General features: G+C 41.0%; 2 protein-coding genes and 1 long non-coding RNA gene across 3 annotated transcripts; 1 reads left to right on the forward strand and 2 right to left on the reverse strand.

Moving 5' to 3' along the window:
- Positions 1-12,542: 12,542 nt before the first annotated feature.
- On the reverse strand, positions 12,543-16,661 carry LOC123615346 (uncharacterized). The gene is made up of 3 exons (XR_012504661.1): positions 15,739-16,661; positions 15,269-15,636; positions 12,543-14,866 (listed from the first exon to the last, which is right to left on the reverse strand). It is a non-coding gene; the product is annotated as an uncharacterized LOC123615346 (long non-coding RNA).
- Positions 16,662-16,726: 65 nt separating this feature from the next.
- LOC141576313 (small integral membrane protein 10-like protein 2A) lies at positions 16,727-20,536 on the reverse strand. Its single transcript, XM_074359215.1, has 2 exons — positions 19,745-20,536; positions 16,727-18,145 (listed from the first exon to the last, which is right to left on the reverse strand). The coding sequence occupies exon 1, from the start codon at positions 20,325-20,327 to the stop codon at positions 20,091-20,093; it is 237 nt and encodes a 78-aa protein (XP_074215316.1). The 5' UTR covers positions 20,328-20,536; the 3' UTR covers positions 16,727-18,145; positions 19,745-20,090.
- A 12,996-nt stretch (positions 20,537-33,532) lies between these two features.
- Positions 33,533-48,587, forward strand: CT55 (cancer/testis antigen 55). Its single transcript, XM_010950002.3, has 5 exons — positions 33,533-33,833; positions 36,213-36,397; positions 40,957-41,101; positions 47,297-47,409; positions 48,173-48,587. Exons 1-5 carry the CDS (start codon positions 33,743-33,745, stop codon positions 48,362-48,364), a joined length of 726 nt encoding a protein of 241 aa, XP_010948304.1. The 5' UTR covers positions 33,533-33,742; the 3' UTR covers positions 48,365-48,587.
- Positions 48,588-72,089: the final 23,502 nt, after the last annotated feature.

The raw sequence follows: 72,089 nt of genomic DNA on the forward strand, positions 1-72,089 counted from the left end.
GAAGACTGGGCAATGCTAACTGCTGTTTTAGTGCTCAAGTAGTCATGGTGAAGAGGTGACACCACTCTGGAACAGGATGTCTTCTTCTGTCAGTGTGGTCCCTCTCTCAACCAAAATTCTGATCCCAAACAAGTCAAACCTTCCTAAGATGTGGGTAGAGACCTATTTTCCCTCTTTGGGTGGTTGGGAGGAGCTAGCCATTCACGGTGCAATACTGGGAAAGCTGTCAGATAGTTAGGATTTGTCCCTGTGGCAGGAAACAGAAAAAACATGGGAAGTAGAAGGGCAAATACAAATGAAAAAGAAAAGGCTTAATTCATGTGTATTGGCTGATAGGACTTTAAACCCACCCATTCTGATCTAAGAGTGAAGTTGTTTTCATTGAGGAACTATGTCATCAAGTACTCAGTGGTTCAGATATTGACAAGCACTGCTGGGGGCTTATCCATAAGAACAGGTGGAGGAGCCACTATGGTGGAGGGGGCCGAACGTTTAAGCTTTAAATACCAAGAGGTGAAAACAGCACCTCCAGAATATTCCAGAGTGTTCTGGCAAGGCTACTCTTCGCTGACCTAATAGCTCTCTGAAGACCCTGGGTTTGGGGTGGGGGGTGGTATTAGCAAAGCGCCTCTGCCTGCAGTGCTGAAAACAGGGCAGCGGCCCCTTGAAGGAGCTCTCTTGGCCGCCAGCATGGCGTCTTCCTTCCCTAGCAACGTGCCCTGCCTGTCAGCGGGGCTCTTCCCTCCCTAGCAACGTGCCCTAGCAATGGGGGACTTTTGCTTAGTACATCAGCTCGTGGTTGGCTAAGTCCACTCTTTCTAGAACCCACTGTAGAAAGGTGCAGCTCAACTAAATTTGGACTGTATTCCTTTTATCTCTCCCTTGCCAGGAACCATAGTGTGATTAATCTAGTATTGGTTTGGAGTATGTTATTTCTTTATTGGTTTATTAAGAGACATTATCCTGTATGCTATTGGCTTGTGAAATTACTATAATTCCCACAGTGAATCTGTGTTAAATAAATTATTGGCAAAGACAGTCTCAGTCTTTGAGCATAATTTGCCAGAAACCAAACAAAACAATTCTCCTTGTTAAAAATAAGGGAAGCGACTTCTCCCCGCTTCTTGTTTTTCCTTCAAATTTCTTTCTCTGTCCTTTCAAATGTATGTAAGTTTTTGTAATGGCCAAAGAAACCTCTTGCCAGGCTCACAACTCAGGAATGTCCTCGGAAAGACCTGGCAGCCATCTCTTGAAATGTCATCATCCTGAAGGATAAAGCTCTATCTCCCACTTTCCTAGGAGAATGTGGACCTAACACCACACCACTCCAAACTGCAAGACCTATGTAATGGAATGAGTTGTAAACTCCATTTAGCTTCATAAAAAGTAGCTCTGTTTCTGTCTCTGCAATCCCAGCAGTGGGTTGCCTCTGATGCTCATCACATTCTGTTTTAATGTTTATTCAATACAAAAATTATTGTTTTTCTTTACTACTTTTGAGGACAGGTTTTCTGGGTTGAGAGGAGATTGTTATATTTAATCACACAGGCTTACCTCAGAGATATCGTGGGTTCAGTTCTAGACCACCACAATAAAGTGAATATCGCAATAAAGCAAGTCACATGAAACTTTTGGGTTCCCAGTGCATGTAGAAGGTATGTTTACCAGCACAGACTAGAGCTTTTATTGAACCATTGGAACTCTCAAGGAATAATAACAGTTGGTATCAGTTTTATAGTTATTTTCATGTCTACATAGGTATTTTGATTCAAATGTGAAGAAGATAGGCATACCCTGCAACAGTCTCAAATAAGATCACATATATTTATATTAGGATTTATTTACTGAAGACCCACAAGTTGCTTTATAGTCACTGGGATTGAGTAACATCTTAAAGACATGCAGTGAAAGTGAACGCCATCGTACCACGGTGCCTAGCTATTTCAGAGTGTCTCTGTCAGTTCCTCATCTTACAGATTTATTCCAATACCAAGGTATGGCTGAACCAGCTGCCCAGCTTAACTCCTTTTAGTGCCCCTCTGCTAACATTCTTTTATTCTTTACATTTTTATTTATTTTTTTAAGCATGCACACTACCACTGAGCTATACCCACTGTCTGCCTTGCCCCTGCTAACATTCTTTTAACTGAGTGATTTGTATGTGTTTTAACTGTTCGATGTTTGCATTTTACCTCTTGAGAGTTCCATTTGTCCCTAGTGCTGCTTTTAAAGATGTCAGGACACGTGATCAGGCATCCAGTTGAGTAGGTAAGCAATTGAGCTGGTTATGTATCTGTGCCTGTTTTGTCTTCTCCCAGGAAGAGCTGCTTTGGCATAGATGTTTACTTGGATTCAGATAAAGAACTGGGCAACAATCTTGGGAAGCTTTCTGAAGCCTATGAGAACCTGAAGGGATCTGGAGGAGAAACAGTAACAAAGACTGCCTTTATGTCTTTGAACGTGAAGCACATGAATGTATGTTCTGTAAAGACTAAAGTGATTGTCATACCAGGGCTTCCTGACCTCTGGGAGAGACTTTCAAAACAGCAGAAAGAAGCACAAAGTGAAGTGAATTTGCTTGGCTTGCTTTATCCGGTTTCCCATTTTCTTTCAGTTTAAACCTGAACATAACACCCTTCTCCAATATCTATCCAGCAGACTCCTGGTGAGGAAGCCCTGTATTAAATTTTGAGAATGTACCCAGTTTCCTTTTTTTTTGGGGGGGGGCGGTGATTTACACCTGCTAAAAATTAACTTGTTTAATGCAAAACAAGACCTTGAAAGGTCAGTCATATTAAGGCTGGTTTGATTATTAACAGTAATCTTTTAAGTAGAAGCTTTTTTCCCTTATATAAGATGTCATACTGCAGATTTAAAATGTAGACTACCAATAAAATGCATAAAGTGGTCATATTTGTGCTTAGAAAAGTCACGTTTACACCATACTGTGGTTTATTAAGTGTGTAATAGCATTATGTCTAAGAAAACAATGCTCACGCCTTAATTTAAAATACTTTCTTGTTTAAAAAATGCTAACCATTATCTGACCTTTCGGTGAGTCATAGTAGTAACATCAAAGGCTACTGATCACAGATCACCAGAACAAATGGAATAATAATGAAAAAAAATCAAAACATCGTGAGAATTATCAAAATGCAACACAGAGACACTATGTGAGCAAATGCTATTGGAAAAATGGTGCTGATAGATTTGCTCAATACAGGGTTACCACAAACCTTCAATTTGTAAAAAATGCAATATTTGCAAAATGCAATAAAATGAGATCTGCCTGTATTTCCCCAACAGCAGTACCTGGAGTGACCAGGACCACAGGGAGTACGAGGTCATGTATGGATCCTGCAGGAGGCCAAGGGTTGAACCAGAAAGTCAGCCCACATACCTTAGGGCCCCGAGCTTGGAAACTGACCGAAGGTGACCAAGTCAGGAGCCAGGTCCGCGGTGCAGAGTCAGGCTGGGGGTGGAAGTGGGAAGCAAAGAATCCAAACATCGAAGAGGAATCTTGAGCCCATAAGGCCTCGGGCCCTGGAGCTGGTTGACTTTGGCATCCTGGGAGCACCTTGGGAGAGTAAGAAAAATCTGGGGAACACTTTCTTTGCCTCTAGCGTGGATTAATTCTGCCCCTAGATATTTGTGCAATGCTTTGTCAGATTTTGCTTTGCCCTGCACAAGAGGAATGCTCTCTCCTCTTTGTATGTGAGGGAGGGGTGCTGTCCTTCCTCCTCTCTGAAGGGCACATCGCACCACAGTGAGACAGTCTGCTCTCTCATGTATATGGTGCTGTGGCAGGATGGTTGGGGGGGGTGCCAGGGAGTCACTGTGTCTCCTTGCAATGGTCACCCTTCCTCTTCTGCACTGAGGAGAGGTCCCCTGGCTCTCTACCATCACGGCCTGAGCTCAGATAGCTCTGGGAGACACCCCTCTGACCACCGAGCTTATATACACCCTTCTGCAAGGCTGGCCCAGCTCTCCCAGTTAATGATTTATCTGCTTTAGCTGGGCTTTCCAAAGAAGTCAAGGAAGAAACTATTTTTTGCTTTTCGGTCCTCTGATTGCTAGCCTGGCCTCATCTTCCCTCTCCCTAATGCCTCTCTTGCATCTTTTGTTTGCTAGTGCCTAAATCGCTAAACAGACGGGTTTTGGGTCAATTACTAAAGAACAGCTGTGGGCGCAGTGCTTCTCTTCCCACCACCCCCACCTGCTCATGGGAAGCCCTCTGCAGCCCAAGACTCTCACTCTCAGCATAGACAAGTGGCACTTACGCTGCTAAGATTGGCCTGCTTTTCCAATGGGGGACTGTGTGGGGATGCTGGGGCCACAGAATGGGGTGTTGGCCTGGTAGAGTGACCTCGGGTGAGTCTCTGTTAAACAAAGGTTTCTGATGTTGGGGTGAACACAGGCTACTTTCCAAGGGGATGTAACTGAGTAAGAGCAGACCATTTGCCACCATCTGAAGGACCATTTCCCCCCTCCCCCCAATACATCACAAAAGAAGATTGTCCTTTCCTTCTCTCTGCACTGAGTCTTACCTCTGAAATCCCCAGCTCCCCACTCCGGTTTCCTGCTCTCCCCAGATTGGCTCACTCCCCTCTGCTGATCTGGCCCCCACCCTCCTCTTCCTAGTCACCTCACACAAGCAGACCATCTCTTTTAGGGTTGCTCTGTTCCCCTGAGCCACATAGTCACAGCTTTTGAGTATTGCTCCCATTTCCCCAGGGCACTGCCCCTGCTCTCTGAGAGGGTTCAGGTGTTATTGGAGAGCCTGACTGTCCTCCACCCCCACGGAGGCTTCTGCTCGCACACAGAGGGGTCCGCCCTCTTGTCTGAGGGAGGATGTTCCCACACCTGTAGTCTGTCCTTGGTGCTACTATTGTTCTCATGTAGGGGCTGGAATTTGTGTTAATGTTAAGGCACATGGTGCCTAGTCGCCCCTCTGTCCTCTAGTTTCTGGGACAGCCTGACCTGTCCTGAGTAATTGTCTTTGCATTGCCTTAAAGTGGGAAAGACAATTTGTGCATGTGCCCTTGCATTGCTGCAATGGTCCCCATTCCCCCCCATGGTGTTTCACTGGCTCCTAGCGGGGCTTCTCCCTGGTGTCCAAGGGGGTGTTGGCTCTGACTGACCACTGCCTTGCACTTGGATATTGGCACATTCCCTGGTGAAAGATGCCAATGTGTCCCTTGTCTCAGCCTCATTGCGGTAGTTTCCACTTTGGCACCCTAGTTGCTTGGATAGCCTCATTGCTACCCTGCAGTTGTTTTTCACATTCACTCCAGTGGATAATACTGTATCTGGATGGGGTACTGAAGATGGGCTGCCTGTGGACTGCAGTCTCTTCCATTTCACAGCTCCCTGCTCACCAAGTGTGGCAGACAGTGCTGGGGTGACCCCCATGGTCCCCAATTCTTGGTGTCCATGCTTTTGTGTCACCTCCTCCCCTTGAGTATGGGTGGGACTTTCTAACCAGCAGAATGTGGCAAAGGTGGTAAGATGCACATGATGACAATCTGTAAGATAGTGACATTCATCTTGTGCAAAGACTCTCACTCCCTTTCTGGCTTTGAAGAAGCGAGCTTCCATAGGGAGAGGGCCACGTGGCCAGGAGCTGAAGGTGAGCTCTGGCTGAGAAACTAGGTCCTCAGTTCAAAGGAACCGAATGCTGCCAATAGCCATGTGAGTGACGAAACAGCTCTTTTGCCAGGATAGCCTCAGGAGAGACCACAGCTTCAGCTGACACATGGGCTGGAGCCCTGCAGAGGATTCAGCTAAGCCAGGCTCCAACCACAGAATCTGGGAGATGGTAGATGTGTGTTGTTCTAACCTATAAATTTTGTCTTAAAATTATTACCCATCAATAGATAAGCAGTACGCTAAGGATGTATAAATTCTGCTAGTAATGGCTTGTCCTTGGAAGCCTACTTTTTTCTTTTCCAACCTACATTTTTCTTTCCCAAATGGACTGGTATCTCCTCTGTAGCAGCCTTAGTTGTTGTCATGATCTAAATGTTTGTGTCCCCCTCTCGAATTCATATGTTGAAATCCTAATCCCCAAAGATGATAGTATTGGAAAGTGGGGTCTTTGGAAGGTGCTTAAGTCATGAGGATGTAGCCCTTATGAACAGCATTAGCACCTTATAAAAGAGCTATCTCCCACCCCTTTCACCAGGTGATGGCACAAAAAGAAGGTACCAGCTATGAGCCAAGAAAAGGATCCCCACCCAACCATGCTGCCACCCTGATCTTAGACTTCCAGTCTCCAGAGCTGTGAGGAATCAGATAAACAACAATTTCTGTTGTTTATAAGATTCCCAGTCTGTGGTATTTTGTTACAGCAGCCTGAATGCACTGAGGCAGTTAACTTTGCCTATGATGCTTTGCTTCTAGTTTCTGCTAGGAGCAGGCTGATCACTGCTCTCTGCGGGTATTTAAACAGTTACTGACAATTTTTGCCCCACCTCCATGTTTGACTTCTCACTGCAGGAAATGTCTGCTTTATCCATCATGGTCTTGCAACCTTGGGATAATGTGTTACTGGCTTTGGGCACCACTGTGCTCAGCGCTCTGAGAGGATGTCCTAGGTCATTTTCCTCATGCTACAGACAGCTCTATTCACTCTGGTCCTGACCACTGCTCTATTAAGAGCTAATCTTTTCTCAGACATTCACCATTTAAAAATAGCTTTATTGAGATATAATTTATGTACAATAAACAGCACATATTTAAAGTCAACTTTGACATAGGTATACACAACGAGTCAAGATAGACATCCCCGTTACCACTAAAAGTTTCCCCTGGCTCCTTTGTAATCAGTCCATCCCTCCTTCCATTTCCATCACCAGGCAACCAGTTATTTACATTCTGTCACCACAGAATAATTTGAGATTTTCTAGAATTTTATATAAATGGAATCTTAGAGTACATGCTTCTTTTTACCAGTATTCTTCCATTCCACCTAATGAATTTGAGGTTTGTGTAACTTGTTGCATTTATCAATAGTTCTTTCCTTTATATTGCTGAATAGTATTCCATTGTCTGGATATATGACAATTTGTTCATCCATTTACCTGGACATGGACATTTATGTGGTTTCCAATTTTTGCCTATCACAAAGAAACCTGCTTTGAATATTCATGTACAAGTCTTTGTGTGTGCATGTGTTATCTTTCCTCTTTAATAAACATCTAAGAGTAGAATTACTGGGTAATTTGGGACATGTATGGTTGGCTTTTTAAGCAATTGACAAACTGGTTTCCATGGTGGTTATAACATTTCACATTCCCTACAGCAGGATATGAGCGTTCTAACTGCTCCACATCCTCCCCAACACTTGGTATGGTGAGTTTTTAAAAATTTTGGCTTTTTTATTGGTGTGTAGTGAGTGGTATCTCATTGTGGCTTGATTTTTTCATTTCCCTAATGACTGCTAATGGTTGAGCATATTTTCAAGCCGTCATTTATCATCCATATAATTTCTTTGGTCAAATGTCTTTTCAAATTGGTAGCACTTTTTATTGGATTGTCTTATTATTGCATTGTAATCATTTTTTAAAATATATATATTCTAGATACAAGTCTTTCATCCAATATGTGTTTTGCAAATGTTTTTACCCAATCTGTGGCTTGTCTTTTCATTTTCATAACTGTGTCCTTTAAAGAGCAAAATATATTAATTTTGATGAGGTCTACTTTATCAATTTTTCTTTTATATTTTGTGTGCGGGGGTCCTATTTAAAAAATGTGTTTCTAATCCTAGATCAATAAGATTTTTTCCAGTGTTTACTTCCAGAAGGTTATGGCTTTGTCTTTTACATTTATGCCTATGATTTTGAGTCACTTTTTGTATATGATGTGAGGTAAGGGTCATTTTGTTTTTGAAGATATGCTTATCCAATATTTCCAGTACTATTTGTTGAAAATATTATCCTTTCTCCATTGGATCGCCTTCACACTTCTGTCGAAAGTTAATTGTCCATATAGTTGTGAGTATATTGTGTACTCCCTGTTCTCTTCCATTGATCTCTAAATCTATCTTTATGCCAATATCACACTGCCTGGATAATTGTTGTTCTATACTAAATCTTGAAACTAGGCAGTGTAGATAAGTCCTGTAACTTTGTTCTTTTTCAAAATTGTTTTGAAGCCTTTTGCATTTGCAAACAAAAGAAGAGCAAAGAGCATTTCACTCATCATCCAAGTCTACAAAGATTAGCCCGCTGCAGCCGCTGACCGACAGTGTACTCAGTGCTTCAGATGAAGAGATTAAGGTAATAACCGGATGAAGCACTCTGTGCTTCAGACAGAGGAAATTAAAGATGGTAACGAGATGCTCTGTGCTTTGGACAAACAGGCCCTTAGACAGTTAAGATGCATTTCAGGAAGAATTTTAATGAACTCCACTTCTTGCATCTTCCCATACATAGAAAATACTATATTCATTAACTTGAGATAGCTGTTTTTTTTTGTGACTAGCAGTAATCTTTTACTAAAGTGTTTGCTGATTGCTTGTATTCCCTCACACACAAAAAAATCAGATATAAACTAGCCTCCCACTCTACCTCTTTGGAGCAGTTCCTCAGAACTATCTGAGAGGCTGTCTTCTGGGGGCTATAGTCCTCAGTAAGACCCTGAATAAAACTTAACTCATAATTCTCACGTTGTGCATTTTTCTTTCAGTGGACACATCTCTATAGAAATGTTGGAATCACCTTGTCAATTTCTTTAAGAAGTCCTGCTGTGAATTTATTGAAAATGCATCGAATCTATAGATGAGTTTAGTAGAGTTGACATCTAACAGTATTGAGTTTTCAAATTTGTGAATATGGTACATCTTTACACGTACTTATGTATGTATTCTTTCATTTCTTTTGTAATTTTCAGTGTACATATCTTGCATATCTTTTGTCAAATTTATCTCTAACTACTTAGTATTTTTGCATGCTATAATTAAATACTGCATCTTTTTTCATGTTATTATACATTGTCTTTTATTTATTTATTTATTCTAATTTTATTGAGCTATAATTGACATAACAGCACTGTATAAACTTAAGGTGTGTAGCATAATGATTTGATTTACATACATCTTGAAGTGATTATCACAATAAGTTTAGTGAACATCCACATTTCATTTTGATACAAAATTGAAGAAATAGAAAAATATGTTTCTTTTGATGAGAACTCTTAGGATCTCTTAACAACTTTCATATATATCATACAGCAATGTTAATTGTATTTATCATGTTGTACATTATATTCCTAGAATTTATTTATCTTATAACTGGAAGTCTATACATTTTGACTGCCTTTATTGTATTTCCCCTTCCCCCACTCCCCCACCTCTGGTGGGTACATGATCCTTTTTAAAAATGATTCAATTTCTGGAAATTAATTACTAGTGTATAGTAATGCAATTGGTATTTTTATTGACCTTGTGTCTTTTGATGTTGCTATAATCACATTAATTTTATAAGCTTTTTAAAAAAATATTTTTAGGATTTTCTACAAAGATGATAAACTCTTCAGCAAATAAAATTTTATGTCTTCTTTTTCAATAGCTATTCCTTAGAAAAACATCTTATTTCACTGTTGCATGTTTACTTTTCAAAGAAAATGCAGAACTTTTGTACAGAGTGGATGTATAATTTTAATTTTACATTCCCATTAGCAACAGATGAGAGATCCAGTTTCTACACATCCTCCCTCATTATGTGATGCCTTCACTATTTTTAACTTTGGCCATTATGATAGTGTAAATTCATCTTTTAGTGTAGATTTCTAATCATCTCTGCACCATTTGTTTAAAAGACCATCATTTCCCCAGTGAATTATCTTGGTACTTTTGTCAATATCAACTGATCATTCTAATATACAACATATATAAAGACTCATAACCTAACAACAAAAAGGCAACCCAATTTAAAAAATGAGCAAAGGCCATGAGTAGACATTTCTACAAAGATACACAAATGGCCAACAAGCTAATGAAGAAATGCTCAACATCATTAGCCCTAGGGAAATGCAAATAAAAATTACAATGTGATACTACTTCACACCCACAAGGATAGCCATAATTTTTTAAAAAAAGGGAAAATAACAAGTGTTGGAGAGGATGTGGAAAAATTTGAACCATAAACATTACTGGTGGGAATGTAAAATGGTATAACCTCTATCTAAAACAATTTGGTGGTTCCTCAATAAAGTACACATAAAATTACCATGTGATCCAGTAATTCCACTCCTAGACATAGACACTCCAAATTGAAATCAGATGTTTAAACAAAACTTACACAGGAATGTTGATAGTAGCAATATTCACAATAGTCAAAAGGTGGAAACAATACAAATGTCCATGAGTATATGAACGGATAAACAAATGTGGTACCCATACAGCAGAGTATTAAGCCATAAAAAGGAACAAAGTACTAGTACATGCAACAATGTGGAAGAACCTCCAAAACATTTTGCCAAGTTTAAGAAACCAGACATAAAGGATCACACATCATATGATCCCATTGTTATAAAATATCCAGAATAGGCATTTATATAGAGATGGAAAGCGCATGTGTGGGTGTCAAGGGCTGGAGTAGGGAGGAATGGGGAGGACCACATAATGAGTGTGGCGTTTCCTTCTGGGGTGATGAAAATGTTCTGGAACTAGATGGTGGTGATGGTTGCACAACATTGTGAATGTATTACCAATGAATTATATATTTTAACATGATAAATTTTATGTTATATGTATTTTACCACAATAAAAATCAATTGATCATAAATGTAAGGATTTATTCATAGTCTCTGAATCTATTCCATTGATCTATACACTTACCTTTGCACCAATACCATACTGTCTTAATTATTGTGGCTTTGTAAGTTTTGAAAAAGGTATGGTAAGTACTACAACTTTTTCTTTTCCAAAATATTTTGACTATTTAAGGTAATACATATTTCCACCTATATTTTAAGATCAGTTTTTCAATTTTTACAGGAAAGTCAGCTGAGATTTTGATAGGTTTTGTGTTCATTCTACAGATAAATTTGGGGACGATTGCCATCTTGACAATATTGAGTCTTCCAGTGTGAGAAATATATGTATTTATTTAGTGTTTCTTTAAATATTCCCAGAAATGTTTTGTAATTTTTTTATGCAGGTCTCATACATATTTTGCCAGATTTATTCTTAAGTGTTTTATTCTTTTAAAGGATATTTTGAATCAAATAATTTTCTTAATTTTATTTTTGGAATCTTTGTTCTTAGTATATAGAAATACAATTGATACTTTAAAGTTGATCTGTCCTGTGGCCTTGCTAAATTTGTTTTTGGGTCTAGTAGCTTGTGTGTGTGTGTGTGTGTGTGTGTGCGCGCATTTCTTGAGATTGTCTCCATGTAGGCTCATCTGTGAATAAAGAGGGTTTAGTTTATTCCATTCTGATCAGGATGGTTTTATGTTGGAAGGGCGGGAGGCTTATTCCACCAGCTGGAACCTCTAGTCCAATGTTGATTATAGATGGACATCCTGCATTATCCCCAATATTAGGGAAAATGTTCATTCTTTCAAAATTAAGTATTATGCACACTGAGTTTTTGAGGACACTATTTCTCGGTTGAATAAGCTTCTATCTATTCCAAATTTGTTAAAAGTTTCTTTGATCATGAATGGGCATTGGACTTTGTCAAATCCATTTTTTAAATCTATTGTAATGATCAAGTTTTATTTCTTTGTTCTATTAATACAAATTATAAGATTAAGTAGTTTTCAGATGTTAAACCAAGTTTGCACTCCTCGGATAAATGCCACTTGGTCACAGTATGTATCTCTAGGGTGTCGGGACAAAAGCTGGTCTCCCTACTTTCCATTCAGAGGATGTGATCCATGAGGCAGAAAAAGAGAATCGTAGTGATAGGGGTTGTGAAGCCTCCAGCTTCTTCTAGGGCTGCAGCCCTGATCAAAAAGCCACACCTTCCATGCCAGGCTGCCATCCTCTGGGGGTTCCCACAGAGGAGCCCCTCAACCCCCTGAAGCTTACATAGGGCAGAGATCCCAGCCCATTTCCCTGTGGCCACCATATTGGCACCCTCACCAATAATAGGAGGAGCCAGGACGTCCCGGCCCACCTCCTCTCAGTGGCCACAGGAGCCCACCCACTGCACACCCATTGGCTGGACAGCAGTGGGGCAGGCTTTGCACTTGGAGCACACAGGGACTTGAGGATGGGCCTGTGTCACCTCCTAAGGTGGCAGCAAGGTCTCTTGGAGGCACAGAGGCTGAGGAACTACAGTAGGAAGACCAGGCCCTGAGAGGTTGCTGTGACCAGAGGGCATCGGTGAGGCAGCGGCTGAGACAGCAGCAGCCAGCCTTGTACTTCCTCTCTTGTGGCAGGTACCCAGGCTACAGTGACCACGCTCAGGCCTCTGACCAGGGTGGTGGCCATCTTCTAGAGGAGGGTGAACCCCACGGAGGGGGAAGTATCTCAGCAACCAGAGCGCCCTCCAGGTACCTTCTTGGTCACCTTGTCCCCCACACAGGACCCTCCCCAGGGGCACTCCCCCACCCCTGCTCCAGGCAGTGGAGGCAGCAACATCTTGTGTGCATGGGGGGAGGTCCCCGAGTCACTGAGAGTGGGGCCTGCACCCACCCAAGCCCCAAACTCTCCATTTGTCCCAAGTGGGGAAAGTGGTAGCAGAGAATTTTCATGGCAGCTGGGGCATATTTCCTTTCCATATTTCCTGCCCTAATTTGAGGGTGAATCTGATTTTGTTTCACAAACCTGCATGTATTTGAAGCCAAGTGAATGAATCCTATATCTGTCCCCAGTAGGAGGGCACAGGCCACGTTTAACTTGCTCACCTTTGTATCCTGAAAACCTGCTCCAGAGTCTGGCATTGAGTGAATGACTCAGGGGACACTGAGAAGGCATCATTTTGTTGGTGGGAATCCCTTAAGCTGAGGTTTGCTCAGGAGAATGGCGTCCCTGCTCTGACTGCATTCACTCAATCGTGTGCTGAGTACTAGTCTGTGCCTGTGGTGGGGAGTGGGGAGTGAGCACTGACTTCACCCCAGGCCACAGGCAGGCTGGCCTCAGCACTGGGAAGACTCCTATGCCCCTGGGACTAGATTCTAAAAGTAGAACCACCATATGATCCAGCAGTCCCACAACTTAGTGTATATTTAAATGAAATGAAATCAGGATATCGAAAAGATATCTGCACTCCCATGTTTATTGCAGCATTATTCACAAGAGCCAAGACATGGAAGCAACCTTATACCACTGGTACCCATCACTGGATGAATGGACAAAGACACACACACGCACGTGCACATGCACACAGACACACACAGAGGAATATTATTCAGCCATGAAAGAGAAGGAAACCCTTCCACTTGTGACAACATGGATGGACCTTGAGGGTGTTACGCTAAGTGAGATAAGAAAAACAGAGAAAGGCAAATACAGTGTGATCACACATAATGTGGAACCTAAAAAAGCCAAACTCATAAAAACAGACAGTAGAATGACAGTTAGCAGGGGCTGGGAGGTGGAGGAACTGGGGAGAGGTTATTGAAGGATATCAACTCGCAACCGGTAGACGAATAAGTTCCGGAGAGGCGTAATGCAGAGCACAGTGATGATAATCAACAATACTGCATTATAAACTTCCAAGCTGCTATGAGACTAGATCTTAATTGTTCTCACCACAAAAAGGAAATGATAATTATGCAATATGACAGAGGTGTTAGCTAACACTACGGTGGTAATCAAAGTGCAATATATAAATATATAAAACCAAGATATGTACACCTTAAACGTATACAATTTATATGTTAATTATACCTCAATATAAAATTATCCCCTGCAGTTGAAAAGAGAAGTACAAATAGCCAATGGACACATGGAACATTTTAATCTTGACGTGCATGCAAAATAAAATATCAAAATAAACTATTTGGCTTACCCAACTGAGAGATTTAAAACCTGTCATGAGATTCACTCTGGTAAAGGGGAGCAGCAAAAGAAAAGGAGCCAGGCCTGTCTTTCCCCAGGACACCTGGAGACTGGATTTACCTCTAGCCGTGAACTGGGGATGACGGGGAAGGAAGGGTTTTAGGGAGATGTTGGTTTAAATGAAAGATTATACTAATCTTGAGGGGAGAGACATGCACCCACCCTGAGGCAACGAAAAGCAGGAACAAATTTTAAAACATGTGTTGTGACCCAAAGTTGACACCCTTTTCTGAAAACACTCTCATCCTTGAGTGGAGTGAGTAGAGGATTTGGCACCAGCGTTCTGGAGGGTGTCAGACCCCTAAGGCCTACACACACTTGGGTCCACCTGCAGGAGTACAGGGTAAGAAACCGATCGTGACTGCACCACAGCGTTTATCCATAATGACATCGGTCCCGCATCTTTGATAAAAACAAACAAACAAACAAATTAAGGCAACAAAAGCAAACAGAACCCAACAACAGCCCGAAACTCACCCCTTGAAGAAACAACAACAAAGGAAAACAACCAAAAGACACTGCGAAGTACATGATGAAACCTTCCTAAGAGCGATACCGTGCGGCTTTGGAAGCAGAAACTGACTTAACCACACAGTAAGCTAAGCAGGAAGAATTCAGGCCAGAGAGTGAAAAAAGTCATCTGCTCCTCTTTTCCCACATATAAAAGACACACAAAAGTGAAAGCTCACCCAAGCTCAGCGGTGCCCCTTGGGGTGGGTGGGCGGGGCTCATCGCGGCTTCTGTTTCTCGGGCTCTGACGCTATTGGCCCCAGCGCTCCTGGAACCGCCCTCCCGGCCGCTCTTCCGCCCTCCCCGCCAGGACTCCGCTGCCTGGAGCGCAGTCAGCCTGTAGCGGTGGGAGGTGATGGGTGGGGCCACCACGTTGAGGGCCCCCAGCTCTGCCTCCAAGCCCTCGGGTTCCTACCTGTCCCTGGCCCCTGCTCAGAAAGCCCAGGGTCATCTTCAGCCTCCGCCCTTCCATCACCCCTCCAGCCCCATTCCCCGCGTGGCAGGGGGCACAGGGGCCTCAGGAAAAGAGCTTCTGCTGGCGGTTCTAGTTCACACTGGGCTCCAAGCCTCAGTGTCTCCGAAAAATGGGGATAATGGTAGTGTTAGTTTGCAAACTGGCCCTTACACGGAGGGCAAGGGGAGACAACTCCAGACTGGGAGGCGGACCAGGTTAATAAGCAGGGAACTTACAGACAAGGCTTGTCTTGGGCGCACGAGACAAGTAGATCTCCTCACCCACCTGCCAGAGTCTCAAAAGTCTGCACAGAGACCTTCCCGGGATTCAGTCACATATTCAGGCCAGATCCTCTCTCATTCTCTCAAGGCTGCGTCTTTGAAACAGCTCCAGCTGTGGGAACAGTGGGTGGACCGTGTATCCCAAGAACAGGAGAGGGTGAGGACCCTCTGACTTCCCGGGGCCAGCTCGCGGGACAGCCTGTGGTGACATCCTCTCGGTGACCTCCTCCAACAGGTGGCCGTAGGTGGGGATTATGAAGTTAGGGAAGCAAAGCACCCAGCAGGTGCCACAGCTCCTAAGGCTTCATCACCTGTCACTTCCCTTCACGTGGTTTTCTTTCCTCATGGTGACAGGGCTGCTCCAGCTGCGACCTGAGACACGTGTGGAATAAACATCATCACTTAAGGCCCACACCACCCTGAAGGCTCCTTCCCGAGAACGCACCAGTGCCCGTGGCTGGCCTGGGGCCCCACCATGGACAGCGGAGGAGCTGGGCTCAGGGCGCAGGTCTTTGGTCTCCCAGGCGCTGTTCTGGACCAGAGCGTGATGAGCCAGCCTGCCTTCCTCCCTAGTGAGGACGGGGTCCTCTCTCATCAGTGTCTCACCCTTGGGCGCTGTTTCATCCTTTCCCATCTGCTTGTTCCAGGCTACTGGTCCCTGAAGTGGATATGGGACCAGCAGGGACTGTACAGAACCATCTGGACAATGGAGGTGGGAACTCAGGGCACTGGCTGGGACTGGGGTCCACCCCTCCTTCCTGTGGTGACAGATGTTGGAAGGGGCCCTCTTGTCAAGGTGTTTTGACCCCTGGGGAGCTCTTGGTGACAGGTGAGGAGTGCCCCAGGGCCCTTTACCCTAGGTTGCACCCCAGGGTGTCACCACACCCCGTGTCCTCAGGATGCCTCCTCTGTGTCCTCCCCGCTTGCCTTCCTCTGCTGCGGGAGCTGCATTCCCGTGCTGGCCCAGCTCCCCCCTGCACCCTCTCGGAGCCCCAGCCCGACATCTGACTGGGCAGCCAGGGCCTAAGATCAGGGAAGGGAAGGCTCATCTCCAAGACTCAGCACCACCCGCTGGCAAGGAGGGATGGGGACCTTGTCACCTGCTCCTGCAGACAGGCTTCTGGGTGACACAAAATGATCTGCAGACAGTCCATTCCATGTCACCTCCTCCAGCCCACCTCGGGGTTCAACTGAATTAAGCGCTCTCTAACACCAGGCTCTAAAATGAAGGAAAGACTTAGGTGTTAGGTGATTCAAATAAAGGCTGTGACTGGAACAAACTGGGACAACCTGCCACCTCTTGGGCCAGGCCTGTGCTGCCGACTTCTCCTGATGGGGGCAGAGGTCCAGGTCAAGCCCAGTCTCAGAGCCTCCTCTGACCAGGCCCCAGTCCCCTGTCACAGCCCCGCCCCCTCACAGCCCTCAGGGGGCTCCCCTCCCCCAGCTCCTGGCCACCAGGGTGGGCCGCTATCCCCACTGGCCCCTCTCTCCTCCAAGGCTGCGCCAAACCGGAAACAGGAGGCCTCCAGTGTTTATTTTATTGTATTGAACTCAAAGGACTCTTTTCTTAACTTAGACAGACAACAAGATTTGACAACACCTGAAACAAGAACATTTCTCTGCCCTGACTGTGCTGACCGGTGCACAGTTAATCACAGAAAAGTGAATGTCATCTTATTCAAGTCAGTGTCTCTGATTTTGTAGAAGCTTCACTGCCTAAAAAACAGACTACAAATAAATAAAGTGCATGGAGGGCCCGTCAAGCAGCAAGGGCCCAGTGGGGGCACAAGGAAGAGGCGGGAAAGCAGAAGCAGCTAATGACTCAAGGCCAAACGGTAAGCAAAGCAGGGACAGGAACTCTCACCTTCCTGGGACAGTCCCTTGGAGCCCAGACAGCCCCAGCCAGGGCCCCCGTGGACCTCCCCTGCCCCTCCCACGGGGTGCGGCCGCTCTGCAGGGGCAGGGGCTCCGAGGCCAGGGGCCCCTGAGGCTCCAGCATGCTTTCTCTCTGTTGAGAAGTGGCCTCCTGGGCCCCAGGCAGCTCCGCAGGGAGGACAGGGCACCCAGCGCAGCTCACCCTGCTCAATGGCTCCATTCCCGCAGCAATGCCCAGCCACTAGTGTGTGCGCGGGCACACTCACACTCACACCCACTCTCTCACACACGGTCAGTGAAGAGCCTCTCCCATGCCATTCTTAGCCTCCTCCTCCCTGCCTGGCTGGCCCAGGAAGAGGCTGGAGCTGGGGATCGAGTCTCCCAGAGGGTGAGACCTGGGCTTAAAAGGGGCACATCTGTGTATCATTCCCAAGGTTTCTCACCACCTGCCCCTCTCCTCCCACGTAGCCCCATGTCAGTCTCTCAGAGGCTGTCCGTGGATATCCATGGATGGAGTCAGCTGGCTAGTGAGCTCCCAGAAGTGGTCCTGGGGGGACAGGGTTGGGGTGGAGGAGGGGACACCAGGACCAGGGGCTCCCAGGCCACTTGGCACAAGGAAGGAAGCCATCAGGACCCATCTGTGGAATCCGCAGGGGTCACGTGGTGGTCTCCAACCAGCCTCAGGCCCCAGGGAGGGGCAGGCAGAGATCTTCACCCAGGACCTGTGCTCCAGCTGGGCAGCTGAGGAGGGCAGATGGTGGGAGGATCGGCCACTCTGTCCCCAGGGCCCACCAGGCTGCCGTGATTCTCAGTCCCAGGAACACTAGGTACGTGGACCAGGAGCAAGCAGTTGCCAGAGCAGTTGTGGGACTGGGTAGGCATGAGTGAGCGTCTCTCCTGGCTCCCCTCTGCCCTGCTCCTAGTCCGCAGTCAGTCGCGCAGCCACGACCAATCCAAGCCCATCCAGAGGAGACTCTCTTGTGTGATCCTCAGCATGGGGGCTGCCCTGGGGATAGAAAGATGGGGTCACGCTTGGGTCTCAGCCCATCCCACCCAGGTTACCCTTCCTCTCCTGGTGACACCATGATCCCAGGAGCCACCCAACAGCCCCTCCCTCCCCACCCCACCACCCAAACTGAGAGGCCTGTGCCCCTCCTCACTGAGGAGCCCTTGGTCAAGCTTGGGGTGGGGTGTGGTGGGGAGGCCAGGCTCTGTGGGCGAGGACCCCAGCACCCGAAGGGGTCCTGGGACTCATCTCTCCCATGCCCACCTCAGCTCAGACTGTCCCCTGGCCTTCCCGGTGGCCTCCCGTACACCCTAATGAAAGCTAGTTCGCCACATTCTCTTCTGTGGGCCCCGCTCTCTCTGGGTCCCCTGGGATCCTTGCTCCCCGCCCCAACCCCACTTCCAGAAGACTGGTGTGTGTGTGTGGGTGCAGGCCTAGAGGCAGATGCAGCTCCCCCACTTCTTACATGTGTCACAAAGGCAGAGCTCTTCCCTCCCAGAGCCGTTTCCCCAGTCAGTACGTGGGGAGAACAGAACTCCCCAGAGTGTGTGTCACTAAGTCCCTCCTTCCTTCCCCATGCCAGGACTGGACCACTGGGCCACCCCACTCGGGGTCTCTGCCTGGAAGGCCTTTCCTCTTCTCCTGGGTCAGTCCCTTCTCTAGGCTGCTACCCAGGCAGCTCTAGGACCAGGGGTGCCCAGGGCAGGGATCTGACTCTCTTGACAAGACCAGAGAAGGGGTGGGTCACCTCCTACAAACACCAGTTCCTGAAAGAAAGAGATGGGGATTTGAGAGTTGCCTCCTCACCCAAAGAGGTCCCTGTCTCTCCAAGCGTCACCTCCTCTGCAAGCCCCTTCTCCACCTGCTCTCCCTCCGCAGACTGAGAGCTGCCCTCCACTCAGGGAGATCCCCATTTTCCCAAATCCTTGGGACAAGGGAGCTGCTGGAGGCTGTCAGGGCTGGAGGACCGCTTCTGTGGCACCCGGAGGGCACCGGCAGGAGCTGGAGGGAGCGTGGCTGAGATGGCAGAAGAGGAAGACGGTGGGAGGAACAGGGAGGAGCGTGTCTTTCCCACTCTTCCTTGTCCCTAGATGCAGAGCTTTGGAGGAAGCCCTCGGAGAGCGGGGAGGGGAGCAACAGGAACAGCAGAAGCAGAGACCCAGCAGGAGGCGGTTTTGAGAAGGGCTGAGGAGACAGACCTGGGGTTTGGCCCAGAACACAACCATCCTTCCAGGCTGCCTCCCAGGGGTGGAGGGGAAGGGTGGCAGCATCTTTTCTACTCTAGGGCCTTCCCCGGACCTAGTGTTCAAGTGACACCACTGGGGCCATGGGCAGGTGGGGACGCCAGGGCCTCCGCAGGTGAACTGCTGACCCTCCGAGATGTGGAGGCCGCCGCCCCTCACCCCATCTTGGAAACCGGACAAGTGAGTCCAGAGACCTGCAGCTGCCCTGCCTCTCCAGCTCTCGGCTTGGAAGCTTTCTGGGTTGGCTTCCTCAGGTCCCTTCCACATCTCCCCCAAACCACCAAGGGGCCTGGACGTCTAGATGTCATGGCAACCGCCTCCCTCCAGCCTGCAAATCCAACCTTTGGCCTCCTACCTTTTCGGTCAGGGCCAGTCATTCACGTTCCTGCAGCAGAATTTCTTCCTTCTGCTCCCCGCCTTCGGCCAAGGTGAGGCAACAGGTCGGCTGCACTCAAATAATTTTCTGGAGCTCGACGGAACGGTCCCGTTCTTGCCAGTTTCTGTGCAGTCTGTCACCGGCCGCGACGTGGGTGGCCGGAGCCGTGGCTCGGGGCTCGGTGGCCCTGTCCTCCGCTGAGGTCTAGGGCCCGGTAATCCAGGCCACCCCTCCTCGTTCCCCTGCTGCGTCCCGCCGGCCCCGGACCCCGTGGTCGTTCATGCCGGCGTCTCTCTCGTCGCGGCCCGGAGGTGGCCGCGGGTGCTCACTCGATCCGCACCTGCAGGCGGACGTTGAGCATCACGGAGGCCACGACGTAGAAGTAGGGGAAGTTCATGCGCAGCCGCCAGGCCAAGTCGAAGAAGGTGAGCAGCGTGCGCGTGAGCCCCTTGCAGAAGGCGCCGTACGAGCCGCGGGCTGCAGCTGAGCGCGACAGCCGCACCGCCAGCCCGGACAGGGCCGCCGCCGCTGCAGCCGCAGACAGGGCCGCCGACGCCGCCATGGGCCCGGGCCCGCGCAAGCTCCGCCGACCGATCGGTGGGAGAGCGGCCGGGCAGGTGGACCCCGGGCCTGGAACTGCCCGCCAGCCGCCCTCTTGCCCCGCCCTCGGTCTCTCCTCCCGGGCTGGGCTCTGGTTGTAGCCGCAGCCACAGCCACTGCCCCGCCTCAGCCCGCGGACAGCTCCGCCCTCTCGCCGGCTCCCATAGTGGCGGCCTATGGCGTAGCCCCGCCCCTAACTTGGCCACGCCTCTTGCCGGGCCGCAAGAGAGTTGCTGCCGTAGACTCAGCCCCGCGACACGCCCCGCCTGTAAGCCCCGCCTCCTCCAGGACTACTGAAAAGAAAGCCAGAGAGCTTGTGCGCATTGGAAGGCGCTGCTCCCCAGAAACCGCTTTTGTGCAATGCCCTTGAGATGTGAAGTGGAAGGCGGGAGAGTCTGGGCCTCGATGTCGATCCTGTACAGAAGGCCCACCCAGAACGTTCTGCCCATTCACACCATCCCTTTTCCCTCACTGTTTCCACAGAAAACCGGGACAGCAACCCGTTGTACTTCTCTTTAATTCACATTTTTTCTGGTAACTCTGCACTATGAAGTTTCACCAAACTCACATGGGTATTTTTTTCGTTTCTGGTATATTTGCTGATGTTATGTATTTCTTTATTTCTGAATTGCCACATTGTCTTTCCCTTTTACCTGTAGGGGGGGAAGGACTTTCCCTCTACCCTCTTAGATTCAATATATATACACTTTATAGGTCAATGAAAAAAACAGACAACAGACAGATTATCAGGAGAAAGGGTACACATATTTATTAATTTTTAATATTACTTGCTCTGAGGCGTCATAAGGAAAAAAAGAATACCCAGAATGGCAGTGAGATTTGAGATCTTATGTACCATTTTAACAGGGGAAGAGGAGGGAACATGTAGGCAATTTAAGGGGGAGTAAATGATTTTTAGAAAGATGAATGACTCCTTAAAAGAATAGATGGGAGATATAACAATTTAAGATGGAGTTTATCTACGTGTGATGTTGACTACCAATTCCTCTCCTGTTCTAAGAGTCAATCTTCCCTGGTTGGTGAAACTTCCAAGAAGGGAATTTATGACAAATGAGTTCATTTTAGAAGGTCTATCTTTAGGCAGATAAGGGGATCTTAGAGAAAACCTCTCCCTCCATATGCTGTTTTTCAAATGCCTTCAGATCAAAATAATTAGTATACACCAAAGTGGCATAATTTGGGGTGGCATGTACTGAACTCCTTCATACTCCATAGTATTTTATAAACACTCCTCTTAATCCATTGTTTGCCTAAATACTGCACAGAATCTCTTAGGTTTTCCCTTGCCCTCGTTCATGGCATTTCTTGCTGGTGCGGTTAAAAAGCCCTTTTGTGGTTTCATCTAATCTTTATTCTAAACCAAATCCAACCCAAACTTGATCATGTTTTCAAGATTACTTAATGAAGTAGGAAAATGCTCATGCTTCCCTAGGGTCATAACTTTTAAAAAGCTGCAAGATGTGGAGTCACCATGACCCCATCTCAGTTTCACAAGGAGGGCTGACCTGCATATTAAGGCCTTTTCAAAATGCCTAGTCACCATCACACTTGAACATCTCTATGGCATCCGTGTAACTGTTTTAAGAAACCCAACAGATTCATATACATTGATTGGGCAATTGTCCTACTTACGTGGTCAAGGGAAAAAGAAGCAAACCTGAAGCATCAAGGACACTGAAAGAGGTGGACAAAGCATGACTAATCAGTGGTTCAGTTTACCACCCATACGCACGGACACAAATTCTATATTTATGAATACATCCTTCAGAAATGAAGGGAAATAAAGACATTCTCAGATGAAAGAAAATTAAGAGAATTTTTATTAGCAGACCTACCCTTAAAGAATGGCTATAGAAAGTTCCCTAAACAGAAAGGAAATGAAACTTGGGAAGATGGCACTTTAAGAAGAAAAAAGAACAATTGGAATGCATCAAAGTAGGAGCAAAATAATAGACTGTCTTCCTCATGAGTTTCAAAAATTATTTTGATTGTTGAAGCAAAAATTATAATGTCATCTGATGTGGTGTTCAACGTATGTAGAGGAAATACTTGACATTTATGTTAAATAAACCTAAATGGAAGTAAGATTTCTATACCTCACTGGAAGTGGTTTAAATTGGTGATGCCAGTAGACAATGGTAAGTTAATATGCTTATTGTAATACCTAGAATCACCACTAAAAAACTATGCAAAGACATATATTCCAAAACACTATAGGGAGAAGGGTATAGCTCAAGTGGTAGAGCACATGCACAGCATGCATGAGGTCCTGGATTCAATCCCCAGTACCTCCTCCAAGAATAAATAAATAAACCTAATCACCTTCCCCCATCAAGAAAATAAATAAATAATCAAAAACAGTATAGATGAATCAAAATGAAATCCTAAAGAATATTCAAGACAAGAAAGGGGAAACAGGAACAAGAAATAATAAACAAATAGAAAACATAATAAAATGTCACACTTAAGTCCTAATATATCAATAATTACTTCAAATGTAAGTGGTCTAAGTATACCAATTAAAAGATAGATGGGCAGAGTGGTTTAAAGGACAAAAAAAGAAACCATGATCCAAGTATATCCTGTCTTCAGGAAATTCACTTCAAATTTTCTTGTGTACTTTTAAAGATTTACTATTCTTGAGCATGATTTTATGCTTCCTATAAACAAAACATTTTCCCCAAGGACTATACATAATTTTATGATGAAAATAAGTATTAGAAATTGAACTTGGAAGCACAGAATCCTGGAATTGGAAAGGATCTTTCAGGCCATCTAGTTTAATGTTTCCCATGATGGAGAAGTTATTTTAACAACATCCCTGACCGATGATCAATTTCCAGCTGGTGCTAGGACAATTAAAATGACAGGAAATTTATTGCTTCTCAAGAAAGCACATTCCTTATGTTGGACAAAGGCAGTTTCAATCCATTGTTCTAAATTGTAAATTTTGGAAAATACAGTAGCAGGTTAACCCTTCTGTAGTATGCTATACCTTCAGGGGGTTGAACGAGCACTCATGTGTCCTTACTAAGTATTTTTTCTTTAAACAACAAGCTTTTCTTTCAATCATTCTTAGTGAGACAAGTTTTCTTTGTCATATGCTTCACCTTCCTCTGGAAACACTCCGCTTTGTCAGTATATCTCTTAAAATAATGCATCTAACAACTTAATAACAAAAAACAAACAACTCAATCCAAAATGGGCAGAAGACCTAAACAAGCAATTCTCCAATGAATACATACAAATGGCCAATAAGCACATGAAAAAAAATGCTCAATATTGCTAGTTATCAGGGAACTACAAACCAAAACTACAATGAGGTATCACCTCACACCAGTCAGAGTGGCCATCATTAAGAGGTCCACAAATGATAAATGCTGGAGAGGGTGGAGAGAAATGGGAACCCTCCTACACTGTTGGTGGGAATGTGGTTTAGTGGAGCCATTATGGAAAACAGTATGGAGATTCCTCAAAAAACTAAAAATAGATTTACCATATGATCCAGCAATCCCACTCCTGAACATGTATCTGGAGGGAAGTCTAATTCAGAAATATACAATTTGACACAACATTGTAAAATGACTATAACTCAATAAAAAATATTTTAAAAATAAAAAAAGAAACATATATGCAGTCTAATGTTCATAGCAGCACTGTTTACAATAACCAAGACATGGAAGCAACCTAAATGTCCATCGACAGATGACTGGAAAAAGAAACTGTGGTATATTTGTACAATGGAATACTACTCATTGATAAAAAAAAAAAAAAGAATAAAATAATGCCATTCGCAGCAACATGGATGAATCTAGAGATTGTCATTCTCAGTGAAGTAAGCCAGAAATACAAAGAAAAATACCATACATGTGGAATCTTAAAAAATGACACAAATGAACTTATTTACAAAACAGAAATAGACTCAAAGACATAGAAAACAAACTTATAGTTACCAGGTGGGAAAAGGGGTAGAAAGGGATAAATTGGGAGTTTGAGATTTGCAGATACCAATGACTATATGTAAAACAGGTAAAAAAAAAACAAGTTTCTATTGTATAGGGAACTATATTCAATATCTTGTAGTAACCTATAATGAAAAAGAATTTGAAAAGGAATATATATATGTATATGTATAACTGAAGTATTATGCTGTACACCAGAAATTGACACAACATTGTAAACTGACTTGACTTCAGTTAAAAAAAATGATGCATCTACAGTGGAACCCTTTATTGTTTTCCTTGGTTATATGCCCAGAAGTGAAATTGCTGGGCCATTTGGTAGTTTTGTTTTTAGGTTTTTGAGAAACCTCCATATTGTTTTCCATAGTGGCTGCATCAATTTGCATTTCTACCAACAGTGTACAAGGATTCCCTTTTCTCTGCATCCTTGCCAACATTTGTTATTTGTGTTCTTTTTGATGCTGGCCATTCTGACAGGTGTGAGGTGATAGCCCATTGTGATTTTGATTTGCATTTCCCTTATATTAATGATGTTGAGAGACATTTCATGTTCCTGTTGGCCATCTGCATTTCCTCTTTTGGAAAAATGTTTTGTTCTTCTGCCCATATTTTAAATGGATTGTTTGTTTGTTTGTTTGCTTTTTTATTGAAGTACAGTTGATTTAAAATGTTGTATTAGTCTCTGATGTACAGCATGGTTGGATTTGGAGGGCATTATGCTGAGTGAAATAAGTCAGACAGAGAAAGACAAATACTGTAAGATATCACTTACATGTGGAATCTAAAAAAATACAACAAACTAGTGAATATAAACAGAAAAGAAACAGACTCACAGATGTAGAGAAGGAACTAGTGGTTACCAGTGGGGAGAGGAAACAGGGAGGGGCAAGATGGAGGTGGAGGATTAAAAGGTACAAACTATCAGGTATAAAATAAGCTACAAGGATGTATTGTACACCATGGGGAATATAGCCAATTTTTTTATAATAACTATAAATGGAGTATAACCTTTAAAAATTGTGAATCACTATATTATATATCTGTAACATATAATATTGTACATCAACTATACTTCAATTTAAAAAATTTGATATTGTAAATAAACAAAAAATAAAAATATGATTGTAAAATAAATAAATAAAGTTTAAACATTTTTTTTTAAAAAATCATCTTACAAAACAACTAGGAATAAACTTAACCAAGGAGGTGAAATACCTATACATAGAAAACTATAAACCATTGGTAAAGGAAATTGAAGATGAGTCAAAGAAATGGAAAGATTTCCTGTGCTCTTGGGTTGGGAGAATCAATGTTGTTATAAAGGCCATACAACCCAAAGCAATCTACAAATTTAGTGCAATCCCTATCAAAATACCCATGACATTTTTCACAGAACTATAAAGAATAATTCTAAAATTTATATGGAACCACAAATGATCCAGAATTACCAAAGCAATTCTGAGAACAAATTAAAAAGCTGGAGGTATAACCCTCCTAGACTTCAGACTATACTACAGAGCTACAGTAATCTAAACAGCATGGTACTGGCACAAAAATAGACACATAGATCAATGGAACAGAATAGAGAGCCCAGACAATTACACACCTACAGTCAATTAATCTATGACACAGGAAGCAATATATACAATGGAGTTATTTCAACAAGTGATGCTGGTGAAGCTGGACAGCTACAGTAAAAAAATGAAATTAGAACATTCTCTCACATCATATACAAAAATAAACTCAAAATGGTTTAAAGATCTAAATGTAAGATGAGACACCATAAAACTCCTAGAAAAGAACATGGGCAAAACATTCTTTGACATAAATCTTAGTAATATTTTCTTAGATCACTCTCCCAAGACAAAAGTTTAAAATAAGAGAAAAATATACAAGTGGGATCTAATCAAACTTAAAAGCTTTTGCACAGCAAAGAAAACCACTAAGAAAATGAAATGAAAACCTATGGAATGTGAGAAAATATTTACAAATGAAGCGAACAACAAGGGGTTAATATCCAAAATAAACAAACAGTTCATACAACTCAATATCAGACAAAAGTCAGACAGAGAAAGACAAATACTGTACGATATCACTCATATGTGGAATTTAGAAAATAATACAAATGAATGTATATACAAAACAGAAACAGATTCACAGACATAGAAAAACCTAAGGTTACCAAAGGGGAACAGGAGATGGGGAGAGACAAATTAGTGATACGTGATCTACAGATACAAACTACTATACATAAAATAGATAAGCAACAAAAATTTACTGTATTGCACATGGAATTACACCCAGTAACTTATAATAACCTATAATGGAATATAATCTACAAAAAATAATTAAAAACTGAATCACTATGCTGTACATCTGAAACTAACACAATATTTTAAATCAATTATAATTCAACTAAAAAAACTGTGTACCTAGTAGGACTAAAACTATGGTAAAAAAAAAAAAGAGAGAGACAAAGAGAAACGAACTACCCTTCCAAATTTAGGCATACAAGACAAAGAGTGGAAGGAGAAATTTCAGGATATTAATACATCTATTAGTGATTTATGTTCCTTTTCTGCTGTTTGGGAAATTTTTCCCATTCACTAAATCACAATGAATACCATGCTTACTGGTATGTCATCTAAAACAATGCTGCTGTAAGCTTAGAGAAATATTTCTGTAAACATTAGTAAGATAATTGTTAGCCAAAGACCCTTTGTAGCTTTAGGAACATCATTTTACTACAGACTGCAATTCATCTACGCCAAGGAATTAATCAGTATCACCAATATCACTGAAACTCCAAGTTACTGGGTGATTTCACCTACAAGTTGTTGTCCCAGCCTGAGCTGTGAGAGCAGATCCCAAAACCAGGAATAAGCTGAGTCATGACTGGATCTCACGTCTGAGCAATACGCCTTCTGTTTACAGCCAGCTATATAACATTATCAGGAGTAAGGACGAATTCTGTTGAGAAAGGGACAGGTGGGAAAGTGAAATATTCTGATTAGGTCTGACTCAACTTGAAGCCATACCATCTCCATAGGTCACCTCAAATTGCCCAGCATTTATCTTTCTCTCATTCAATTATTCCTCAAGTATTTATGGCACGCTGATTATCTGCCAAGCATTGTTCTAGGTGCTGGAAGCACAGCAGGAACCAATAACAACAAAATCCTTGCCCTCAGGAAGCTGACATTCTTTTTTATGTTGGAAAGTGCCATCATGGATGTTGGTTTTTCTGTAGAAGTTTCTCAGTGACCATCCACTAGCTTCGTGGGAGCTGAGAGGTGGATGTGGTAGTGGTGGCAAGCAACAGCTTCCTGCGCTGACATGAAAGTTCCAGGCAACAAATCCAGCAGATTCTCCACCTTCCTGATTGGGGCAGAACAGGCAGCTTCCAAGATGGGCAGGTTTGGAGGTGTGATTCTGAGAGCTGTTCCTGAAGGATCATGTCTGCAGCCCTTCTAGCAATTTTCTCCTGGAAGCCCATTCAGTCACAACAGAATAAGATGTGACATGCGACGCACAACCCAAGGAGCCACATGTGACAACCTTGAGACTAACCCTATTTTCTGGAAACATTCAGCATTTTATGGAGTCTTGAGCATTAAAAAATAAAAGAATGAAATAAAAAAAAGAAGCTGGTATTCAAGTGGAAGGAGACAGACAATACATTTGTAAATAAATCAGTAAATAAGATCTTTCAGCTAGTGACCAGGGACATAAAAAGAATATAGTGGTATTTGAGTATGTGATAGACTTTTTCATGGTAGAAGGAGAAGAGAACATTTTCCTAGAATCTGGTCAGGAAAAGCAAATCTAAGGTTACATTTGAACTGAAATCCGAGGGACTATGGGAAGGAAATAGCCATGGAAAAGCTAGAGGAATAGCAGTCCAGGCTGAGGGAACAGCAATTGCAAAGGCATTGAGGTTGATTCTCCCTGGGGACTGTTGATGAGGTTTTACTTAAGCTCTTTTTGGAGGTAACATTTTTTTTTTCTGCAAAAAGATATGCAGGTCAGTAAGATAAGTGGATGCACATGATGAACTAGTAGGCAGTAGTTGGAAATAAGAGACTAGATGTACACACAGCAACATAGGTGGGTCATGACAATGTGCAGATAATGAAAAGTAAGAAATAGCATGAGACCTATACAAAGTACCATTTTGGTAAATGAAAGTAACTGCATGAGACGTTGGAAGCCAGGCTCTCCACTGTTGGAAAAAGAAGATGCAGATAAGCAAGAAGGAAAGCAAGAATGAACCCTGTGGGGCTGGATCACACTTGGAGTAGAAGGCTAAATAACATGCCATCTTATGAATGGTTCATAGTTTATGTAACTATGCAGCTCCTCTTCCTAGAGTTATTGGGCGCCTACTATGTGCCAGGCACTGTTCTAGGGACTGGGTTGTTGATAGACATATGGGTTATTTCTAGTGCTTTGCTAGCACAAACAGCGCTGATGCAAACGTGCTTATACTTGTCCGCTAACGCACAGGTGCAAGGGTTTCTCTATGGTACACACTGAGGAGTGGAATCGGAGACAAAATGTGTGTGCATCTTCAACACTTATCAGCTAATTCCAGTTTGTTTCCCAAAGTGTCTGCAACAATGACATGCCTTCCATCAGTGGATAAGAGTTGTACCAGCATATCCTCTCCTATTCTTGATATAACCAGATTAAAATTTGTGCCAATCTGTGATGTGAACTGGCATGTCATTGCAGGTTTAATCTGCATTTCTCCAGTTACTGATGAAACTTGAATATCTTTTCAATGTCTATTGGCAATTTGATTTCCTCCTCTAAGAACTGCTTCTTTCACATGTTCTGTCCAGTTTTCTATTGGACTGTTCAGTAGAAATAAAATTGGTTTTTACATTAACTTTACATCTAACATCCTTGCTAAATTCTTTTTGATTCCAATAATTAATATCTTTTTGCTTTCTGAGTAGAAAATCCTATCATCTGTAAAGAATGACAGTTTTGTATCTTTCTTTCCAAATGTAGTACTGATTTTTGTTAAATTATAAACCTCCTTAAAACTTTCACTCTCAGGGGCTTCCTTTGTCTTTATCTTGATCTTAATAAAAGGGATGCTTTCAGAGTTTCACTCTGGATAGTTCTTACTGCAAATATGTACCTTGTTAACTCCCTAACTTCCTTCGAGTCTTTGCTCAACTATTATTTTCCTAATGAAACTTACTGACTACCTTATTCCAAAATACAACTCGCTGTCCCTCCCCAGCACTGATATATTTCTTCCCTAGCACTTATTACTTTCCAACATACCATATGTTTTACTTATTTTTTGTTTTTATCATCTACCCTTCCTCTACCCATGAGAAAGTTTTTGTCTCTTTGTTTACTGATATATTCCAAGTGCACAGAAGAGTAGCTGGCTCATAGCACTCAACAAATATTAATTAAGTGAACATATAAATGGAAAGTATTTGGCAGAGTAACTTGCTGGCATAACAATGTAAGCACTCAATAAATGGTAATAGTGATTAATAAGTGATTTATTCCATGATAAATTACCATTAGGCTCCATCAAGGGAGCCAGAGTATAAAAGACAGGTATTGACCATCCCTAAAATGTTACATGCCCATAAGACCAGACACACACACACACACACACACACACACACACACATTCACTCAAGCAAAAAGTCATTATTTCTATACTTCTAGGTTTTGTTTGCATGTGGTCTTATTCTCATGCCCATAAGCACTTGCAGGCAAGGTTCCAATCAGAGTCTACTCTGAGAGGCACTGCTGCAAGATGTGGAGGCCAGAGGGGATGCAGACTAGGTGCAGGCTTAAGGGGTGGAGGTTCCTGCAGCTTTCTTGGACTGCACACTCACACCTGTTGGTTTCCAGCTCTGGGGCATCAGGGAAGCTCTCTGGCTTTGGCACAGTTTTCTGCCCTGTCCTGATTCCTTAGTGGTACTCATAGCACTTGACCTTTGCTCCTTCAGACCTAAAACAGATCAGTCAGCATCTAATTCTAGCATTAGATTCTTTCCTTTTTGAAATGCCTGTAGTGTTTTCACTTTAACTGGCTATTCTTGACCGACTCAGGGAGCAAGGAAAACAAGGTCCTGCCTTCATTGAATTTCTAATAAGGGGGATATGGCCAAGGAATAGGTAGTTACCATATAGCATTAAGGGTCAGTTTGTTAGTCAGTCAGTCAATAAATCTTGGTGAGGGCTTACAGCAAAGTCCCAGGCTCTTGCTAAGAGATACAAAGAAATGAGATTCAGTATCTGGAGGAAAGAGAGACATCAAATAAATAATGAAGAATGGAAAGACAAATTCAAGGCAATGTATGTTCATAGGAGACTTTCAGAGTGCCAGTGTCTCTGAGCACCTGTGGTATGCCTGGGCACCCTGGCAGCTGACCCAGTGTAAGGGGCCCAAGATGAAGTCGCCAACCCCAGGTTGTGAGAGGAACTAAAGAGTATTAGGTGAGAATCAACTTAGAAATTGCAGAGTAAGGACAAAGATATCATTTCAATAACCTAACCTTCTACCTTAAGAAACTAGAAAAAGAAGAGTGACCTAAACCCAAAGCAAGCAGAAAGAAAGAAATTATAAATAACAGAGCAGAAATAAATGAACTCAGGCATAGAAAAGCGATGGGGAAAATCAATGAACCCAAAAGTTGGTTCTTTGAAATGATCAAGAAAATTGATAAACCTTTAGGTAGATGAAGGAAAAAGAGAGAAGACTCAAATTGCTAAAATCAGGAATGATAGAGAGGACATCCTTGTCTATAAAAAGGACTACAAGAGAATGACATGAACAACTGTATGCTAATAAATTAGATGACCCAGAAAGACAAAAACTATCAAAACTAACTGAAGAAGAGATAGACACTGAATTGTATACTTTAAATAGGTCAATAATATTGTATGTAAATTATATCTCAATAAGGCTGTTATAAAAAATTAAAAATAAAACCCAAAACCCTTATTAAAAAAGAAATAGAAAATCTGAATTGACCTATATACAAGTAAAGAGATTGAATTAGTAAGTAAAACATTTCTCACTCACACACACACACACACACACACACACACACACAAAAGCTCAGGTCTAGATTGATTCACTGTTAAATTCTACCAATCATTTAAAGAAGAATGAATACCAATCCTTCTCAGACTCTTCCAAAAAAGCAAAAAAAGAGGGAATACTTCCAAACTCAGTCTATAAGAGTATTACTTTGATATAAAACCAAGACAGAAACATCACAAGAAAAAATAACTACAGACCAACATCCCTTATTAATATAGAAGCAAAAATCCTCAAACCAATCCAGCAACTTATAAAGACTGCATGCAATATTAGTTGTCGAGGGCTGCCATAACAAAGTATCAAGACTGGGTGGCTTAAACAACAGAAATTTTTTTCCTCACAATTCTAGAGGCTAAGAAGTCCAAGATCAAGGTGGCAGCAAGGTTGATTTTTACTAAGGCCTCTCTCCTTGGCTTGTAGATGGTAGTTTTCTTCCTGTGCCTTCCCTCCGTGTCAAAATTTCCTCTTATGAGAACACTATTGATATTGAATTAGTACCCATTCTAACGACCTCATTTTAACTAATTACCCCTTTACAAACCCTATCTCCAAATTCAGTCACACTCTGAGGTCTGGGGGCTAGGATTTCAGCATATAAATTTTAGGGGAACACAATCCAGTCCATAACAGTGACCAAGTGGGATTTATCCCAGGAACATAAGAGGCTCATGAGGTTTCTGAGTGATTTATCTGCAGGGGCCAATGAACAGTGGGCAGTTAAGGTGGTCCAGGGGAGGATACTGGAGGTGAGGGACTCTGAGAAGTTGGGATCACCTCAGATTGGGAAGACATCCATGACAAGGGCAGGATGGTGGGGTGGGGAGTGAAACTGTAGGGCCTGGGCTTCAGAAAGGATGGGTAAATGCTTTTACTCTTCTTTACCACAGGATACCGCCTAGGATCCAGAGCACTTGGCTGGTCAGTGCTTCCTGGAGAAAGGGCCTAGGTTGTGCCAGACAGTGGGTATGTGGGAGCAATGCAGGGCTCTAGGAGTGTGGGCTCGAAGTGCAGAAGGAAAGCCCTGGTCCTAGGCAGCATCCTGGAGTGCAAGATGGATCCTGGTAATAAAACGGAGGCTGATTCAGATTTCTGTCTTAGATCCCAATACCATGGGGAGACTTTAACTGGCCAGCATCAAGTTTAAGGAATAATATCCACTAAATTATCTATTGGTGGGCTTTCGGCTGTGGATACCCTGCCTCTAAACTTTTTCACAGTTTTGTGGGCACATTGGAGACACTTGGATCCTGTTCTAGACAGTCTCATATACACACGGCCTCTAACTGTGACCTGGACATGGAGATTCTTAAAGCTACACAATGTTTTAGAAACAGATTTTTGATGAGTGGTTCATTGAATACAACCTAAATCCTCATTTAATATTCTTAATGTGATCTTGTCTGCATGGTCCCCTCCTCCCCAAATACTGGTAGCGATGCATTCCAAACTCTGGCGTGGTGCTGTATCACCTGACCCTCCTCACCTAGCCATCCTCATCTCCAGATCACACTTTATTTTTTTTTATTTTTTTATTATTTTTTTTTCAGATCACAGTTTAAAAGTGTCTCTCAGGACCATGAGTGCTTTGCTATAAAGTTACAGTTGGCTCCAGCTTCCAAGCAGAGCGGAGCGCAACCCGTGCTTTGAGGCCCAAGTAGATGTGGAAGTTTGGCTTTTCCACAATGTCGATGGTAAACAGAAAGCTGTTGCTTAGAGCTGTCCACTGAACCCGCTGTGGAGTGGGTGTAGGGGTGGGGAGGTGGGACTGTTGGGGTGTGGGTGGATGGAGGGTTCCCGGAGACAAAGGAAAAGAACTCGGGTCGTGAAAAGTGGGGCTTGCACTCGGGAGCCTGCCTCCGTCCTCCAGCCTAGTTGCTGCTGCATCTTCCAAGACTGGCACCAGGCTCTCCCTGTAGAAGCCCATCGACAAGCTCCTCTACTCTAAGAGGGGCAAAAGGGATTAGACTAGAAGCGATCTCCAGGTTGGCTACCACATCTCCACCGTCGCCTGCCGTGGGAGGAGCCACGAAGCCCCACCCACCAGCCGGCTTCATCTCAGGCGCCTCCAGCCCGCGCACTACGCCCCCATTGGCTGGAGGGTGCGGAACAGTAGAACTCTTCGAGTGGCAGCCTTGGCCAAACGTTGCAAGACAGCCGCTGACTGGAAGTTGGGCGGTGCAGAGGAGCAGGCACGGCCTCTGGGCAGCTGCCGCCGTGTTCAGAGGGCGGCTGGGAGGCGGAGGCTTGGACCAAAGCAAGCCTCGTGCCCAGTGTCACGCAGGGCCAGGCCGCCCTGACCACGGGACCATGCTCCGGTTTATTTCCAGGGCTCTTGCCTCCTGGAGAAGAATGGACTCGTCGGAGGCAGAGAAGGCGCAGCATTTGAGGCTCTTGGAAGGTACGCAACTCATCCTTACCTCCCTATCGGCCTGTATTTAGCCGGGCGTCCCACTCCTGGTTCTAGGCTGCAAGGGCCGGAAAGGACGCTGCGTGCCCCAGGCGGCTCCACCCTGTGGGGTGGGGCATTCCGAATCCCTGAATACTCCGCGGACTCGCGGACTCTTTTGTCTAAAGTGAGGAAGGTGTAGACAGAGAAGGCCCCAGGGGAACTGTGTCCCACCCTTTCATTTCCCTGGTTGCCTTTGGAAATTACATTGCGCCTGTGTTATTTGAATGGGCAGCAGATTCCTTGTCACATTTCCCATGCATCGCCCTGATTTGAGGGTAAATCTGATTTTGTTGTGCAAACACGCGTGTATTTGAAGCCAAGTGGACGAATCGTATCTGTCCCCATAGGAGGGCACCGGCCGAGTTTCCTGCCCCAGAGTCTGGCATTGAGTGGACGACCTAGGGGACGCTGGGAAGGCATCATTTTGTTTGTGGGAATCGCTTAAACTGAGGTTTGCTGGGGAGGATGGCGTCCCTTCTCTGACAGCATTCATTCTATTGTGTGCTGAGTACTCGTCTGTGCCGAAAGCTGGGCTCAGGACCTGAAGGACATCTACGTCGCAGTTCCGTTTGACGGCGTGGTCAGGGAGACGCGAGCAGGGAAGAGAGAGCACAGGCCAGTCTCACCCAGACCCGAGGCCCGAGGCCCGGCACCGGGTGCTGACCTCTGCGCTCCCGCCCTGAGGCGCTTCCTGCCCCAGGAGTAGACGCACTGTGCGCTGGCTCAAGATGGCTGGCAGTTTGCGAGAGACTCCTCTTTGGGCAGCTTCATTCCCTGGCAGGGCCCCAGCTTCCAGGTGCCAGAATCTCCCTGCGGCTTCCCTGCCAGTGGAGTCAGAGCCTTGCACAGGTGACGGAGTCTTAGCAAAGTTTGCCCTGCTTAGCTGTTAGCTGACATCCCTCACTGCAGCCTCCGTCCACTAATTACCCTTACTTTTACCAACCGGACAACACAGGAGAGTCTTTGACAAGTTTTCATGTGCCTGAGTGGTGGTTGTCACCCTTGTCCCTTCCACTTTCTTGTATTTTATGATTTCATTTGACAAATGTGACTTTTTTTTTTTTCAAAATTTCAGGATTTTTTTGGCTTCTGATTCCATAATCTATTATAACCGAAGATTTCCTCCAGCCATCCCCAGTCAATTCACTTGTCTTTGAGCAAACGCCTAAGGCTTTGTGGTTCATAGTGTGGGCTCTGCAGGCTGACTCTTCAGGTTCAGATCCCAAATTATGGTTTCCCAGCTGTGTTTGTTCAGAAAAAAATAAACCTGAGTGGTTCAGATGCACATTTGGGCTAGATTTAAATCCCCAGATCTCTATGTGCTTTGTCTGGTGAGTTGTCCAGATACTGCTGCTGCTGCTGCTGCTGTTGGTAGATGAAGTTATATAACAATAATGGATGCTTAACGACTGTTTTGATGTAGATACCATGTCAGCAACTAACATATAAGCTCTAACCTGTGGAAGATATTCGCAGTTCTAAGCAGTTGACATATATGTGTCAGTTAATATTTATAACAACCTTTTTTTCCCCAGATTTTTTGAGATATAGTTGGCATAGAACATTGTGTAAGTTTAAGATGTACAATGTGATGATTTGATATATGTATATATTGTGAAATGTTTACACAATAAGGCTAGTTAATACCTCCACCACCTCACATAATTATCTTATTTTTTGTGGTGAGAACATTTAAGATCCACTCATTCTAGATCTGCAGATACTAACTCCTATATATAAAATAGATAAGCAAATTTCTACTGTATAACACAGGGAACTATATTCAATATCTTGTAGGAACCTATGATGAAAAAGAGTATGAAAAGGAATATATGTATGTATATGTATTGAAACATTATGTTGTACACCAGAAATTGGCACAACACTGTAAACTGATTATACTTCAATTTTTAAAAATTTTTTTTAAAAATCCACTCTTTTAGGCAGACAATGTCAATGTCCTGGTTTTACAGATGAAAACAAATTCAGAGAGGTTAAGAAATGCACCCAAAGTTACCCAGATTTAGGTAAGTGGAAGAGCTGTGATTCAAAGCCAGGCAGTCTGGCTCCAGGCTCAGTGCTCTTCACCTTGGATGTGGAGCCACTGGGCTATACAGAGAAATGGTGGAACCAGCATTTCAACTTAAGCATTCTGCCTCCCAAATCCTGCACCACTATGCTCTACTGTCATCGTCATCTGTATCTTAAATCCAGCCCAGTTTATTTCTAGATTTAGATTATTGTCTAGTATTTTGTCCCTGGTAAGGCTCATTTATAATGTGTATTTGCTTTTGAGATTAATTAATGAAACCATTACTCATCTCTTAGGTGACACCAAGCTAAAAACTGTACAGGGAGTTGTGACAAAGTTCTGCAGTGATTATGGCTTGATTGATGAGCTGATCTACTTCAGTAGTGATGTTGTGACTGGCAATGTGCTTCTGAAAGTTGGGCAAAAAGTTACTGCAGTTGTGGAGGAAGATAAAACATCTCACGGATTGAAAGTGATCAAAGTAAGATAAGTTTGGGGACCGTCTTTATTCCTGGGGAACTTCCAACCTTGTTTCCATTTATTCAGCCTCTCTAAAGTGACATGGTATAGTGGGAGTAGAGTGCAATTTGAAGTCCAATGCACTGGATCATGTGGGACATTTGTTCTCATCTTTGTAGTGCTTTCTGTTTATAAAAATGTAAATTGTTTATTCTTCAGCATTAAAAAATATGGTTAATGATGATAATTATTAGAGTCTATACTAACTTGAGACTTCCTTTTTTTGCCTTTGTATTTGTTGAAATGCAATTGCTAGGTGAACAGACGTGCATTTTAATCACTTTTTAGGAACAGTTTTATTGAGGTATAATTGACATACCATAAAATTCTCCAGTTTCAAGGGTATGGTTCAGTGACATTTTTAGTAAATTTATAGTTGTGCAACCATTACCTCACTACAGATAGTTGTCATTTGAATGGGTATGATCAAGTTACGCTTCAGCTTTATTAGACTGATTGACACTGACAGGAGCAGGCTGTGAAACTGCCTGCTTGCCAGTACTGACAAGGATGGAAATATTTTCAGTCTTTGCCAATCTGGGAAATAAAAAGCAGTCTCATGATTTTATTTTGCATTTCTTTAAGTGTTGGTGAGAGTAGAACAACTTTTCTTAGAGCTATTTATGTATCAGGGGCATTAGAGCTTTTGTACATTATGGAAATTAGAGCTTTGTTAGGAAATTTATCATATGAACGCTTTGCAAATATTTCCTCCAACACAGTCTTTCAGCTTTGTGGAGTTTAATTTTTATGCAGCTATCAATATGGCCATCTTGTCCCATGTTGCTTTTCAGTTCAATGAAAAATCATTCCAAAGGAATTCTTATTCCAGATCCAAACAAAGGCTTATTCCGCTTCATAATTTACACCAATATTCACTTATGTTTTCTTCTGAAAGTTTTTTATTTATTTATATCTAAATATTCAGTCAACCTGGAGTTAATTTTGGTATAGCGTTTGAGAGAAGGATCCAGATCTTATTTTGTTAATGTATACCCTGTTGTCCCCAAATGCTGAGATGCAGTAGCTAGGGGAACAGACATGCATTTTAATCTCTTTTTAGAAAGTTTTATTGAGGTACAATTGACATACCATAAGATTTTCCAATTTTTAGGGTATAGTTCGTTTGTCCCCATACCTTTGTCCTGTTGTCCCCCCCTTTATGGGGACAGCGGGTCCCCAGCCCCCTCCCTTATTCCGATAAAGGTTCCCATACCTTTATTGGAATATCCACTTTTTCCCTGTTGAGTCAAGTGTAACTTCTATCATGGGCTACATTCCTAAAGGCCTTTGAAACTGCGGAGACGTCCTGTTGTGTTCATTTGATTGTGTTATCTTGCCCCGGAGGTATGATCAAACTGTTTGAATTACTGAACCTTTGTAACACATTTCAAGGTAGGTGGCCTGGTTTCCCGGTCAAAACTTTTGAGTTTTTGGAATTTTCCTGACCCTTCCTGTGTGTTGGTTTTTCTGTATCAATTTTAAAACATTGTGTTTAGTTCCCCCACTTCCAACCACAACAACCACAATAATACCCGTTGGGATTTTTAAATTAGTATGACTGAGTTTACAGATCTCATTTAGGGAGAACTGACATAATGGTAATAGTCTTCTCCTCTAAAAAGCATGTCTCTCCTCTTCGATATTTCTGAATTGTTTCATACTTTTCTTCTAATAGGTTCTGTATATTTCCTGCTAATTTTATTTCTCAGATTTTTAGTATTTTGGTCCATTATCACTATACATTTTATTTAAATTATTTAGCTTTAAAAATAAGCTTTTAATTTTATATTTTAAACCATTATCAAATATTTAATTTTATAATTTAAACCAATATCAAATATTACATGCTGTAACCAATTTTGTCTCCTATTGTAACTGAATCCAAGCTTATGCCACTCACAGCACAACAGGTCCGTGATAGAGACAAGGTGTCGGGGCAGGGAAAAGAGACTTTATTTGGAAAGCCAGCGAACTGAGAAGATGGCAAACTAATGTCCTAAAGAACCATCTTAATTCGGGGTAGAATTTAAGCTTCTTTTATGCTAGGGAAGGGGGAAGCAATATGCCTGATCTGCTCATGGACATTCTTCTGACTGGCTGGTGATGAGGAACCTGATGGTATTTTGGGAGTCAACCTTCTGGTTCCAACCAGTCTGAGGTCTATATGCTGATGGTCAGCATGCAGTTAACTTCTTCCATCTGATGGGGGTTTCAGTATCTGTAAAACAACGCAAGACTGTGGCTCAGGATATTATCTACAGCCCTCGAGGAGGAGCTAAAGGTCCTTGACTTTGTTTTATGGCTAAACTGTTATTGTTTTGTCTTGCCTGTGTGTGTTTCTTTGTTTCTGCATTTTCTAATTTCTCCGATTAAATTTGCTCTCGGGAAGTTGAAGCTGGGTTCAACCCCCAGTACCTCTCTAAAAAATAAAATAAATAAACCTAATTACCTCCTTCCCCCAAAAAAACCCAAAACCAAACAAACAAAAAAATTATACTCCTGTAGTAACGAGACATATCGTGGTGATCATTTTGAAATATATGGAAATACTGAATTACTGTGTTGTGTAACAGGAGCTAACGTTGTGTTGTAGGTCAGTTATACTTCAAAAACAAAGAAGCTCATGGAAAAAGAGATCATATTTGTGATTACCAGAGGTGGGAGGTGTGGGGAGGGGGAATTGGATGAAGGTGGTTAAAAGGTACAAACTTGCAGTTATAAGATAAATAAGTACCGGGGACGTAATTACAACATGGTAAATATAATTAACACTGCTGTAGTTATATGTGAAAGTTAAAATAGTAAATCCTGAGTTTTCATCACAAGGAAACTAGGAGTTTATCCTACAGCAATAAATCCAGCAAGTAGGCAGTGTGTTAGGATATAAGCCAAATGTTCAATTTTGTAGAATTGAGTCAAATTATGGCACTTCCATTCAGTTAGATGCCATATTGTCTTTTCAAATAATGTTTCAACAGTTTATTGACTTATTTGTGATCACTTGGTAATGCATTAATAATATATAATATTAAAATTTTCCTTCAAATAGTGCATAGATAGTTATGCGTAGTAAAAACATATGGAGTAGAGTAAGGACCAGAATGTGATCAGTGCTTATGGATTATGTGTAATTGTTTTCTACTTTTTTGTTTTCTGGGTCTCATATTTTTTGTACAATGAACATGTATTATTAGTATAATTAGAAAAGTGAAATATTAAACAAAGGCCTTTACACTTCCAATAATAAAAGTTTTGAATGCCTCCCTATTGTAGATAAAATAAGCCCTGATTTGATTTGTCTTTTTTAGAGCTATCCACTCCCCCACCCCTTTATTTTCCAAACTTCATGTCATGCTCTGTCCCCTACCCCCAGGTTCCCTGATCTGGAATCTTAATGATTTTCCTCCTTGTTCATCTCCCTTGGCGTGTGTTTTCTCTCCTCCCTTGCTATCTCTCCATATCTGTCCTCAGCCAACCACCCCTCATTCGCAGGTAAAAATCTTTCTCTTCTTTCACAGCCCAGGTCAAATCCCACTTTCTCCAAGATATCATCCTATACTCTCTCAGTCTTAAATTCTCTCCTTACTGAGAATTCCCAGAAGGCAATTTTTGCACTTATTTTTACCATTTGTCACAACTTGCTTAGAATTTGTTATTTTTGCCTTTCACTCCCCTTTGTGAATTCCTGGGGGCAGGAACAGTATACCTTTTATCTTTGAACCTGATATGATCAGTGCATTAAAACAAATCAGTACACAAATAATGTATTTTTTTTCCTTTCTCAGTTTTAATATGTAGAATTATTACAGTTCGACTGCACATATACATTATATTGCATGTAAATACATATATACAGTATCCTGCACATTTTTTTAGTTTACAAATATGTACTAGTTATTGTTTCTAAGAACAGATTATATCTTTCGCTTTTTAAACTTACATAGTTATCAAAGGAATAAAGCCAACTACAAAATAAGAATCAACAGAATGTGGTAATCCAATCATAAAGGACAGTCAAATGTACTTACACATATTCAAAAAATAATAATAATAATGACACAAATTAACTAATTACTATTTTGATTTCTTGAATATGTGTAGGCACAAATAATGTCTTAGACACATTTAAAAAATATATGACAGTACAACACAAAGCCTGAGCCCTCATTTAAACTATGGGCTTACATTAAATATAAATTATCAATATTGCTTTATTGATTGAACAAATGTACCCACTGAACAAATGCAAGATGCTAATAACAGGAGAAACTGAGGTTGGGGGCAAGGAATATGTGGGAACTTTCTGCTCAATCTTCCTAAGCCTCTCTAAAAAATAAAAAAGATAGGAAGTTCAGGCATTATTTTATCATCTCATGTCTATGATGTGTCAAGTGAAATATATTCACCATTGTTGATGATAGTTGTTTAAACTGTTTCTCGAACAACAATGATGGAAGCATATGTTTCTGATTTTTAAACTTTTGTTGTGTCTGAAGTAACTATTTCTTTATCTCACAGGTGGAGGCGTTCTGTGACAATGGCAATGGTGATGGACTGTCAGACTCCTGTACTAGAGTTTCTCTTGGCTGTGTTAACTCTCTGATGGAAGACGTTAACTGCATTAATCATACAACTTACTTCTCTCTAGATGTTGTTTGTAAAGGTACAATTTATCTTTTTAAAAATTTAAAATTAAGTTTTACCTGTTTTTTAATTTTATAGAGTGCATTTGGAGATGGTCACAGGCATCATTTCCAGGGTCAATTTGGAACATGCTCAGTTGGTAAGAGGATTTTATACTGGAACTCCTTCTCCATTGTCCTTGGCTCCAGTTGGAGGCTCTTTAATGCTTGAGGTGGACCTTTGTTGTTGAAAATGATGTCCAGCAAGGAACAGATGGATAATGTTTTTAAAAGCTCATGCTGTCATTTGTTGCATTTGCATTTATCGAAAGCAGTTACTAGTATTTGTGTCATTTTTCCATTCATATAGGCATTGAATTTCTAATCTAACTGAAAAATATTACAAGTATACAGGGATACTGTTTTTTTAAATACTTCAAAAACTTTAAAATAAAGTTTGGATGTAGCCTTGTACCTTTGTTGGGTCACAAACTGGCCCTGTACACGGAGGACAAGAAGAGACCTAGAGTCAGGCTGCTCCAGATGGGTAAGGAGCAGGTTAGATAAACAAGGGAACTTAATATACGAGACTTGTGTTGGGTACCGCAAGATGGGTAATCTCTGCACCTGCCCACCAGAATCTTAAAAAGTTTATATAGAGGCCTTAACAGGGTTCAGTCACGTATACCACCCAAATAGTCTCAGCAATACCCTACTCTCTCAGTTCTGCATCCTTGAAACAACTCCATCTGTGGGAACAGTGGGTGGAACGTACATTCCAGGGACACTGGAGGAAACGAGGAGCCTCCAATTGCCCGGGTCCAGTTTGTGGGTCAGCCAGAGGTCACGTCTTCTCAATGACCTCCTCCAACACTTTCCAAGTGTGTGTGTCCGTCCATTAATTATCAGGCATAACACTTTGTTGTTTTATGCCTAAAGCAAAAATTTGTTAATTTTTAAATGCTATTTGAGTTTCGTTCAGCTCAAAATATAGTGCTAGATATTTATAAGACCAAGATAACTAAGACTTTATTAAACCCTGCCCGCAAAGAGCTCATAGTCTAATTGGGAGAGACAGACATTAAAAGAGTGTGATAAGAACAATATTACTGAGCAGAGGAGAGACCATGACTGACTGCTATGGAGAGAACTGGGGAAGGCTGCGTGAGGTGCTTTCCCAGCTGGACTCCATACCCCTGCAACCTCCTGCCAGGCTGGATTTTGAAAGATGAATAGAAGTAAAAATACTGTTCCTGTTTAAGTGCAAGGAGCTGCCATTTCACTTAGATACAAAAGGGAAAATTAGTTCAGCCACACCAGGCAGCTTTCTATTTTACTCTTCTTGGGTTTAAAAGCCAGGATTTCACCTTGGAAGCCACCAAAGATGGTTGCCTGCTAGCAGCTGGGATTTTAAAGACCCGTTTAGTCAGAAGTACCCAATTCTAGGAGAAAAGGCCTCTGTGATTGCTAAGCTCCAAAGGCAATTTCTTGGTCCTTATAAACATACCAACAGGAAGTTACCACCCATGGCAGCCCTCGCTAGAATTCTTCTCAATATGGGAAGCACTTGAACATGTTTGTAATGCCAGAGGAATTGACTGAAGGTGAAGGAAGGACTGATGGAACAAGGTCCCTGGTTGTAAAGAGAGGATGGGGAACCCAAAGCACAGGTGGAGGGATTTACTGCTATAAAATAAATTGAGTGATTTGAGCAATGGACTGTCTAGGGTGGAAGAGAGAGTAGATGAAAAAGAAGACCTGAAAACCTAACCAGTCATACTTAGAACTGTCAAAATAGAATAGAAAGAAGATGTGGTATATATATATATATATATATATATATATATATATATATATATATATATATATATATATATACACACACACACAATGGAATACTAACTAATCAGCCATTAAAAAAGAATGAAATAATGCCATTTGCAACAACATGAGTGGACCTAGAGATTATCATATTAAGTGAAGTCAGACAGAGAAAGACAAATACCACATGATAGCTCTAACATGTGGAATCTAAAAAAAAATGATACCAATGAACTTACAAAACAGAAAGACGTATAGAAAGAAAACAAACTTATGGTTACCAAAGGGGAAAGGGGGAGGAGGAATAAATTAGGAATTTGGAATTAGCAGATACACACTACCAAATATAAAATAGATAAACAACAAGGTCTTACTGTATAGCACAGGAAACTCTATTCAATATTTTGTAATAACCCATAATGGAAAAGAGTCTGAAAAAATAATACATATGTATATATGTAAGAAAAAAATTGTCAGAAGAGCTGCTATTAATCTGATTATAAAACCCAATGAAAATGGGAAAAGACAATTACAATTTAAAACATAATGGAGATCTAAAAGAAGGAATTGGGCATTCAGCCTAGGGATGGGAGTGGGGGCATTTACCAAGTGCACGATGTTGCTATTTCTTTATTTTTCATGCGATGCACTAACACACTCCTGTAACATCCTATATATCCTTATGTGACCAGTGTGACCTGAGGTCGAAGCCTGGGGTAACAAACAGGGTTATTTCTTCATTTTTCACAATGTACTGGCTTGAGTACCCACTTGAGAGATAAAAAGGAAGTTCCACATAGCCTTTTTGGATTTTCCCGTACACCTTGAATAGCCCAATACTCCGCCATCTTATACAGTCCAGAGGTAACTTCCCCATTTCAGCATGTCTCTGTAGTGACTGAAGGACCCATTCTTCAGCTGATGACATTCTTATGATTGGAGTTAGCCAATGGGAAGCACATGCAGGATCCTGGAGTGGGCAGGAAAATGTTGGCAGTGACGTTATACTTCTACCAAAGGCCTTAGCTTCTGTAAGGCCACCCTCTCCTACAGCTCTAGCTGGAGGGGGTGAGCATATCCTCTGTTGTCCAATCTGAGTCATTTTTGAGACTAAAAGGGGGTGTTACAAGTGATTAAAGTTAATCTGCTTTTGGAGTATTTTTATATGACCAACAGATTATATATGACTAACAGGTTTTACATTTGGACCTTTAAAATAGCATTATTCATGAATTTTTCAAAAATAGAATTATTTCTTTAAAAAAAACTTCCGTGTACATTAATGGAAACTTTTGGATGTTTCGTCAAATTGTGATCCAGTGGCTTATTTGTAGGTTTTCTTAATTTCCTTCCATTCTGTTAGACAATATAACTACCTCCAGTACAAAATAAGAGCTGCATTCAAAGGTTCTTGCCACATGCTGAAATGTTCCCAAGTACAATGATCTGCTTTCACATTTGTACACCACTTGAGCTGTGCTGGTTCAATTTGTTTACTTCCTCCATTTATTTAGGGAAAAATTTCAACAGCTCTCTCTTTGCAAACTTCATAGCAATAACTGAATTTCTCCAAAAGCTTTAAAACCTGAATTTTGGCACTAGGTTGAAGTTTTTGATTAACGATTTCCAGCTAATTTTAAACAGACTGGAATTAAAACTGAAAATACTCGTTTTCAAAAAAATCACTACCATGTTAAGACAGTTGGGCTGTTTTACACAGTAGTCCTTCCGAGGCTCAGGCATGCCTGAAATCTGATCAGTGCAATAAAAAGAGAAGACAAGTGAGAAAAAAAGAAAAAACTAAGCATGCTGAGTTACTTTCTCTTTGTATTCCATATTAACTTTGCCCCAGAAGTTTTGTAATTCATTTATTTAAAATATATAAACACACACACACACATCTACATTTTGATTACTGTAGCTTCCGTTTTAATTGGTTGAATATCATAGGTGTTTGGATGTGGTTATGAATTATGCTTGCACCACAGCCAATTCCAAGTACCTTTCTGCTCCATCTTTTTTTTTAGTTTCCAAGAACCTTATGTTTATTATGATGCTTTGTTACAAATTTGTATTTGTATTAGCACTGAAAAAAATCGTTTTATCCCCAGTGAAGGTCTTTTAAACTGCATTTATAACAGCATTTATAGTACTATTAGATACTTCACCTTTGCCAGAAAAAAAAATCTTTCACAACTTTTGTCAATGCTTTTTAGCCAAAGACCAAGTTGGGTTGATTACTTGCTTCAGAAAGGGATAACACACACCACAGGGGACCTATGCCATGGCTCAGTAAGAGGGTATTAGAAAGAACCTATAATAGGATGTGAGATTTAGTTCAGTGATTTGGAGGAGAGCCTAAGGAAGCAGGAGTTAGCCCTAGGGTGGATGCTGTCGGAAAGTGGGAGCAGCTCTCTGGGTATTTTGTGGGTGGCATAGTGGTCTTGTTTTCTGTTTAGACAAAATTATGAAGTGGCTGTGTTTTGTTTCATTCTGTCAGTCTTGGGGTGACTTATCTGAGGTTGAATCCTATGAGATGGTTTATGTCCAACAGAAAAACAAAATGACTTGGCTGTGAGTGTCAAACCAGCTAGTTTAAACATTGAGGTCTAGCGGTGAACACTTTTGCACATCAGGGACTGGGCTTTTTTCTTTGCCACTTTGAGTCCATGATTTGGATGGAAGGAACAAGCCATTATGGGAATTCACTTAACTCTTTTTCTTCTTTAAAGCATCTGGCATCCTTTAACTGTTTGTGAAATTCTTCTAGTGAAGCTAACATATTAACAGCTGTTGTTTCACTTTCCCAATGTACCTAAGAAAAAAATTGAGTAAAACATTGTTGAAACTATGTTAGAGCAGTTTTTTTTAATAGGTATATCTTTTGCATTTTTTAATGTTTATTTGGGGGGTGATTAGGTTTATTTATTTATTTTAATGGAGGCACTGGGGATTGAACCCAGGACCTTGTGCATGCTAACCATGCACTCCACCACTGAGCATTACCCTTCCCCCACCCACCAGAGCACTTTTTTGATGAAAGAAAAGTCATATGTCATACAATTATATGTCAATGTACCTCTTTCAACTTTCCATGTTAACTTGCTGTCTTTGGGCACTGCTTCTTTAAAAACCTACTAAGTTATAAAGTAAATGCTTGGGTCTCTGGTTTTCTTGTGGTCAGTGATATCACTATGGCCCCCACGGTGGAGAGTAAATGTGGCCAGATTAAATGTTGTTTTCGTCTACTCAGGCTGCCTTAATTAAATTCCAGACTGGGTGGCTTAAACAACAGATATTTATTTTCTCAGAGTTCCGAAGGCAAAATGTTCAAGATCAAGGTTTCAGCCAATTTGGTTTTGGGGGGGAGCTCTCTTCCTCACCAAGTCCTCGCACGACCTTTCCCTGGTACGTGCATAGGTCGAGAGAGAGAAAGAGGTAGGGGAGGGAGAGGTGGGGGATGGGGAGAGGGAGAAGAGGTCCCGCGCGTGTCTTGGGTCATTTCTAAAATTTAGTTGTGATGGAACCAAGAAGAAGAAGGAAAGGGCTATGAAGGAACTAGGAAATGCTGGGTCATAGGTTCCAGAACTGTTTAACTTTAGTAGATATTGCCAACTTTCTGAAGTGGTTGTACCAAGTTTCACTTCCAGTAGCAGTATTTGAGAATTCCGTTTGCTTCAAATCCTCCAGGTACCTTTGTGCCATGACTCACTTTTAACTTACTGTGTACATCGATAAATATTTGTTTATACCTGTAAAACATAAAATATATAGAGTTCATCATCAGTACAAAACACCTGAGAAAATTGTTTCCTTGTGTAGCTGTATGTTTACTGGTACTGCTACCACTAATAGCAATCAGCATTCATTTGGTGCTGGTTCTGCACTTGGCACTGTTCTGTGAGTTTTATATGTATCGATTCATTGTCCCTTCAACTCTGGGTAGTAAGTACTGCTATTGCGCTTCTCACTTTATAGACGAAGAAATCAAGGAACAGAGAGTTATGTAACTTGATCAAGGTTGCAAATTGAGTAAGGGGCAGTATTAAGATTTGAACTCAGGCAGCCAGATTCTTACATACGTACTTTTCTGCTTCCCCGGAAAAAAAAGCTGTGAATGTTACCAGTGGTGTAATAAATTCTGTGCTGCTCTCAAAAAGATTGGTTTGAGATGCACAGTTAATGCTTTCCCCCAATTGATTTTAAGTCAGTAGAGAAAAATCAATGCCTAAAGGATTATAGATTTCCTTTCTGATAGCAAGGCTTACAGGTTACCTATTTTAAAATGTTTAAAATGTACCTTTGATGTAATAGAAACTATTTTAGGGTATTTCAATGTCACAGTAACTTGCAAAATTTAACAGTAGAACATTAAGAGATAATTCCAACTTGATTTCTCTCCATGGCTGTTTTAGGTTTTGAGCCTTATCAAGGTGACCGAGTCGAAGTCAAGTTTTCCATCCAGCCAGACACCCAGAGCAGAAAAGCCCTCTCAGTGACGCCTCTGAGACATAAGCACGTGCATGAGGTAGTTCGTTTGATGTTGACCTTGTTACACGTTTCTGCTTAGCCTTTCCGTGGTGATTATTTTTGCTGCTGAGAATTCTATTGGGTGTTTTGGGAAACCCAAAAGAAAATATATTCTTTGCCAAAGAGGAGTCTATTTTCTTATTGAAAAGGTTGTGCTTCTGAAAGGAAATAATTAGGTAATAATGTAGAACACATATGATTTAAGGCCTAAATTATATCCTTTATTTGGGAGGTATTATAATGTTCTGAGAGCAACAAGAACAGAAAATAAATCATGTTCTGGGAATTGTTGGGAGAGAATGAATTGGGGGGGGCGGGACTGGAGCTTATAGTAAATGCTGGGTGTGGTTTGGATAGTGGAGACTGAAAATGAGTGGGAAATTCAGTTTGCACAAAAGTTCAGATGATGCTTGAAATGTGACAGAGGAAGTATGGAAGTGATGTTCTCTTTACCATCACATTCCTTTCTCACGCAACTCTTTTCCCTCTTGCCATCTGTAACTAGGGATGTTAATGGACAACTGGGTATTATATTTAAAGCAGAGTTTCTGATCCGAGACTTGGGCCCTGCCTTTGTGAGGTGGGGTCTGGGCATGTGTGGTTTTACAAAGCGCTGTGCTCCTGGTGTTTCAAATGTGCTAGCCAGGTTGGGCATCACTGATTCGGAATGACCTACTGATTAAAGCCAGCGTGAGAAGGTGGAGACCCTGTGACGGGGTGCAATCCTTTTACAGAAGTGTTTCCATTGTTTGTAACTACAGGTCTGCATTACTCACCTCCGTGGAAGAAATGGGGTGATAGACGATAGTATCTTTTTCACTCTGGATTCTCTGAAACTTCCTGATGGATACGTACCTCGAGTATCTGATGTCGTCAATGCGGTCGTGGTAGAGAGCGTTCAGTCCTGCTATATTTGGAGAGCGATTTCTATGACTCTAGTGAAAAGAGGATAATAAGAAAGCAATGTTTTTATTCCCTGTGCAGCTTTTCTTCTCTTGACAATAAAGTTTTAAATGTGTTTTGGAAAAATAAAACAGCTTAGTAAACCTCAATAATTAATTCAAAGACCTTTCAAATCCTGTGTGGGCTGGCTAAATAGAGTGCGTCTTCAGGAGACTTTTCACCATTTTTCATTATTGATTAAAGACATTTTCATCTTCATCCCTTGTAATCATCTTATGTGTATGATTTTTCTCTTTTTAGTGGACCTGTTTATTTAAAAAATTAAACTATGTTCTTTTTTTCCACCTTTAGAACAGAGTTTCTGATCTGAGAAATAGTTTTTTTGTAACATATTGTGCATCGTAGTTTTTTTCTTTAATATTCTGAGTTTGCGTTATAGGCCCAGTGGGACCACTTTACGGGTGGGTAGTTGGAGTCAATATCCTCTAGATTTTAGATAGTCACCCACTGGTTCACTTCAGAAAGAGTGATTGCCTCCTATGTGCCAAGTGCTAGGTTTATAGCCTTGAACACAAAGGCCAAAGTTCTGGTGCCCTAATGCAACTTGTGTTCTCTTAATGCCCACCTGGCTTCCTGACCCGTGGACTAGTAGCTTCTGAATAGAAAGAGGCAAGTGGGAGCTGTTGTGGCCCCGGGTTCCCAGGAAAGTCGTTATTCCAAAGCAGCACCATGCCCTGTAGGGATCACAGAGAAGGCCAGTGCTGGGCTTGAGAGATGCATGGACCATGGATTCTGCCCACTCCCCACTGAATTCTCCTGTTTGGTTGATGTGGAAGTCTGTTCTTGGAGAGTGACAGTGGATTAGCAGAAACCTAACCCCCACTAATTCAATGGTTTTTAGCATAGCTACAGTAGTATGTAACCATCACCACATTCTTCATTTTAGAACATTTTCACTCCCACTTGAAAGCACCCCATACCAGGAATAAAAATCAGATGATACATTTCATCTTTCTGATAGTGTCATAAACACATTTATTCCCTTTACTGCATTTTAAAGTCAGCTTTGGTGGGGGAAGTTATAGCTCAGTGGTAGAGCATATGCTTAGCATGCATGAGGTCCTCGGTTCAGTCCCCAGTATGTGCATAAAAAAATAAAGTCAGCTCTTCAAGGGGTTCTGAGGCCCTATAAACACTGAGACCCAACTGTGTTCAACTGGTCACACATATGGCACCAGATGCCACCTACAATCCGAATTTCAAATCTCTGTTCCCACCCAGGTGTGGTGCCGAAGTTTCTTAAACGTGTAACCAGTTACCTATAGCAGTCTATCTTGAATTCAAACTCAAGTGTGAGAAAAAAATTTTCACCTGCCATCTCTGGAACTACATCTTGGACTCAATGTATTCCATGTCCTTATAACAAGGACCAGCAAACTCTTCATCCAAAGGGGACATGAGCTGCTCTAGCAAAGGGCTTCATGCTTTCCTTTTGCTTTATTCTTGTCAAGTCTGTTCACTCTTCTAGAATTTCATCTCTATAGTCTTGACAATTCCACTGTTGCCTGTAAAAATCTCATCTATTTCAGGCTAAAGGCAAACAAATGTGAAATGGAGATTTAAACAGAGTATCAGTTAGGAAAGTGTTCATTAACTCCAAGTTCCACACATACTACTTTCCTATCATGTCTAAGAGCACTGTTTGCACTACCTTAACCAGAAAGTATGACAGAGCCTCTTTTAGCTCTTAGTTATGAGAATGGGACTGAAGCTCTGCTGGGGAGGGATGGGGAGGAAGAGAGCAAAATGGTCATGAATCTTAACCGACAATATACTCAGAGCATGGGCTAGGACCTTACATCCACAATCCTCATTTAATCCTCAAAAGCACAGAGTTAGGGAGTATAGAGTTAGCAAACACAGGCACAGAGAAGCCAAGTGATTTTGTAAAGGACAGAGGCCTTTGAACAAATAGAGCTGGGAATCAGTCATGTTTGTCTGTCTGTCTCCAAACTTGTCAACTCAGTACATTTGAAAAGTGGAAATTCTCCCTGAAGGGTTCTACAGGTTTTCATTCATTCATTCAACAGATTTTTTTTTTTCAAATACCAGACTGAATATATGCTTCCAATACAAAGGTGAAAAAAAAGAAGCTGTGGCTTAGCCATCAATGACACTTGATTTAATGGGAAAGATGGATGTAATCACTTAGATAACCATGAAGGTAAACATTATAATGGGCGAGGAAGGAAGAAAAAGGCTGCTCTGAAGTTGAGATAATAGGGGGAAGCCAGGTTAGATTAGGTGTCAGGGAAGATCACTTGAGGAAGTCATATTTAAGTTGAGAAAGGAAGGGTAAGTACATATTTATTGAGCAAAGGATATTGAGTAGAGTAGAGGGTAAGGTATGTGCAAAGGCCCTGAAGCAGAAAAGAGCTTGGTGCATTTTAAAGACTTGAAAAGACTTGGAGTTGACAAATGACTTGCTGCTGAATGGTATGTGAGAGTATGTGATGTAAGTGCCCCTGGTGTTATGGTGGTCCACCAGGAGAAGCACATGCCCCTCCATCCTAGGCCCAGAGTGACAGCACACCGAGCTGATTGGAATCCAGCCTACAGTACAGATTCAAACAAAACAACTCACATCTGAAACAGGGCTGCCCGGCCAAGAACTGACAAACTTTAGTTCATGAGCAATGTATAAAACTGTGAATGTACAAATAAGTGCTGGTTATTATAGGTCACTGAGTTTTAGACATCATTGCTGCAATAGCCAATACAGACGTTCAACATACGTAAGGACCCTCATTAACACACACAGACACATGTACATACTATCTGCTCTCTGTTATGCACTGGTTCATCATCAGGCTTGACTAAAGCAAGACTAGAAAAATGATGACTAGGAGTCTATGCAGGGTACGATTATTAACTATAACAACATTAGATGACAGGCAGTTAGGTCATAATTTTGTCACTGAATTGCTACTGCTACTACTGATTGCACTGCTCCAGGCATTTTAATAAACCCATTATACAACATATTTCAGTTATTTTGCAAAATTATTTTACTTTAAAAAAAGGTTGAATAATAGCACAGTGCAACGGCAAAAGGAACTGAATTAACAAGCTACCACATTCATGATCTCAATTTCTGGCTTAGAAAAGCCTCAACCTTTTCTAGCATGTTTTTGCCTTCACAGTCAATAAGACATTGTCACTTAAAGGGATTATATTTCACTCTTCTATATAGCCAGGGGATTTTCATGTTGTTATAATGCTTTCCACTTCCTTTTTTTAAACTTTTTTATTGAGTTATAGTCATTTTACAATCGTGTCAAATTCCAGTGTAGAGCACAATTTTTCAGTTATACATGAACATGCACATATTCATTGTCACATTTTTTTTTCGCTGTGAGCTACCACAAGGTCTTGTATATATTTCCCTGTGCTACACAGTATAATCTTCTTTGTCTATTCTGCATATGCCTGTCAGTATCTACAAATTCTGAAATCCCAGTCTGCCCCTTCCCACCCCCTCCCCCTTGGCAACCACAAGTTTGTATTCTATGTCTATGAGTCTGTTTCTGTTTTGTATGTATGTTCTTTTTTTTTTTTAGAGTCCACATACGAGCGATCTCATATGGAATTTTTCTTTCTCTTTCTGGCTTACTTCACTTAGAATGACGTTCTCCAGGAACATCCATGTTGCTGCAAACAGCATTATGCAAATGTTGTCGTTTTATGGCTGAATAGTATTCCATTGTATAAATATACCACCACTTCTTTATCCAGTCATCTGTCGATGGACAATTACGCTGTTTCCATGTCTTGGTTGCTGTAAATAATGCTGCTATGAACACTGGGGTGCAGGTTTCTTTTTGAAGTAGGGTTCCTTCTGGATATATGCCCAGGAGTGGGATTACTGGGTGATACAGTAAGTCTATTCCTAATCTTCTGAGGAATCTCCATAGTGTTTTCCACAGTGGCTGCACCAACCTGCATTCCTACCAGCAGTGTAGGAGGGTTCCCTTTTCTCCACAGCCTCTCCAGCATTTGTCATTTGTGAACTTTTGAATGACAGCCATTCTGACTGGTGACAGATCATACCTCATCATAGTTTTGATTTGCATTTCTCTGATAATTAGTGATACTGAGCATTTTTTCATGTGCCTATTGATCATTTGTATTTCTCCCTTGGAGAATTGCTTGTTTAGGACTTCTGGCCCATTTTTGGATGGGGTTGTTTGTTTTTTTCTTATTGAGTCATATGAGCTGCTTATATATTCTGGAGATCAAGCCTTTGTCAGTTTCGTCATTTGCAAAAATTTTCACCCATCCCGTAGATTGTCATTTTGTTTTACTTATGATTTTCTTTGCTGTGCAGAAGCTTGTAAGTTTCATTAGGTCCCATTTATTTATTCTTGCTTTTATTTCTATTGCTTGGGTAGGAGAACATTTTTGAGATGTATGTCAGATAATGTTTTGCCTGTATTTTCTTCTAGGGGGTTTATTGTATCTTGTCTTATGTTTAAGTCTTTGATCCATTTTGAGTTTATTTTTGCGTATGATATAAGGGAGTGTTCTAGCTTCACTGATTTACATGCTGCTGTCCAGTTTTCCCAACGCCATTTGCTGAAGAGACTGTCTTTATTCCATTGTCTATTCTTGCCTCCTTGGTTGAAGATTAGTTGACCAAAAGTTTGTGGGTTCATTTCTGGGCTCTCTATTCTGTTCCATTGGCCTATATGTCTGTTTTTGTACCAATACTTTGCTGTATTGATTACTATAGCTTTATAGTATTGTCTGAAGTCTGGGAGAGTTATTCCTCCAGCCTCCTTCTTTTTCTTCAGTAATGCTTTGGCAATCCTAGGTCTATTGTGGTTCAATATAAATTGTATTATGATTTGTTCTAGCTCTGTGAAATATGTCCTGGGTAATTTGATAGGGATTGCATTAAATCTGTAAATTGCCTTTTGCAGTATGACCATTTTAACAATATTGATTCTCCCAATCCAGGAGCATGGGATATCTTTCCATTTTTTAAAGTCTTCTTTAATTTCCTTCATCAATGGTTTATAGTTTTCTGTGTATAATTCTTTCACCTCCTTGGTTAGATTTATTCCCAGATATTTTATTACTTTGGGTGCTATTTTAAAGGGGATTGTTTCTTTATTTTCTTTTTCTGTTGATTCATTATTAGTGTAAAGAAATGCAACTGATTTTTGAACGTTAATCTTGTAACCTGCTACCTTGCTGAATTCTTCGATCAGCTCTAGTAGTTTTTGTGTGAACCTTTTAGGGTCTTCTATATATAGTAACATGTCGTCGGCATATAGTGACACTTTTACCTCTTCTTTTCCAATTTGGATCCCTTTTATTTCTCTCTCTTGCCGGATTGCTGTGGCTAGGACTTCCAAGACTATGTTGAATAGGAGTGGTGATAGTGGGCATCCTTGTCTTGTCCCAGATTTTAGTGGGAAGCTTTTGAGTTTTTCACCATTGAGTACTATGCTGGCTGTAGGTTTGTCATATATAGCTTTTATTATGTTGAGATATGTTCCCTCTATACCCACTTTGGTGAGAGTTTTTATCATAAATGGGTGTTGAATTTTATCAAAAGCTTTTTCTGCATCTATTGAGATGATCATGTGGTTTTTGTCCTTTCTCTTGTTGATGTGATGTATTACATTGATTGATTTGCGTATGTTGAACCACCCTTGTGTCCCTGGGATGAACCCCACTTGATCATGATGTATAATCTTTTTTATGTGCTGTTGGATTCTATTTGCTAATATTTTGGTAAGGATTTTTGCATATATGTTCATCAGTCATATTGGTCTGTAATTCTCTTTTTTGGTACTGTCTTTGCCTGGTTTTGGTATCAGGGTGATGGTGGCTTCATAGAATGAGTTTGGGAGTATTCCCTCCTTTTCAATCTTCTGGAAGAGTTTGAGAAGGACTGATATGAATTCTTTATATGTTTGGTAGAATTCCCCAGTGAAGCCATCCGGTCCTGGACCTCTATTTGTAGGGAGGCTTTTTATTGCTAATTCGATTTCATTTCTAGTGATCAGTTTGTTCAAGGGGTCAGTTTCTTCTTGATTCAGTCTTGGCGGACTGTATGTTTCCAGAAACTTGTCCATCTCCTCTAGGTTATCCATTTTGGTTCCATATAGTTTTTCATAATATTCTCATATGATATTCTGTATTTCTATGTTATTTGTTGTAATTTCTCCATTTTCCTTTCTTATTTTGCTTATTTGTGCTCTCTCTTTTTTCTTTTGTGAGTTTGGCCACAGGTTTGTTGATTTTATTTACTTTATCAAAAAACCAGCTTTTGGTTTGATTGATTTTTCTATTTTTTAAATCTCTATTTTATTTATTTCCTACCTGATCTTTATTATTTCCTTCCTTCTGCTGACTTTTGGGGTTTTTGCTCTTCTTTTTCTAATTCTTTTAGCTGGTGGGTTAGATTGTTTATTTGAGATAGTTGTCTTTTTTTTTTTAGAAAGGCTTGTATTGGTATAAAATTCCCTCTTAGCACTGCCTTTGCTGCGTCCCATAAATTTTGTGTGGTTGTGTTTTCATTTTCATTTGTCTCAAGGTATTTTTTAATTTCAATTTTGATTTCATCATTGACCCATTGGATTTTTAATAGGATGTTGTTTAATCTCCATGCTTTCCTTTTTTTCTTCTTTGTTTCTCTGTAGTTGATTTCTAGTTTCATGGCATTGTGGTCAGTAAAGATGCTTGAGATCATTTCTATCTTCTTAAAATTGTCGAGCCTTCTTTTGTGCCCAAGTACATGATCAATCCTAGAAAATGTTCCACGTGCACTTGAAAAGAATGTATATCCTATTTTGGGGGGGGGTATAATGCTCTGAAAATATCCACCAAATCTAACTTTTCTATTGTATCATTTAATTTCTCTGTTGCCTTATTTATTTTCTGTCTGGAAGATCTGTCTAGTGATGTTGATGTGGTGTTAAAATCTCTGACAATGACTGTATTCCCATCAATATCCTCCTTTATCTCTGTTAGTAACTGTTTTATGTACTTAGGTGCTCTTATATTGGTGCATATATATTAACGAGTGTAATATCTTCACCTTGTATTACTCCTTTAATCATTATAAAATGTCCTTCTTTATCTTTCTTTATGGCCTTTGTTTTAAAGTCTATTTTGTCTGAAATCAGTACTGCTATACCTGCTTTTTTTTTGGCTTTTCCATTTGCATGGAATATCCTTTTCCATCCTTTCACTCACAACCTATATGTGTCCTTCTCCCTAAAGTGGGTGTCTTGTATGCAGCATATTGAAGGTTCTTGCTTTATTATCCAGTCTGCCACTCTATGTCTTTTGATTGGAGTATTTAGTCCATTAACATTTATAGTAATTAATGATAGATGTGTGTTATTGTTTATTTTGAACTTATTTTTGCAGTTGATTTGGTATTTCCTCTTTGTTCCTTTCTTCTTCCTTTTGTGGTTTGGTAATTTTCCTTTGTATTATCTTGGATTTTATTTAGTTTTTGTTACTCACTTATAAGTTTTTGGCTTGTGGTTACCCTTTTTTGTAAGTCCATTAACCCATTACTATAACTGATTGTATTAAACAGATACTAATATAAGCTCAAACCCATCTTACTGAGAACAAAAAATTTAAAAAAGAAAATAAATATTCTATATTTTCTTGTTTCCCTCTCCCAATCTTAATGATTTAGATGTCTTCTTTTACAATTTTATGTTTATTCTATTTGTAATTCATGGTAGTTATCACCTTTCCAGTTATGAGTTTCTCATTTTTGTAGCATCCTGCTTATTTTCTATTTAGAGTAGAACTTTCAATATTTATTTTAGCATGGGTTTAGTGTTGCTAAACTCTTCTAGTTTTTGCTTGTCTGTGAAATTCTTCATCTGTCCTTCTATTCTAAAGGATAGCCTTGCCGGATAGAGTATCCTAGGCTGCATCTTTTTTTTCATTCAGGACTTTGTATATATCTTGCCACTCCCTTCTGGCCTGTAGTGTTTGTGTAGAGAAATCAGCTGAGAACCTTATGGGGGTTCCCTTGTAACTCACTCTTCATTTTTCTCTTGCTGCCTTTAGGATCATTTATTTATTCTTGACTCTGGCCATCTTGATTATGATATGTCTTGGTGTGGGTCTGTTTGGGTTCTTCCTGTTTGGGACCCTCTGAGCCTCCTGTACTTGGATATCTGATTCCTTCTTTAGGTTTGGGAAGTGTTCAGTCATGATTTCTTCAAATGCCTTTTCAATCCTCTTTGTTCTTTCTTCCCCTTTTGGAACCTCTATTATGTGTAGATTGGCACGCTTTATATTATCCCATAGGTTCCTTATATTGTTTTCATTTGTTTTAATTTGTTTTTCTCTCAGCTGTTTTGATTGGGTGCTTTCTGTTGTCCTGTCTTCTAGGTCACTTATTCATTCCCCTGCATTATCTAGCCTGCTTTGTACAGCCTTTAGATCAGCTCTCATCTCAGCAAATGAGTTTACCAATTCTACTTGGCTCTTCTATATAGCTTCAATTTCATTTTTGACATATTTTATATCTCTAAGCACTATCTCTTTTAGTTCCTTCAGTACTTTGATCAGTCCTTTTTTGAAATCTTGATCTAGTAGGCCATGAATGTCTATTTCATTGATCATTGTTTCAGGGGATTTCTCTTGTTCTGTTAATTGGGAGTGGTTCCTCTTCTTCTTCATCTTGTTCATATCTCTCTGGCACTGTGGCTTATGGAGTATCAGTTATCTATTGTGGTCCTTAAGGAGTTTATTTATTTATCTATCTAACGCCTATGCAGGAATAAAACTTAAAAAGAGAGAGAGAGAATTTTAAAAGAAGGGAGAAAAAAAGGTTTGAAAACAGTGTATAATCAACAATAGAAGAGAAGGTTGACGCAGAATAGCAATTGATTTGAGACGTCTTTTAAAAACCTTAAAAAAAGGAGAAAGGAACAAAAAAAATTTTTGAAACCTGTGTATAATCAATAATAGGAGATCAAAACCAAGAAAAATAAAAATGAAATGAGGTGGATTTTTAAAAATAATAATAATAAAAAAGTTTTAAAAGAAAAATTTTAAAGGGATTAAAACTGGAGACATGTACAATTGTTTAAAAAGTAAAAATTAAAAAGGTAATAGAAAATAGAACAGATTAAAAAAAGGGTGGGGGATGTGTTCTTTTGGAGACTGTGAGCTCTTAATGATTTTATAGAGAGGTCTTTATGTCTTCGCCCTGGTTTGGGAACTCAGCTTGCTGCTTCCAGAGGCCCTCCGTTGGTGCCCCTCGTCTGTGCTGCTCCCAGTGCCTGTCGGCAAGCAGGTCACGCCCCCTCCCAGTACTGCGGTCAGGTGCTGCATTCCTGCCAGGAAGGCAGGTGGCCACCCGCCCTCCCCCGGCACCAGTCACTCTGCTGCTCTGTGCAGCTGCTGGCTCCGACTCGGGACTGCGCTCCATAGGTGGGCTCGGGGCAGCAGAGCAGCCCCGCCCCTGCTCTGTGCCAAAACTCAGCTCCTTGTTTGTCTTGGCAGCTCAAGTTCTCTGAGGTACCAGGGCAGAAAGATCCTATCTGCCTTGGGCTGTAAACAAGTCTCCATCTCACCTTTGAGGCTGCTAAGCCCTTAGGTAAGGATTCAGGTTTCAACCCCGACCCCACCTGAGTGCTAAGCCAGAGGATATGGTGGCTGTGGCTGAATCCTGCCTCTGTTTTCCCAAAAACCTTCCTCAGGTTTTCAGAGATGGGGGTATGGCACCCTTCCCCCCAGGGCACATCAACCATGTTGTTTTATGGAGTGCCCAGGTTGTTTTGTCCTGTGTACCCACTCATCCACAGTGCACAGCACCCTGCAGTCCCCTGAGGTTGCCTCTCTGCAGCCTGCCCCAGTCCTCTACCTGGCTCTGGCAGCCTGTCCCATCCCTGGCAGCCTGTCCAGTCCCCCACCTGCCACTTTTCCTCTAGGGCTGGGAGTTGTGGAGACCTTCAAAGGGTGCTCTGTACAGATCTGAGCCTTGGAGGATCCCCCTCTGTCCCACTGACCTCTCCGTTGGAGAGGGGGAGATTCAGTGAATGAGCACTTTTCCTCCTTTGCCACTCTGTCCCCACGGGACTGGTCCTGCACTGTTTTGCTTTTTCTTCTTTCTTTTTTCCTTTTTTCCTACCAGATTCATGGTGTCTTTGTCTTTTGAAGAGGGCAATGTTCTGTCAGAGTTCAGCAGGTGCTCTGGTTGGCTGGGTGGGTCCTTGTATGTGAAAATTTGTGTATTTGTGGGAGAGGGTGAGCTATGAGCATCCTTCTTCTCCGCCATCTTGCCCACCCCCCTACCCCCACCCCATCGCTTTCAATTTCTTAAGGGCCTTTGGGAAGTAAATCTTTTTTTAAAAGAAAGATTTTACCACATAGACTCTAGGATGAGCATCTTAGAAAGAGAAAATTTCATTGATATATTTTTTCATTTGTTGAGGATTGGACTGGTCTTACATCTAGACGTAAATTTCTTAAAATGTATCTGATGGCACTTAAGCGTTATCCTAAGATAATAATATAAATTCATTCAAAATGAGTTGTTCATGAAATCTGGAGTCCTTTCCACTGTGCAGGGAGTTATTACTATAGGATGATTTTATTTCTTGTTCTTAGATATATATGGGTTTGTAGGGGAAAAAAATTTTCCTCTATCCTCTTATGTTTTGTGACAGGGATCTGCAAATTAAATGGATGAAAGCAAGATTAACAGAAGAAAATGTGTATAAATTTAATTTTAACTTTATGTACACAGAGGTTTCACAGAAAAGAAGTGAAAACTCAAAGAAGCTGTTAGACTTGGAATTTTATATACCATTTTAAACAAAGGATGATAACTTGTGAAGAAGTGACTAGACAAAGGAAAGTAAGTGAGGGGTGTTGGGCTTCGAGGGGCAGTAAATTGGGAGAAGATAAATATATGGGAAATTATCCAGATAAGGGTAATTTGGTAAGGTTTTTGGGTGCACACTCATCTCAATGCCATCTTTTCATGTCTAATGATAAGAGTTGTTTTCTTCATGGGATGAGAAGAGAAGGGACACCTTCAAAAGGGAAATTTATGTCCTGAGTTATGAAGATAAGAGAATGGCAAAGAACTCTCCCTGTGTTTGTTTTTTCCCAATTGCCTTCAGCTCAAAATAATCCTTATGCCAAAGTGGCATATTTGGGGGTGGCATATTCTGATGATAACAAACCTGCCTTATAAAGCTATTGTAAGTTTTAAGCAACATAATCTATGTCCAGAACTTAGCAAAATGCCCAACACATAGTAAGCCCTCCATAAACAATTAGCTTTGTTTAACTGCTTGGTAGATACTGCCTCACTGATGTTTCCCAACCCCTTAAATCTGTCCAAACCTTAATCCATTATGTCAAACTCAAAAAATGTTTCCCCTTCTCTGTGCCCTACTCCAGTTAAAAAAATAACCACTATTTCAGCCACTGAGGCCAGTAATTGATTTCCGAGTCATTTTCTACTTCCCTCTCAATCATCACATCTAATCATTTGCTAAGCTTTGTCCAATGTCTTAATTAAATCTTAAAACTCAGCTGTGCCCTTTCTTTCCACAGTCATCAGTCTAGTTTGGGCCCTGATCATCTTTCATGTAGACCACTTTGATTGGCCCCTAAGTGGGATATTGTACTTGGGTTGCTTTGTAGAGCGTTAGCCCATAATAGTTTCCCTTTGCCTCTAATAAATGCTTCAAACTGTTGCAAATAACGTTCCTATGAAATAACAGTTTTAAATGACAGAAACTTTCAGTGGTTCCCTACTGCCTAAAGAATCAAGTCCAGGTTTCTAAGCATTCAATGATCTGACTGAATCCACATTTTCAGTCTCTTCTCTCACTGTGCAGGCTTCTCAGGGGCAGGCATACAACTGTGATTCCTGGTACCTGGCACCTTTTCTCACCATTTCCATACTATAGTCATTGTATTACCTCAGTGTGGAATACACTTTGCTCCTATTTCTGATTGTAAATTTCATACCTATACTTCAAGGTCCTTCACTTTCCTGGTCTCCTTAATAAACTTTTGGAATTAAAAGCTTCCTTCTTCAGTGTTGTGTATTAGTTGGTATAATTTCTGATCCACTTGTTTTGATCTAAGAATGAAATTGTTTTGATTTAAGAGCAATGTTGTTTGCATTGAGGAAGCTGTGTCAGGATGTCATCATTGATATCTGTGGTTGTCAATAAGCACTCACAGTAGTTCAGCTACTCACAAGCACTCCTGGGGGATTATTGATAAGAACTTGTGGAGGAGCACCCATGCCTGGGGAACATCTAAGCTTTAAATGCAGAAAGGTGTGAACGGCAAATCCAGAGCGTTCAGACTGGGCAAGGCAACTCTTTGCTGACCTAAATAGATTTCTGAAGACCTTGGGGGTGGGGGGTAGGGACTCTTTACCTGCAGTGGTGAAAACTGTGCAGTGGCCTGAGAAGGAGAGCACCTTGCTCACCAACATGGCATCTTCCTTCCCTAGCAATGCGCCCTTGCAATGGGGACATTCACTTTGCCCAGGCAGATGGGCATCAGGCCTTGGTTGCCTAAGCTGACTCTTCCAAGAACCAACTTGTAGAAAGGTGTACCACAACCTAATTTGGACTTTATTCCCTTCATCCCCGACCTTGCCTGGAACAACAGTGTGATTAATCTATAGTTGGCTTGGAGTATGTTATTTCTGTAATGGTTTTTTAAGACACATTATCCTGTAAGCTATTGCCTTGTGAAATATTATAATTCTCACAGTGAACCTGTGTTAAATGAATTATTGGCAAAGACAATCTCAGCCTTTGAGCATAATTTGCCCCAAAACAAACATTCAGCTTTCCATGATATTTCTGTAAAACTGACTTAAAACACCTGTCTATGTTTAATAATAATTTGTCTGTCTCTTCTAACAGACTAAGTTACTTGAAGACTTTACTTATCTTGATAGCAATCATAGGGCTTAACGCAGTGGTGGATGGGTTAAAAATGAATTAATAATTATATGAATGTATTCTAGTGTATAAATTAAATTATGAACAATGATATTTTGAAGTGCACTGTAAAATATGTGGCAGGAAATAAATTTTTCAAAATCACTTAAAATGAAACCCAAAAGTTATTAGTTAACATTGACCTATTTATAATCTAAATAAATTTATTGGTCAAAAAAATCAAGACCAGAGTTCAAATCAGTTTGAATGAGGCTCATTTTCTGTGGGACAATTCATATATTCCAGTTATAGTGGTATAAGTCATGTAAAATGCCCTAGTACCTACAAGAGAATTATTTCAAGTTCCCGCCAACTCTTCATTTTGAGCATTCATTGTCTTCTAACTCCCTCCTATTTCAGTTCTATTTCATTTCTGGCAGTTTCTTCCTCTCACTGTAATCCCCACAGGCCCACAGCTCAAGAGATGGCCCACCTGACGCTTTGATTTGGTTTTTTTCTTTAGCTATATCCCCTTGCCTCCACACAATGCAACCATAGGACAACTATACTGTGTACAACCCGAATTTCCAGAGACCAGATTCTCTCCAGGAACTTGGTGCCTTGTCTTCCTGAAGACAGGTGGATTAGAAAAAAAGCTAGAACACCACAAATCAGAACATTGCAGTCATTAGATTTTTTAAATTGTGGTTAAAAAAACACATAATATAAATTTCACCCTCTTAATCATTTTTAGGTATACATTTCAGTAGTATTAAGTATATTCACATTGTTATGCCATATATCTCCAGAATTTTTCACTTTGCAAAACTGAAACTCTGTACCCATTAAATGATTCCCCACTGGTCCTTCCCCCCCAGCCCATGGTAACCACCATTCTACTTTCTATTCCTATGAATCCGGCTACTTTAGATACTCCATATACGTGGAATCATGGAGTATTTGTCTTTTTGTGGCTGGCTTATTTCACTTAGCATAATGTTCTCAAAGTTCATCCATGTGACAGAATTTCCTTCCTTTTTAAAGGCTGGATGATATTCCACTATATGGATATACTACATTTTCTTTATCCATTCATCCATTAATGGGCATTTTGGTTGCTTCCCTTTTTTGGCTATTGTGAATAAAGTCGCTATGAACATGGATATGCAAATATTTCCTTGAGACCCTGTTTCAATTCTTTTGGATATGTACCCAGAAGTGGGATTGGTGGATCATTTGGTAGTTCTAATTTTAATTTTTTTAAGATTCAATTACTTAAGTTTTTTAAAAGAAAGCTGATGCTCTTCAATATCTTCATAACCATTTCAGTTTGCTTTTTGAATCAATTGTTACAATAAAAATTAGCCTCAATTTAAAGAGCAGAGTGGACTTAAAAATAGTCTTTTGAAAAAAACATTTTTTCCCATTTCATCTGCAGGCATCCTTCTGCACAAACTGAACAATCCTTAAGTAAACAAAAGAAGAAAACTCCTTCTGTTTCTTGTCTCATAAATCAGCAATAGGTCAGAATAGCTGTCATACACCCAGATTATCTCCTAAAAATAGTAATATACACACCTATATACAGTTGATGATTACCCTGTACTTGGATTCTCTTGCTGAAGTTGGTATATTTGTGAGTGTCTTCAATATTACTCTAGAAGATGAGGGAGTGGGTCCTGTAGTGTGCTGGAGCTGGTTGGCACTAGTTCCTGAGAGTACACTGCTTCACAGCTGCCAAGAGCTGATTGTATCTTTAGTGCCATGATATTGGTGGGCTGAAATTGACCATAATGAAAGTATTTATATGATGGAAATTGGCAAACATTATAAATCAGGGCTTTATGTTTTAATTTTTTTTGAAAGCCAATTGGCAAGTATTTACTAGCATACCACTGAGTATGAAGGAACTTCCAGTTCACTGTGTTAGAGGTTAGTAAAAAGTTTAGTAAGAAGATTTTTTAAAGAGTCTTATGTAAAATAGACGAGAGTAAGAAAGGAATCTTGATATAAATTGAATTAAATGAAAGAAATGGCCTGGAAGAGGATGAACTAACTTCCTTATTACAAATAGAAGTTTCCATTTGGTTGCTTTTTAAAAACAAATAAAATAGAAAATATTTAATTTAAAGTACTTGAATAATCACTACATATTAAGAGGCCATTTTTTCATAAAACTTGATCAAATATTTGATATTATAAAATTAACTTAGACATCCAAAAGTTAACTGTTACCTAACAAAATTACATTTTCTGCAGCAGAAGTAAGTTTATGGACAAATTTATCTTCTTTAGTTTGCCAACTTGTATTATTTTACCCCAGAAGATATATTTTTGATAACTTTCTACTTAACAACAAAGATTAAAGCTCTAGTACTCCACGTATCATTAAAGGAGAGGCTATTGAGCCAATGTTTGCCACAACAATCATACTTTATTTACATCAATCCTTTTCTTTGACAGATGCCTGAATTCTGTTAACCTGATACAAGGCTCTGGCAGGAGGCTAAACAACCTGGTGTTTGAGAGTGATCTCCCTTTCTTGTACAGCTGTGGACAATCTGATGAGACAGCCACTCTCTGGGAAAATAACACTGTTTAGATTATTTGCTTAATCAAAGCCATGTAGAAAAGAGCTGCAAAAAATCCTCATTGAAAGGATCTTTGCAAAAAGGATGGTCTAGTTGTGATTTGTGTCCCTGGTTCAGCAAATGTTCAAAGGATATATTTACTTGTAGTTTATCCATATCCACTCATTCTCTTTAGGCTACACCAAATGTACTTTGATGTTAGTATGGTGCTAACCGGAGAACATTTATCTTTCAACACTCAATTCGGACAGCACTCTACTGAAGACAATCTCTGACCCACCGTGGTGCGCCTCTAACAGGGCTTTACTTCCTAACCTCGTGTTAATATTTATGACACAATTGTGCACTATACTGCTGACTTTCTCCTTCACTTGGAGATTTTGAGTTCTTAGAGGATAGAAAGAAACTTGATTTTTAATGTGTGTATCTCCTAATTCTTTTAAAATTCCCCAATACAGAGTTGACTGTCACTTACGTGTTTGTGGAATGACTGTTTGAAAGAATGAAGGGTTATATCATCACAATGACTAAACTCAAATTGGAAAATAACTGTTTCTTCTTTATCCCGACATTTTTTCCAGAACTCTCAAAAGGCTAATTCATTAGGGGGAAAGACGTTAGATACCTTTCGAGCGTGCAGTAGTTCTCCTGCTATGGCTGATTTTATTCTGGGACAATGATTAACTTTATGGTTCTATCATGCATGAGGGGCCTGTTGGGGACAGGATCTTGGAATTTTTTAAGCTGAAATGCTGCAGTTATAAATACTTTAATTCCTACATTTTACACTGATAAATGGAATTTGATTTCACAGAAGGCCCCCTTTTTTAGGGTTGGATCGATTTGGTGAGCCTGGCCAGTCATCCAGACGGTAGTCAGGTGTGACTCCAGAAGGTACTACAGACAGGATTTTAAGTGTTATTTAGCAATATACATTGTGTGCATTTTAAACCAGATTATACCTAAGCAGAGTCACATCTGGATAAAAAGCACCCAATGCCTGAGATCATTGTTGGGTTTGAAAGATGCCCATAAATATTCTGAACAGTTCTCAGTAAATCAGAGAGCGTATGGTGGTCTGATCTTCCCTTTACTTGTCACTAAAGGAAAACCTGTGGCTAGAAATTAGGCTGAGTTTGATCCTGCATACCCTGCATTGGACTGTAGGCACCCTTTGTGGTGTAACTTAAGTCAGGAATAGGCCAAATGATGGCTAAATGCTGTGTACTGGGATGGTCTTGTTTGGGCCATAGAGCCCAGAGTCCATTCTGTCGAGACGGGCGAGGGGTTCCCTCTGAGAAAAATGAATGGCCCAGATCCATCATCTAGAGGCAGAAAAGGAGGTGTATGCTTGGGGAAAGAATTTCCTCCTTTTCCTGTGGCAAAAGGTTCTGGGTTCTGGGGTGGGGTGGTGACGCGAGCCCAGCGCGAGGCTGCAGAGATTGGGCTGGTGATCAGTGCGCCACCATGGCTGGGAGGGGTATAAGCTGTTTTCTACGAAGGCTAAGCCCTCCCTAAGCCTCCAGCAAGGTCTTTACAATGCTCAGCTCCACGTGATCTGTGCTGTGAGAAACTGATGGAGCAAGATCCTGTCCCACAACCAGGGGCTGGAGGATGAGTGACCATCCACTGCAGAGGAACAACAGCTGTTCCCATAGGATCACACACCCCTTGGCGTTGTTGGCAGCAATGCCTGGGGCCTGGAGCCTGGGGACAATAGAAGTCAAGGACAAGCAATGGAGTGACCTGTTTCAGAGCGCAGCTGAGCAGGTCTCACTTTCAATGCTCAGGAATCCTTAGTGATAACTCTTTGAGTGGGCTGAATTCCAGCAAATAAGGATGAGTAAGTAATAACACCATGATGATTTGGGCCTGCAAAGAAGAGTAATTCTATTTTATAGGCATTGGCTATTGAGAAAGGTGATACAGCTACATTATTTAGTATATAATTTTATCTTAAGGTTCTCAATTTTATCTTATGACTACTGGGATTTAGAATTACTTTAAGTATAGGAAATACTATTTTCAATAGGGAATTATTGTCAGGAAGTAATTCAGCTACCAAAAAAAAAAAAAAACCAAAACCCTGATTTTATCCTTTGAGCAAGAGAAATTTGCTTCTAAACATTTCCTTTTTTATGGACAAAAGCAAGAGTCTGCTTTGGTGTGTTAAAGGTTCTCTCTTTCGCACCTGCATTTGAGTACAAGAGGTTAGACTGCTGTGAGACCTGACTTCCTTACATTTACGTTCCTGCTCTGCTAAACAATTACATACCATGTCCCTGAGACTTCCTGTAGAGCTGGAGAGGCAATGTGCTTTTTCTCTTTCTGATATGATAATGCAGAAGAGAAGACTGGTTTTCTTTAACGTAGCCCCAAGCACCGTGTAACAAAGCATCATCAAATTAAATACTGACACTAGTTGGATGACTTCTTACTGAGTTATAAGTTGCTATTTAACCATGGATAATCGTAACTTTCATAAAATCTAAAGCCTGTATTTATAACACGCCACTTTTATTAAAAGCAGTTATTAAATGGTTACAATGTTTTGTTTTGTTTTTTTAATAAAACTGGCACATGGGAAAGGGCATATCAATCCTTAAAACTACTTTTTATTTTATTTGGTTATTTGACTTTTATTTTATTAATATTTTAGTCACAGGATAAAGTGAACTGACAACTATGGGGCCAGAAATAAATTATTTCTGTGTTTTCTATACATAACTTGCAGCTTGAGTCGTTAAAATTTTAGCTAAAATCATCATGAAAACATTAGTCATGAAAGCATTTAAAAAACAAATACATTTAATTTTCACTTAAATTTTTGTCCTTGCTGTATTGTCTGCAAAGAAATGGTCTTTATTTTTTAATTAAAATTTTTTTCATTGAAGTATAGTCAGTTTACAATGTTGTGTCAATTTCTGGTGTACAGCATCATGTTTCAGTCATATATATACATATATATTCCTTTTCATATTCTTTTTCATTACAGGTTACTGCAAGATATTGACTATAGTTCCCTGTGCTATACAGTATAAATTTGTTTATTGGTTTTGTGATGATTTCCTCATATTTCCGATGTAAGAGGTATTCTGCCAAAGTTCAGTAGGTATTCTGTGTGATTTGTTCCGTATGCAGGTGTAGATTTTGCTGTATTGGTGGGAGAGGGTGAGCTAGGCATCCTACTACTCAGCCATCTTGACCCAGCCCCCAGAAATGGTCTTTAAATACTTCAAGACTATAGGCAAACAAAGATGAAAGGTCACTTTCCCCTCCTTCCCCTGGCAGCGGTTCAGGCAGTTCCAGGCATTCTACTCATCTGCCTTTTTCTCCCAGCACCATGGGTAAAATGAACCATAGATTAGCTTTAAAAAAAATCACAAATGTAGTGTAGGAACAGCTCCAAATATCAGGACACTACATTGACATAGTTTAAATTCTGTCTTCATTCACAAACAGTTTAAGAGAAAGCAAAGCAAGGTGCATTAGAGATCTCACAAGCCAAGTGGTTGCCATCTTAATAAAGAAAATAATAGATTTCAACCAGGCACAAAGGTCTCCATGACAACAGTGAATTTAGATTCCCATCAACATCATTTGTGCAACACTTTATCACAAAAGAGCCATCCCATTAGTCTGCTTAGCAAATCCCAGTTTTCTAATCTTCCATTTCTCTGCCCTGAATTTGTATCTTGATCCTCAGCTATCTGTATCCCGGAAAATTGCAAGATAATTTAAAAACTGAATTTAAGGTTTTGTTTCTTTGATAGTCAAAGGGGAGAGATAGATTCTAGATTGTTTAGAGTTCATATTTAAAGCCAGTTTAGTTTTATTTCAAAGATGGGCAGTTGTCCAACAGACAAGAATTTATTCAAATGGTTTCATTTTCTGAAAATGAATTGCCATTCAACAGAAGTAAAAGACGTGGTAAAATTGAACCAAGAAAAGGCTCAAAGAAAAGAGAATGTTTGGATGCTGACTTAAAGCTAAATTTTATATACTGATGTCCACTCACCCCCTCATTCAGCATGATTAAAGTACCTACAGGTCCTCCTTTGAGTGTCCTTTTTAGCCAAAACTTTATCTCTGTTTTAGCCAAGACTTTCACGATCATAAATTCAGCAAAATACTTTAAACATGTTTTAATGAATTATGTACTAAATGGATTCCAGGTTCATATTTTATAGCTAGATGATCTGAGACAAGAGATTTTAAACATACGTGCACCGATGTAATTAGGTTGCTGTGAGAATTAATAGGATGGTACTGTCAAACTGTTTTTTAATGCTATAGCAATATACAAATATAAATTGTTAGGATGATATTTAATATTGTTCAAAGGAAATAGTAATAGTGCTCATTTATAAAGACTTGTATTTAGTATTATTAGCTCAAATAAGAACTAAACAAAGTGACTTTTCCAAATTAGCTTTTGCTTATAAAATAATACAAGCTTAGTATAAAAAGATTTGAATAGTATATACTTTTATGAAGTAAAGGGTAGTTCTTACACTACACACTTCCAACCACCATCTCACTATCCTTTTCATATAATTGTTCATCCAGCTCTAAATCATTTTCCTTTAGGTCATAGTTGATTCTGTTCTGCCTTTAAAGCAATCTTTTTGCAAGACAGGTTCACGAGTGCCTGTGTTTCCTGTGTCAGTGTATATCTGAGATTTCCTGTTGCTTGCAAAATAGGCAAATGCCCCTTGTATTTAACCCCAAGGGGAATTCTTCACCTAGAATGGGGTGTGCATGGTGCCTCCAGAAGCACGACTCACCAGGCAGTCTCTGAGATTGCGCCCTGTGGAGGTGTGTGACTCACGATTTTGCTTAGAAAGTTTTACTGTTTGTGTGTCATGTATTTCCTCTCTCCTGATTCTGAAAAAAAAAAATCATTGATGTGCCTTCTGTGATGGGTTGAATGGTGTACCCCCCTACAATTCATGTGTTGAAATCCAAACCCCCAGTACCTTAGAGTGTGACCTGATTTGGAAATAGAGTTGTTTCAGGTGTAATTAATTAAGATGAGGTCATTCTAGACTTAGGTTGACCCCTAATTCAACATGACTTGGTGTCCTTATAAAAAAGGGGAGATTTGGATACAGAAATGCACACATGGAGAACACCATGTGAAGAGGAAGGCATAGATCAGGGTGATGCAACAGAAGCTAAGTGTGATGGTTAATTTTATGTGTCAACCTGACTGGACAATTTAGTCAAACATTATTCCGGGTGTGTTTGTGAGGGTGTTTTGGGGTGAGATTAACATGCAAATTGGTAGACTGAGTAAAGCAAGTTGTCCTCCCTAATGGGGGTGGGCCTCATCCAATCAGCTAAAGACCTGAATAGAACAAAAAGGTCGACCTTCCTATGAATACGAGGGAACTCCTCCTGCCCGTTTGAGCTAAGACATTGATCTTTTCTGGCCCTCATACTTGGACTGAACCATCAGCTCTTCTTGGGTCTCAAGCCAGTGACTTTCAGACTGGAACTTAGACCATCAGTTCTCCTGCTTTCTCAGGCCTTCGGACTCAGACTGGAACTATGCCATTGGCCCTCCTGAGTCTCCAGCTTGCTGGTGGCAGATCGTGGCAACTTCTCAGCCTCCATAATCACATGAACTAATTATTTATAATAAACCTGTTTATCTACCTAGCCATCCTATTGGCTCTGTTTCTCTGGAGAACCCTAACTAGCACACTAAGGAATACCAAAGATTGCCAGCAAACCCCCAGAAGCTAGGTGAGAGGCCTGGACCAGATTGTCCCTCACAGCCCTCAGGAGGGACCAACTTTACCAAGCCCTTGATCTCAGACGTCTAGTCTCCAGACTGTGAGACAATAAATTTCCATTGTTTAATCCACTGAGCTGGTGGTAAACCAGAACACCTTTTGACACTAAAAATTACAGAAGGGAATTTCAAAACCAGCCTGAGATTTCCCCATTGTAAAATATGACTTTTCCCCTTGAGAATTGTGGTAGAAATACCAACAAGCCATAGGCTAGCGCTTTGTTCTCTCCTTTCCACATCTATTGCCTTCTTTCATGACTTTTAGTTCTTCGTGTTTATTTCTTTTCTATTTCCTGGTATCAGTCCTCCCCCCCGCTCCCAAACTATCCATTCTGATTCCTAATGCTTCTAATGTGGTTTCATTTCAGCACAAAAATAAAGCGGCTTTATTTTTTCCCTATTTTTACAAGGCTTGTCAGTTCGTTGTTACCTATTTCTTCCCTTCTTTAATTTCATTTTTTTCCCATGATTTGAAATTTTTTCGTGATATTAAAGAAGAATATGACTAACTTCCTCTTACACTACCTGGGAGTCATTCTTTTTCTCTAGAATTCTACTTTCTCTGCCTTTTGTATATTACTGTTGTGTTACTTTGTTCTCTTTCTTATTTGTTTCTTACTTTTTTTTCAATAGTGTCAACCTACTATCTCATATTTAAACTTTTCTGCTCACTACTTGACTTGAGTTACAGCAACCTTATCTCAGCCTAACATTGCTTAAAAACAGATTGAGGCTCACACAGGCACCCCTTGCTTGTGTGGCCCGCTGTTGTCTTTGGCGGCATACCCTAATAAATTCCTTTACCATTCTCCTTCATCTCTGGTAAATTCTTTTACCAACCTGTGTGTCACCATGCCACCAACTGGTCACCACCGCCATGTCCCACAACACTCAATACAAAAACCAAACTGCATTGCTGCTATGGTCTGAATGTTTGTGTTCCCCACCAAATTCATATGCTGAAATCCTAATGCCAATGTGATGATATTAGAAGATGGCACCCTTGAGAGGTGCTTAGGTCTTGAGAGTGGGGCCCTCTTGAATGAGATTAGTGCTCTTATAAAAGAGTCCTCACTGAGATCTCTCACCCCTTCCACCATGTGAGGACATAGTGAGAAAGTGCTGACTGTGAACCAGGAAGAAGGCTCTCACCTGACCATGCTGGCATCATGATCTTGGACTTCCAGCCTCTAAAAGTGTGAGAAATAAATTTCAGTTGTTTATACACTATCCAGTGTGTGATATTTTGTTATATCAGCCTGAATGGCCTAAGACAATCTCCAGTCAAACAGAAGACCTTCATCATTGACTTCCTGCCCACCAGCCATCACGCTTATCATCTTAAGCCATTCCCAGTTCCCCAAACACATTCTGGTCTCTTTTCTGTCTTAGACCTTAATCACTTTGCATGAACTGTCCTTCCTCTTTAAATATGAACCATTACTTAGACTCTAGGGTAATGATTAATGTAAACATGTGAACTCTAGCAGCAGTATACCAAGATTCAAAACTAACTTCCACCACTAACAAGCTGTGGCTTGGGGCAAGGTACTATACCTATTTAAACTGGTTTTCTCCTGCTGTAATACAGAGTAGGTAACCAGATCTAACTCACAGCTTAGCTATGAGGATCAAATGAGGTAATACATATAAAGATTTCCAGACAGTGCTTGGTTCATGCATAGATGGTACTCATGGAGTCTTATTCTGAGAGCTAAGAATATATTACTCAGTAAAACTAGAGGAAAAGCTACAGACCTCATATAGTGCATATTCTAGTACAGACAGACAATAAATAAAATCAAGTATATTATATAGTGTGTTGGAAATGTCCAAACTTGCATGAAGGAAACTAAAGCAAGGAATACCAGGAGGATCATCTTAAGTCAGGTGGTCGGGGAAGACCTTACTGGGAAAGTAGAATTTGACCAAAAACTTGAAGTGAAAAGGTGAATAATATGGACATCTGGGGGAAAAAACATTCCAGACAGAGGAAACAGCAAGAACAAAGACCTTGAGGTGGGACTGTACCTGGCAAGTTTGGCAAATAGCTAGGAGACCAGCAAAGTTTTTATGAGTGAGTGTCAGAGAGGGGGTGGTGGTAAAACAGATCTTGTAGTAGTTGAGGGGATCGTTTCAAGGACTTTGGTTTTTGCTCTGAGTGTGATGGAAAAATACACAGTTGCTACTAGCTATTGTTATTTATGAATATTTCTGGGAAAATTTACCCAAATCTTTCTAGCTGGGTCAAGAAGCCCTTGTCTCTACTCCCATAGGGTACCTGATTCTCTTATCATGACACTTATTGTAGCAGCCCCTTCCTTCAATTCCCCAACTGAACATGGAGGGAATTTTCCATTATTCATCTCAGTATCCCTAGTGCCTTGTGCAGTAATCATTTAATAAAGAG

This window comes from Camelus bactrianus, chromosome X (genome assembly GCF_048773025.1).
Source record: "Camelus bactrianus isolate YW-2024 breed Bactrian camel chromosome X, ASM4877302v1, whole genome shotgun sequence".
NCBI lineage: Eukaryota > Metazoa > Chordata > Mammalia > Artiodactyla > Camelidae > Camelus > Camelus bactrianus.

Bases quoted from the DNA above. Each gene is read 5' to 3' on its own strand.
- LOC141576313 (XM_074359215.1), bottom strand. From the start codon at position 20,327: ATGGCGGCGTCGGCGGCCCTGTCTGCGGCTGCAGCGGCGGCGGCCCTG.
- CT55 (XM_010950002.3), top strand. From the start codon at position 33,743: ATGCTCCGGTTTATTTCCAGGGCTCTTGCCTCCTGGAGAAGAATGGAC. The intron at 33,834-36,212 runs GTACGCAACTCA...CTCATCTCTTAG, and splicing joins GCATTTGAGGCTCTTGGAAG to GTGACACCAAGCTAAAAACT. The intron at 41,102-47,296 runs GTACAATTTATC...TGGCTGTTTTAG, and splicing joins TCTAGATGTTGTTTGTAAAG to GTTTTGAGCCTTATCAAGGT.